This window comes from Glycine max, chromosome 12, assembly GCF_000004515.6.
Source record: "Glycine max cultivar Williams 82 chromosome 12, Glycine_max_v4.0, whole genome shotgun sequence".
Taxonomy (NCBI): domain Eukaryota; kingdom Viridiplantae; phylum Streptophyta; class Magnoliopsida; order Fabales; family Fabaceae; genus Glycine; species Glycine max.
Genome location: NC_038248.2, coordinates 5,903,462 through 5,975,550, shown reverse-complemented (window position 1 = coordinate 5,975,550; position 72,089 = coordinate 5,903,462). Strand labels below are relative to the sequence as shown.

Genomic DNA, 72,089 nt, shown 5'->3' with positions numbered 1-72,089 from the left:
CAACATTAAGAGAGAATTTTTAAAATATTAAATAATAAATAGACTTAATTACACTTTTGATCCCAATATTATAATTGTAAAATTTGGTTTTCATGTTTCAATTGTGCATATTTGATCCTTCCATTATCACATGACACGTAAAAATAGAGAACAAATTTACAAAATGTTGGTTGTAGGTTTGAATTTTCACCAATACTATATCAAAGTGTTGATTTTGTGTATAAATGAAAATTATACTATATGTATTTTAAATTGGTAACCAAAATTGCATATATGTATTTATTACTAGTGTTTATATTATACTATCTCATTTTCATATTTTTGTTTTTTTCAAAACAATTCATGTTTTAGAATTTTAAAGTCTACTTAATATTTTTTTCTTAAATATAACCTTATTTAATAGTCACTATTAACGGTGTAGGTATCAAAGATTAAGATATTAAATAAGAAAATTTTAATCTAACTACATTAATTTTTAAGTCTATTATATGTTTCTTTATGTGCAATAACCTTAAATATTAAAAGATATGGGAAGGAGGTAGTATATAACTTAAATTATATTTATTAATTTATTAATATATACTAATAATACTAAATGTTGATAACTTAATAAATATACAATAATAATAAATATTAATTAATATAAATTAGTAAATACTAATAATTATACATTAGTAACAAATAAAAGTATTTTCTTTTTGGTTTCATTACTACTAAATAAAAAATATAATGTTATAAAATAAAAAATAATAGCTTATACTTTTTAATATTGTATTTGTTAATTATAACTTAAACACTTTTAAATATAAATTAATAATAAATAAAAATATAATTTTTTGGCTTTACTACAAGTAAATAAATAATAAAATATTATAAAACTAAAAATAATGATTTATAATACCTTTTTTTACTACTATATATCTTAATTATAAAATGATCACCATGTTTTAATTACTTTTTCATCGTATATTTACAATTGATTTTCTTCTAATATACTTATATTTCTGTACAAGAATATTCATATATACTAATTTATATTTATTACATTATATGTACTAATATTTAATTATTATATATTATTAATTTATTAGTAAAAATAATAACAAAAAGTCAAAAACAATAACAGCTGGCTGGTCAAAATTTATCATCGCCTCATCTTGTTTGGGTTGTTCAGTATGCACTCTTCATTTTCAAGGCCGCCAAACCCAATCTTTGACATTTATTATTTTTTGAAGTAGGAATTGAGGGGCCTTGGCCCGCTTACTTTTTTTAAAAAAAAATTAAAATTTATATAATATATGATATATAGATATTAGAATATGTATTTTTACTTGGGAGATTTCATTGTAAATTTACTGTTTTTTATAAAATATTTTATTTTTCTCTTAAGGAGCATTTGATACAAGAAAAAAATCTTAGTTTCTCGAGAATCTAAAGTTTAGGATGTTAGTTTTTTATGTTTGGTTTGATTTTTTAAAAATAAAGTTCGTAAGAACTATTTTTTTTTGGAAATCTTTTTGGCCAAGTTTTCCATGAAAATATCCTCATGACGTGAGGTTGGAATCTAAGTTTCCTGAATTAAAAGATAAGTTTAAGTAATATATCATGCTTTTTTATATAAAAAAAAACAAAGGAGTAAATATATTATGCTACTCTAATTAAATTATTTAATGAGGTAAATAATTAAAGATTATGGAAAATATATACTTTTATATTCCAAGAAAACTTATATGATAATACTTATAATCAATCAAACAAATTTAATCATTTTCAAGAATTATGATTCATAAAATTCATTATTCTCAAGAATAATGATTCAGTACCAAAAAATTTACCAAACACTCTTATAGTTTTCAAGGTGAAGGTGGTGATATTTTTTTTTCTCATTTTAGAAAAATGTTCTCTTTCTTTTTAATAATCTCCATGTAGAGATATTTGTATTCCTTTCTTTTTTATAACTAAATAGTTGAGTATATTTACTTTCCTTTTAATGTTTTTCTTTTATAATTTGTAATTTTTATATTAAAGGTTTTATAAGTGACTACATTTACAATTAGATTTATATCAATTTAATTATTATTAATTTAAGAATTAGAGAATAGTTAATATTTTTTTGTCTATGAGACAAACTTATAGAAACTATATAAAAGATTATCAACTTAAGCTTATACACGGACCAACAATTATTATTTCCTCTCGACACAATTTTTTGTTTATCTTTTATCGTGCTTGCCTTCTAGTCATAGTTTATGAGGCTCTGGTCTTAATTGCACAATTTAATACGTGTCGTAATAGTAAAATATAAGTTGGTGATAATATAATTTATTTTGTTTTAGTAGAGTTTATAATAATTTTTTATTTTAAATGAAAAGAAGAGCGAAATCAAAGTTGATGGAATTGACATTTCAACTATTCTTGGTAGCTCAGCTCAATCCCAATAACACCTAAGTTCACATCCCAAAATTCCACAGATAAGAAAACAACAAAACACTTTGGAGGGTTAAACCATACCCAAGAAACAAAACTAATTTGAATCTATAAAAAAAAAGGAGTTTATTTCTTTACCTAAGGAACTCGCGAGTTTTATAACATAATTAATAAAACCCTTTTTCTAAAAATTTACCCTTAATGTAAATACTAATTTTTATCATAATTTTTTGTGAAGGTTATTCGTGGTATGTGAATGCAAGAAAACGAAGAGCTCAGGCTGATTCAAGGATATGTCTATGTTTGCGCTCAACCACCCCATTTTGTTGAGGTGTGTAAATGCAAGAATGTTGATAATTAGTGTCTTGTTAGGAAAAAAAAATCTCACATAGAGAAAAACTCTCCTTCATTGTCAACTCGAATATTTGCTATTGTAGTATTGAATTGAGTTTTCACATGAGAAAAAATTGGTTAGAAATTTTTTTGTCTCACTTTTATGATGCATTAGAAAAATCCAAGTAAAACAAGAAAAGTCATCCACAATAGTAAAAAAATATTTTACACCAGAAAGGGAAGGAACTTTGAAAGGCCCCCAAAATCACAATGTATTACTTCAAAAGGTTTATCAGAGGAAATTAAACTTGTGGAAAAAGAAAGCCTAGACGAGGAATAAAGGAGGTTTTTGGCCGTAAAGTCTAATCGAGAAGAGGATAAGTGTCCTAGACGTCTATGCCACAATATACTTGAGGTGTTTGAAGTGGAGGCAGCTTTGATGGTATTTACTTTGTGTGTCTTATTCATTGAAACCAAGTAATAGAGTCCATCTCGTTGTTCACCCAAACCAATCGTCATCCCTGCCATCAAATCCTGCAAAATACATAATTGAGGGAAAAATGTTACTAAACAATTTAATTCTCTTGTGACTTGACTCACAGACATCAAATCCACCTTACAAGATGGTACCCTAAGTACATTCTTCAAACAAATAATAGGACTCAAAGACAAATTTTCAATAGAAATAATTGGATATTGATCTCCATTTGGCATAACAACTGGTGGTAAAGAAGTGTTTTCTTTACTGTTGACAAGTAGAGATGGAGAAGAAGTTATGTGATTTGTTGTACCACTATCAATTATCAACTTGGGTGCGGACAAACCTGAAGAAAAATTGACATTATTTGTCTTGGGAGCAACTGATTAAGAAGCTCCATTGCCCTGCATAATAGACAAAATTTGTTGTAATTGTAATTCAGTCAATCTATTCACAAGAGGCTGAACATGTGCTGATGGGACCATTCCAGGATGATCAGAATGATGAAGAGAGTAAGAGCTATTGGAATCATATTTGTTTCCATTGTTAGCCATAATGGTTTAGAAACAAAAAAAATGTTTGAAAGGTAGAAAAAAGGGAAAGAGAGGGAGCAGATCGTTACTGCTCTGATATCATGTAAAAATGGAAAGAGAAGATGAAAATAATTTAGTTGTGTTTTTCATTCAGAATTATAGAGGCAATATATGTACAAATACATATATCTAATTAGACGATTCTGCTCCTATAACTCAACAATCTATTCCTACAATCAAGCCAACCATTCTAATATAACTAACTATTACCATATTTAAAACAAGAATCATGGAATACAGTTAACTCTCATAATAACAAGAATCATAAAATATTAACTTTCCTAACAAGTCCAAAAGTATCAAAGGATTCTTTTTGCAAACCCTAGATTTGGGGTAGCCAAGTACGGAGACCCAAACATATGCACTAAATCATCTTTGCAGTTGCTATTAAATGATTAAATGACATATATTGACAAAAAAATCTTAAAATTAGTTTCTTTTTTCTTTATATGCAGCAGAAACAACGAGGGTCAAACTTAACTATCTACTTAGTGGAGGGTGAATTGAAAAGAGGGGGAGCGACAAAAATTAGTTGAGTAATTTGGTAGAAAAAAATTAGAAAAGAAATAATTATAAAAATAATATAACTCATTATATTATTTCTTATTTATTTTTACTTATGTCTTTATGTCTCTTTTTCACTTCTCTTCAACTAAACATTAAATTTTACCTTATTTATGGATATTTTTACTTTTTTTTTTTTTAATTTCCATCAATTGTACTTCTTTCATTTCTACCAAACCAAGCATAAGTTCTTATGTATTTACTACAACCTTTATCATTAGGCTCATCCTAGTGGAATAGACTACAGATTTTAAATATAAAAACTTCATTATTATGAATTTTAATTATTTTAAAATAAATATTATATCATGACTAAAGTTACTAATTACGTTAAAAAAAAACTCACAACACACTTTTTTTTAATATATGCCGTTTAATACTTTATTACATTATGAAGTGTACTAAACAATTAATAAACCTTGTTAAATAAAAAGTGAGATTCACATATTTTACTAATATAATGAGTGATCGCATATTAATCTTATCTAAATATTATTAAAAAAAATGTTCTACAGGATTTGTTGGTACCATTTCTCATAAGCGTATACCCGCTTTCTAGTTAATGATTAATTAAACATTTAATTTGGTTCTTCTGAATGTGACGTGAAACGTAACCGTCACAACTATTTGCTTGAGCCCTGCAATAGCCTGAACTAATTTCATATAAAGCAAGAACTAGAGAACAAATATCCATCTTATTGTGTGTTCTCTTATTGGTTAGTTTAATTATAATTTAGGAGAACGGTTATATATCAAAACAATGAGCTGATGTAACAACATTCATTTTTGAGGATAATGGGCACAAAGAGGAAGATTTAAGAGACATACATGACTAGCGGGTGTATCTCTAGCTGGTTGATTTTAAATCCTGTCTGGTTCCTATATATTCATTACGAGTCACTTTTCACAAGGAATTGGTGCACCTGGATCAATTTCTTGTTTACAATAATTAGTGTGCACAAACACACGATAAAATTATTAGATATTTTTGAATAATTATATTTTATAGTATTGATCAATGTTTGTACGACACGTTAAAGCTTTTTAATTTTAAAAAAAAAATTAAGAACAATTAGTTATGTGGTCACATGAAAATTAATTGAAATCATGATGATATCATTACCAAATTACTTAATAATTTCTCCCGATACAGTTTTATATTTATTTGGTCATTATCATTTTTAACATATTTTTCTCATATTGAGAAATGAACATCCCAATCCTAAAATTTGTAAGATAGAACATTTGTGAATAATCCAATAACATATAGATAAGTTCAACAATAATGATTAAAATTAATTCTAATATTATTTATTAGGTTATATTATTAGTGGATTTAAAATCTTTAACACGGGGATGATTCTAATAGGAAGCTTGCAATTTGATCCATTGGGATTTTATAACTCTGTTTGGTTTGGGTCCATATAGATATCATTATCAAATTGAAGTGGGCTAACCCTAGCCGAAGGCATGAATATTGCATAGATACATATGGATGGAGTTGGCCAGCCAAATGGAGAACTGATTTGTGATCACTGAGTCTCTTGACTATTGAGCATTGAGTATATGATCCAGAGGACCATGAGTGGCAATTATGCTAAAAAAACCACTCATCTGTGTTCCCCAACATAACTTTATCCATTTTGACCAAACACGGTATATTCTTTCTCAAGCCTTCCCAGTGGAGTCTAGATGGGATACGCATAACTCTCTGCCTTTCCCTCGCCGACAAGTTAGTTGACTAAATACTTCAACAACAAATATCACCATTGAAGCAAATGATTCAATGTTTCTCCTCATGAATCTAAATTATGAGCGTGCTAAGTAGTAGGTGTACATATTCAACACAAAATTAAATAAAAATAAAATGCATTTCCTAAAACCTCGCCTAAAACAAATTGCATTTAGAATTTCGGTTCCTTTACTCTCTCTTTTTTTTTCTGGGTTTTGAGTAGTTTTTTTATTTTAAAAATTTATAGTCGAGTTTTTACAATTTAGAAACTTGGAACTAGAGAACAAATTTAATTTGTAATCATATTTATAATTTTAAAAAACAATGTGTAGCTGGATCACACACGAATTCCAACCGACTACTGTGACAACTTAAAAAAGAATGCAGCTATAAGAAAATAATGACAATTTTTTTAATAATTAAAAGTTTTAAGAAAATATAGAACGTGCATGTTGCCATATACTACAATTTCACCGAACCTAAGTCAAAGTCTATATAACTATATACTATTTCAGGTACTAGTTTTAAGACATACTCTGAGCGAAATCTGAGGCTGGTTTTTAAGCCATCTATTGGTTGGTGCACGTACGTATATATGCCTGATTTTCTGGTCACGGGCTTTGATAGAAGACTAGGCGAGGGAGTAATGAAATCTTAAACCATATTAGCACACACTCATACATAGGCCATTTATAATAAATAGAACAAATTGTGTTTTTTTTTTAAATAATGATCTTAACATAATCTTGTACTTAAACTAATATTTGGAAACTTTGTTTCCTTTTGTAACATTAAAAGTGCTTTCCCTTTTCATCTTACCAAAAGCCATCTACACGAGAAAACACTTCGATGGTTGGCTTTACTATATATATGTAACTAATGCCGACTTGTTGTTTTGGCGATACTCGTATTTAAAGGTTATTTAGAAATAAATCAAATGTATGGCAGCTACTTGCGTGATTCGTTGAACTTCTTATGTTTTGTTTCGGATTCCCTTTCTTAAAGCTAGGTAGGTGGTTGAGTCCAAGACGCTTCCTTCTAATTGGAGAAGACTTGCATGTCTAAAGTAATAGCATCGATCGTAATTGAAGTTACTTTGTTTTGAATATCTTTCTCTCGTGATAAAGGAATATTTTGATTATTACGTAAACCACAGCTTATATATACTATAATAATTAATTAATTAAGTATTGCATGTCTATATGAATATAGATTATAGAGGGTGTTAATAGTATTGACTCAACGCTTTAATATTTTTTTTTTCAAAGTATCGTAGTCATAGCGGGATATTCGAGTTCTCTTCCGTTAGTTGGAGAAAAAAAGACACAATAGACTTGTGAGAACCATATGCTGATGTTGATGGCACAAGATCATTGTATTTTTCTTAATTTCTCTTACCAGAAAAATCCAATACTGTAGAGAAGTTCTACCCAGTAGCTAGAGGTGTTAAACAAGGCTTGATCACGGATTAGACGGGTTAAAAAACAGAACTGTGAAGCTTTTTCCTAATGAAATTTCATTAGTCATTAATTGTTGCCCGAGGATAATGACAATGCAGTCTTCAAAATAAAATAGTAGTTGCATAGTAATAATGAAAATGGATAATGATAATATGAAGCAGTAGTCAACTGAAGCACGTTGAATTTTAAAAGCTTGGATGGAGAAAACGATTGGCCGGCCCCTTGTAGTAGTTGGTCTTGGTCTCTCTCAGATCCTACACGGCTACACTGCTGAAAGATAGAACTTCTGAAATCACTCATTGATTTCCAAATTACAGAAATATCTCACTATACATTAATAATTGTGTATTACATTAAAAAAATTGTAGGTTTATCTAAATTATACTATATCAGATATAATATTTAGTTACTAATGCTACGTTGATTTAAGTGGAGTTAAACTTAAATAATATTACATTTGACTCTTATAAATAAATAAATATGGTTGAAAAATAAGATCTCATTAAAATTGATTTTGAAAAAAAGGTATACATTGATATTTTTTTTTAAAAAATAATTATTGATAAAATTGATGAATGTGTTGCACCTATAAATCTATAATATGGTGAAAAAAATATAATACTTAGATGATGGTTGGTATATAAAATTTTTCCTTTTTTAATTGAGTATCTTTTATATAAGAATAAATTTTTTGAAAAAGTTTATAAAATATGTTTATTATGATTAAACATTTTTAAGAATAATATATTTATAATCAATTATTATATTTCTTCGTTCTTCTCGATTGTACGAAGGTCGATTACGTTTCAAACTTAATCTCTTTGTGCTTACACACTCAAGACTACGAGATTGTGTATTCTTTTGGCCTCCTCGATCGAATGAAGGCCAATCATGTTTCAAACTTAGTTTCTTTGTGCTTATGCACTCTAGACTGTGAAGTTGTATACTCCTTCGGTCTTCTAGGTCAATTTTCATTCTTGACATGTCTCTCAGGTATTGATTGATGTCTCTATGCTGCCAATTAGGCGCCTACTACGCATGTCACCAATCCTTAATCACCTAAATTACATGCTGAGGAATCTCAGAGCAACAAATAGATCAAATATGATAGACCCTTCCCAGAATATTAGATTGGTCAATTACAATATGTCCCTATATAAATCATAATGCTTGATCAAGAGAGACAAATTATACTTTATACTTGAATGTTCTTGGACTAGATCTCCTTATACTCTTAGACATGATCTAGCATAGGACAATTACTATAAAAAATTATTAACAATTATACATTTAATTATTATGAAAAAGGTGTTATTCACCTTTAAACATGATTATATATTACACTCCTTCTAGACCAAAACTATTAATGTTTTAGTTTTTTTTTCTAGAATCATTAATTTTTTTCCACATATATCCCTATTTAACATGATGAGGATATAGTGATTTATTTCACAATTACTTTCATCATAAATATTAATAGAAAGTATTCAAAAACTACATATTTAGTTTAAAATATTTTCATTTAATATCTATAATTGGAGTAGTTGTGAAATAAATTATAATTATATAGATGATATTAAATAGAGGTACATGTGGAAAAAATAGTTAATAAGACTTGAAATTTATAAAACATCAATAATTGGAACAAAAACAAGAAACTAAAACATCAATAATTTTTTAAGGGAATATCAATAAAAGAAAAACACATAAACATAAATGGCATAGAATTGTACTTAATACATTAAAAGTAGTCTTTGAAGGAAAACACAATGTAAAATTTTCTATTTGGATGACATAATCGAATAATAATTGAGAATGAATAAAAGACTTGTGGGATTACATGAAGTGTGGGGATTATATTTTTGGAAGTACTTCAATTGAATACGAAAAGTCTAGATATAAGCTAGACTTTAAAATAAAAGAGAATTTTGAATTAACTTTATCTACGAACAAGAAAACTATAAAATAGTGCAACGTATTAGAAATTAAATGTAGAGTTTGATCATGGGTGAAAACAGAAAAAAAAAAGTATGAAATGTTTTCTTTTCAAAATGTAGTTGTAATAATTTTCCAACCTCTATATTACTTAATAAATAATGTATACTATTGTGAAAAAAAATATCTTTGTCTTTAGATAACTAAAGATTTTATCAAAGTACGTAGTTACAACTTACATCTATAAACTTGACCTTGACTTGTTTATATAAATGGAAAGATATTCAAATCCAAATTATCAAAATCCAATTAGAGTAGGTTTTTTCATCAAAATCAGGACAATTAGACATTCAAATTTAATTACCATACCCACATGAGACGTGTAAGAAATAAAAAAACTTACATGTTTTTATTCCAACATATAGAATCGGGAAAGACTCACTCTTAACTTCCTAATAAATTGCCTTAAAATGTAATCCAAATCCTGTTAGCAGAAGGCTGACCAAATGAATTAATCCTCGTTTGCCATTTTTTCATCTGAGTCATATGGAAGTTTTTTGTTTGTTTGTGGTTTCTTAAGTTATTTTATCTTAATATAAATGTGATTTAATAAATATTTTCCATTATATATCACGGGACAATGAATTATCGGTTTTTATAAGCATAAGGGTTGCTCGTAGCGTGGACCAAGATTACACGAGTCTTGTTCGTGAATCTTGAAAACACACCTTCACTGCTTCAATCTGTTAATAATTATATTTATCATCAAGAGATATAGCACTTTTTTCCCCAACATAATGACGACACTTTTTGATGATATACTCAATTGTTCCCAAGACATAATTTAGCATATGGCATTAAGGAATCACTGCAAATTATTTTGTTGAGTTTGGTGCTTCCCACGAGATTTTCTTGCAAGGTGGTCAGCACTATCATTTTCCTCTTTAAATGCAATTCCATTAAAATATATATGTACAAAAATATATAGAGATATTTACTCATTCTGAAGGAATTACTTTTTTTTTTCACTATTTTTATTTTATTTTTAAATTATACTTATATTTTAAAATAACCATATGATGCACGCGAGACTTATTAGCAATTATGAAAATTGAGTGTTTTAAACCACCTTATTTGGAGTTAATTTCTCCCAACAATATTTCTGATTGATAAAAAAAAAATCCAAACAAACTTCTTGTGAAAAAAATAGCAATATTTGTAATGCTCATTGGATCCAAAACCAATCTCAAAATAGAAAAGCCTAATAGTTTGATTTCTTTGTTTTTTTTTTTTTTGCAACTTTTCTATGTCATATACCAAGTGCATAGGTAAAAGAGTAAAAAAATAAAGTGAATAATTTCTTAATGCACATAAACGATTTTTTTTTTTCATTATCGATGCAATGAACTTAATTTTTTATATATAGTAAAAACTGTTATTGTTGGCCTTATAACTTATGTACTTGGTCTATAAGATAAAAAAAAAATACAATAAAACTCTTATAACCGACTTGCTGATTAATTGTTTATGAATTTCATAAATTTAAAATAAAATATGGCGATTTTATTGTTGTAATTTCTGTTTCTTTTTAAGGTGAAACCTAACTTTCTCTCCATGTACTGCAAGGCATCCAATTCAACGAGAACACGCACGTACTTTTCTTCGTTCTTATGTTATTGAAAAAGGACAGTTCATGTAACAATGGGGCCTGAAAATATCGATGGGGTGGGTGGGTCATTCATTCATGTCTGGCATTTGTGAAGAAAATGAAAAATTAAGTTATCATGTTATGGAAAGGGGGAAATAAAATTGAAAACGTAAAATGGCTTTGATGATGAAATTTCTAGCTAGCATATGTTTTGTAATCTTTTTTCAAAGCAAGTTTTTTTAAAGATAAAAGGCTTTTGTTTTAAATTGAGAATTTCATATCAAATTTCCTTACAAATTTATATTTAACAAATAACATTTAAATATTAACGTTTCACTTTAAACTCATTTTAATTCAAGTAATGTTTTCTAAAACTAAATAATCCAAAAATAATAAATCAAGTTTAGAAAACTAAAACTGGACTCCTCAAATACTAAACTTGATTATACCTAGGCTCAATGATACTCAATAAATACATATCTCTTTGATAAGGTCACACATAAAAGATTTTACTATTAAGTTTTTGCATTCTGAATAAACTCAATAACTCTTCAATCTTCTGAAAAAATAATGTAAAAATACATTTACAAAATAACTCTATTTTGATTATTACTTAAACCACAACTTATATATATTATAATAAATTTCAACAAAGAAAGAAAGGGAATCTTATTCAAATTAAATCAAATTCTATGTATGAAATTTTTTTTTCCAAATATTTAAGGGGCCTCCATAATTACCAATTAAAATATGGTGATACGTATCAACAGAGGTTGAATCTAATAAAAATAGTTAGTCTCTCATAATTTAAATTTTTGCCGAAAAAAAGTTTATATATAATATAATATTTAACTATATTTCAAACATGATTGCTTGTGTGTGGAAAATGAAAATAAAATAAAATGGTGGTACATAAAATTGATCAATGATGTATTGTCGTTGATAACGATAGAAAAGCATAAAAGCAAAGGACACATTTGACTTTCGTTGTAGTGAAATACTTTTATAATTAAGACAAGTGAACTTCTATAGGCCAAAAATAAATAAAAAAGACACGAGAAATTCTTATTTACGCATATATCATCATGTTACTTTTTATATTTAAATTTGAATGCCGAAGTTAGATTAAAGCCAATTAATTTGTATATAATTAATTTTATAGTTAAATATCATTATGATATAGTATGGTTCATTGATGATTATGTTTCTTAATTTTGTGTTAAAAGTATTAATCTTGTGATTAAAAGTTTAGATCATTAGGCCAATTTTTGTGAAAGAATGTCTTTTAGGAGATGTGAATCTTTTAAATATACTTTTGTATATCAATAAATTATTCTTTAAACTTTAGCTAAAAATACAATAAATAATCACATTTTTAATCATTAAATATAATTAAGATATAAATATTGATTATAAATTTTATATTAATATGTAAACTAAAATAACATTATTTAACTTTGGTTATAAAACAAACACAACTACAAGTCTTCCAAAGAAAATACTTAACATTCACTATTTTGTTCGGTTTCTTATCATGTTACATTTATTATTTTTTCTTTCATCCTTTATTATTTTGTTTGCTTTATTTCTTTTTGTTTTTATCCATGGTTTTGTGTTGAATGACAAAGTTTTCTCTTACAAGAAATACGTTTAATCTTTTTTGGAATGCGTAATTTAATTGCTATAGTTTTTTTATTACAAAAATTACATTCAACGTATTTTGGAATGCGTAATTTAAACGCTAAAGTTTTCCCTTAAAAAATTACATTCAACATATATTTTAAGATGTGTTTTGTTTTTGCTCATATATTTTAAGGTTGTGTTTTCGCATTAATTGCCAAAAAAATTTACTTAGAAAAATTACATTCAATGTGTATTTGAATGTATGATTTGAAAGCTAAAGTTAGATTTAAGCCAGTTAAAATTTTATAATTAAATATCAGGTTATAATATGATTGACCGATAATCTTATTTTTTAATCATGTGATTAAGATTTAATCATTAAATTAATCAATGTGCAAGAATATGTTTTTAGAAGATGTGAATCTTTTAAATAAAATTTTTATATACGGATGAATTAATCTTTAGCCTTCAACTAAAAATAGCATAAACAATCACATTTTTTAATCATTACATCTAATAAACATATAAATACTGATTATAAGTTTTATATCAATATGAAAATTAAAATAAGATTGATTTTGGCTGTAAATCAAACACGATTACTAGTCTTCCATAGAAAATACTCAACAAAAACTTTTATTTATTTATTTATTTATTATTATTTTCTTTTTATTTCTTATCAAGTTACATTTATTATTTTCTCTTTCATCTTTTATTGTTTTTTTCCATTTTATTTCTTTTGTTGTTACCCATGCATCTAAGACTGTGTTTTAGTGCTGAATGTCAAAATTTTCTCTTACAAAAATTACGTCCAACATACCTCAAGACGTGAATTTAGGACTGTGTTTTGCATTAACCACCAATATATTTACTTAGAAAAATTAGATTCAATGTGTATTGAAAGGGTTGATTTGAATGCCAAAATTTTCTTTTACAAACTTATCACAAAATACAGTTTGTGTAAAACAAACACAACCTAGAGAAAATACAGTGTGGTTAACCCTACTTGATTTCAATTATGGATATTCAATTCTTGAGTTGGTACTTGGTACAATAATATTGAATTCCATCTCAGCTAAGAAAGCTGCTACTACTTGCCTCTAACCTGTGACCACTCATCATCTCATACCTTCACTCCATTAGTTAAAAAAAGCCAAACTATCTTTCTCTTTCCATCTCTCTCTCTTTCTCTCTCATTGATTACAGCCACCGTTTTCTCTTTCTTCCAACTTGCTTTGGTTCCTCTCCTCAACTAAAGCCTATTCCCTTCTTCTCACCCATGTCCATTTGTAGCATGTTTTCTCTTGAGCACTTCAAAGTTCAAATCTTTCACACACACTCATTCATCTCCAACCTCCACACCCACTTGGGTCACTTCTAGAAGATCTATCTGCCAACCCTTTTGGCTGAAAAAAGAAAAAAGAAAGAAAGAAAATAATGGGAAGCAAATGGAGGAAATTGAAGCTGGCTCTTGGTTTGGATTCCTGTGTTCACATTCCCAGAGCCTTTGATGATTCCTCCGCCGCCGCAGCAAGGTTTTCCGGCGGCATCTCACCCACCGTCGTTTCGCCGGCCGGTGACACCTCCGGCTACCGTCCCTCCACTCCCACACCATCGTCTTCCGGCCTCTGGTTACCCAAATCGGGAACCAAATCCCCTAAGGTTATCATTATTATTACCCTTTGAACCTTTGCATATAAAAAGTTTCCTTTTTTCTTCACCTTCACCACTGAATCTTCACGGTAGATTCTGGTTTCCACTGTTTGTGTTGAACCACATTCATTACATTTTTTTTATTTTAATTTTGTTCTCTTGGGACTGTAAGAAGATTTTTTTTTTTTATTATTTATTACGGAGACCTTTGGTTAAAATTATGATTGTTATCAATTAAGATTAAGATGACTCGATGGGCAACAACTTCAGCTTTAATCATACTTTAGCATTCTTAATTGGGGTATGGTGGAGTGTGACTCATTGTGACTATTGGGGAAACGTTATATTCTTGGTTGTGTTATTTTCAACTCCATTATAGGTAGGGAATGGCATAAAGTGGAATAATACTGTGCCGTACCCTTTTATGGACCAGTTGCTTGGCTCATTACAAATTGTTTCCATTTTACACTCTTCTTCTTGTTTCGTCCATTACTCAATTTTACTGTGTGGACTGTTCAATTCAGTGGACACATTTCTTTTGATTTTTCTCTCTCCTTTTCCTTCCTTTTCTATCCCCACATGAGACCCTATAACCGTTGATTGGGTATGCAAACAAAATAAAAAGTTGCAGGATAATCAATCTACTAAAGGAAAATAAAATTAAAATAATAATAAAGAGTTTAATTTCTCTAAATTGTCCTTATAAAAAAATTATACTATTATCAACTAATATGAAATATAATTTTTAAGATAATTACGGTAAAGTCAACATATTTGTTATATATATAAAATATAATATGTGATTCAAATTAATAAAGATAAAGATCGTAGACCAATGAATAAATAAAATCATCTTTGATTTCTCTTCTTCTTTCGATGACATTTGTAATTTTTTAAGTTGGGAGTTTGTCTTAGTGGCTTTTTTAAAAGTCGGTTGCTGATTGTTGTTAATATTTTTTTTTCCTTGGTGCCCCCAAAGTCTTTGACCAGAGAACGTTGACCTAGTTTTTATCTTTGTAGTATTAAGTTGTGGATTTGGCTGAGAATCTAGGCCTCTGTGGTAAAAAGATGGGTTGCATTCTATTTCATCTTTTTATGCAAATGGTCTAATTAGTGGACCTGCATCGGGACAGAGGGAGCGCAGTGTAATACACTATAGTGTAATAGTGACCTTTGCAAATGTTACATTTATCAATGATTGCTTTATTTAGGCACTGTTCAGATTTGCCTATTCAATTAATTTAGTGCTTTTTCTTAACTGGCTAATCACTGGCCACGTTTTTCATTATTCAAAATTTTAATTAATAGTAGTGATAATTTATTTTAATTAAAAACCTTCAATCTATGAGTACTGTCATTGACAGTGGGATTTGAACTTGGGACTAGTTACTACTGGCTGGGTTACCTTTTAAGTATAGTCTAATTTCTAGTTATTTTATTTTATTTGTAGGAATCAAATATGTTACCGGATGATTTATAATACTCACACAACTTGAGTTTAATTTCTAGTTTAATTTTATTTCAAATTGAAAAGTATTTTAAAATCAGTTAAAAATGATTAATATATTTTTGGGGAGGATTCTGATTCTTTTCATTCTTGATAATGATTCATTTGATGGATGGAAAGGTTTCAAAACATGTTCTTAAATGCTCTGATGCAACTTTTTCCATGTTTTGATTTCAGAAACTGTAATCATCTTATAAGATTCCAAAACATGTTTTTATTGGTGTGTTCAAAGGCATCCTTGGCTACTATAAATTTGAAATTTAATGATTAATTTTGCCTCAAACTTGGGTGTGGTTTGATTGGAAAAGCCAAATCCATAATTTCCTCAATTTAATCATAGGGTTCTAGACTCAAAGTTACCAACACTTGGAAATAACAATTTTTAGCAGGAGCAGTGTTTGTTAATTTTTAAAATAAAAAAATCTTGAGATTTTTGTTTGGTCTTCAATGAGTCATTTTAATGGAAGCATCCTTTTCTCTCTTTCAAGGTAAGTAATTTTTTGTCTGTGATTTTGATATTCAACTCAAGGTAAAAATACTGAGCAGGTCTTGGCTAAAGTTATGATAGATAATTGTAGTGAGCAGGCATTTTGGATTTTTTTATATGATATATAGACATTGTCTGAAATTCCATTATGCCATGAACACATTTTGTTCTTCATAGTAGATTATTTGCTTAATTTGACAATCAAGTCTTCATAGTAGATTTTGCATTCCAAAGTAGTTTCCTAGATGACATCAACAAGGATCTTTTTCTCTTCCTCTTTGTTTGAGAGTAGAGTTTTGTTGAGACTTTTTTTATTTTTTTTAATCTCTACAAGGAAATTTCTTGATAAAATTGCATCATTGAGTTCACTGTCTTGTACACTTTTGCTTCTGCATCTACAATTGGCCTGAAAGCCTTCTCACTTACTAGTACATCTATAATTGGGCCTTCTTTTGCTGACATTTTATCCACATTGTGTGCAGGGGACCTGTGCAATATGCCTTTATACAATGAAACCAGGGCAGGGCCATGCCATTTTTACTGCAGAATGTTCTCACTCTTTCCATTTCCATTGCATCACTTCTAATGTGAAACATGGGAACCAGATTTGTCCTGTCTGCAGAGCAAAATGGAAAGAAGTTCCTTTTCAGAATCCTGCTTCAAATATGCCCCATGATCAACTCAACCAAGTTTCTCCCCGAGAAGAAGGCTGGACGACTGTCTTACGGAGGCTTCCTTCTCCTCAAGGTGATGCTACTCGGCAGATTTCATCACTTTATCATGTTACCGAGCCAGCTATTTTTGATGATGATGAAGCCCTGGATCAACAAACTTCAGTTGCCCATCCAAAAAATGAGGCTGATCATGATGTAATAAATACTGTGGAGATCAAAACATATCCCGAGGTTTCAGCTGTTCCAAAATCTGCTTCTCATGATGCCTTTGCTGTATTAATTCATCTCAAAGCTCCACATTCAGGGAGAAAACAAAATAATGATGCAAACAGTACTGAATCATCACCTCTGGTTGAGAACTCTCGTGCCTCAGTTGACCTTGTTACAGTTCTTGATGTGAGTGGTAGCATGGCTGGTACTAAGCTAGCGTTGCTAAAACGAGCTATGGGTTTTGTCATTCAGAATCTTGGTCCATCAGACCGGCTGTCTGTCATTGCCTTCTCCTCCACTGCACGCCGCATCTTTCCTCTCCGGCAGATGACTGACACTGGACGGCAGCAGGCATTACAGGCTGTCAATTCCTTGGTTTCAAATGGTGGGACAAACATTGCTGAAGGCCTGAGGAAAGGTGCCAAGGTTTTTTCCGACCGACGGTGGAAGAACTCGGTTAGCAGCATCATTTTACTCTCTGATGGGCAGGATACATATACAGTCAATAGCAGGCCTAATGTTGGAACAGATTATCAGTCACTTGTTCCAAACTCCATTCATCGTAATAACGGTACGGGCATGCAGATACCAGTGCATGCATTTGGCTTTGGCTCTGACCATGATGCTACATTGATGCATTCAATCTCTGAGATATCTGGGGGTACGTTTTCTTTCATTGAAGCTGAGGATGTCATTCAGGATGCATTTGCACAGTGTATTGGGGGACTCTTGAGTGTGGTGGTGCAAGAATTACAAGTAGAAGTTAGGTGTGTTCACCCTCAATTGCAACTTAGTTCAGTAAAAGCAGGAAGTTACCAAACAAGCTTGATGGCGAATGCAAGACTGGCTACTATCAGTGTAGGAGATTTGTATGCTGAAGAGGAAAGAGATTTTTTGGTGACAGTTAATGTTCCAGTTGATAAGTCAAGTGATAAGACATCGTTGTTGATCGTGAAAGGTCTTTACCGAGATCCCATAACAAAAGAAATGGTGGCTTTGGAAGAAAACAGTGAAGTAAGAATTCTGAGATCTGATGTCGGTGGAGGAGAACTGGTTGTGTCAATAGAGGTAGATAGACAGCGAAACAGGCTGAGAGCAGCTGAGGCAATGGCGGAGGCTAGAGTTGCAGCCGAACGCGGTGATTTGTCTACTGCAGTTTCAGTCCTGGATAGCTGTCACACGGCATTGTCTGAAACTGTTTCTGCTAAAGCCGGGGATCGGTTATGTGTTGCTCTTTCTGCAGAGTTAAAGGAGATGCAAGAGAGGATGGCAAACCAACGCGTGTATGAGCAGTCTGGAAGAGCTTATGTTCTGTCAGGATTGAGTTCACATTCATGGCAAAGGGCAACAGCACGCGGCGATTCCACAGACAGCACCAGCCTTGTGCAAGCATACCAAACACCTTCCATGGTTGACATGGTGACACGTTCCCAAACTATGGTTTTTGGAGCGCCGGTGCCGCAAAATAAACGTGTCCTCAGGCCTGCTAAATCATTTCCGGAGAGGCAGAGAAGACAATAAAAATGAGTTTGGAAAATTCTACTTGGCCTATACATATACTTGTGGGGAAACCTTCAAGTTTCTTATCTTATTTTACCCTTTTGTTTTTGGTTTTTGTCAAGGTGGGGTATAATGGAAAGGAAGGAATTTTAGGAGGACAAAATTCCTGATTTTGCCAAAAATATAAAAAGTGTAAATGGGCTGGTGCAGAGAATGAATGGCGAAAAGGAACAGGTTGAATATTTCAGTGTGATTCTGAGTGATGTACATAACCTATTGTTTTCGCTTGAATTGTGCGGGTGAATTTCATCATCGCTTGATTATATACATATGGTATAATATATTTGCTTCTGATTCTTTTCATAAGTGGTGATCTTCCATATGCTTTTCCTTTTTAATTTTTATGTTGACTTTAGTTTCTTCTAGGTGGAATTTCCGTTCCAGTTGATTCTTTTTGTTTGCATCGTACAACATGGAATTTCAAATATTAGCAAAAGATATTGTCCGTTGCATACTTTCATTTTATAATAAAGTTGATTCAATTCAAGAAGCCCACTTGTGGAGTCTAATTCAACAATATTTTGGCAAAAAATATGACTCTTACGTTCAGTCACACTCCATGATCAGTACTGAAATTTGAGAAGTACGTCACATTGACAATGTACAATAGATACCTAAATGATTACCACGGATTTTTCCCCTACTTTCTTCCTCCATCTTCTTCCATCATTCACGTCATACTAGTGGATTGTTTTTGCAGACTTACTAGAGGATGGTTTGGATTGCACTTATATTTGACATTTCAAAATCTGTTGGTGCCACTTTTAGAATCTAATCTTTCAAAGCATATAATGTTCTTTAAAAAAGCAAAAGTCTAAATTTTTATATAAAATAAATAAACATTATCAAATGAAAGAGAGTTCATCATCATTTGCATCCCACTTACTACCTTACTAGACAATCTGGGATTTCATTTTCTAATATTTCCATTCAAGTCTTATGAGTTTAATTGTGGCTTATTTTTAATGTTCAATCTAAGCTTTTTTTTTTTTTTTTTTTTTTGTTTCTTTTGGGTACAAGTCTGAATTAAATTGAATTTGAGTATCATATATTATATATATATTTTTTTCATTTTTGTTACTTGAAATTATATTGCTATTATGAGAAAAATATATAGGATATGTGATGTTTGGTTTGAGTGTCTATTTTTTATTTTTGTTTTTTGAAAATATTTTTTATTTTTAAATTTTTAAGGTTTAGAAAACATGTAATAAAAAGAAAGTATTTTAAGGTATTTATAGAGGAATAAGTTTGTAACTTTTATTGATGAATTTGATATTAGTTTACAGTGATATATATACAAGTGAACAACCCTAATATGTAGTGAATCAAGCTACCAATCTCCTAATAATTCTCAACAAATCAGAATTGGAAATAACAGATTTGCACGGCTAAATAATTAAAGGAATTGAAAACTAATTATTATGATTGATATCCTCCCGCAAGTTGTATAATCTGGATGAGAGATGCAACTTGGACAGTAGCGATTCGAACCGAGGGCGAAGCAGAGGCTTTGTTAGAATATCAGCAAGTTGATCATCGGTAGACACAAAAGACACTCGAAACTTGCCATGTTGAACATGTTCTCTGACAAAGTGGTAGGCTAAGGCTATATGTTTCATCCGAGAGTGGAAGACAGGATTAGCACTGAGATTTGTGGCACCAAGATTGTCACAGTATATGACTGGATTGGCAGTGGGCATGTGACCAAGTTCTGTGAACAAGGAAAGAACCCATAATAGTTCACTAGTCGTGTCAGCCAAGGCTTTGTATTCTGCTTCAGTTGATGATCGAGCAACAGAACGTTGTTTGCGGGAGCTCCAGGAGATGGGAGTGTTACCGAGATACAACAAGTAACCAGTGGTTGAAACGTAATCATCCTTGTCACCAGCCCAATCAGCATCCGAGTAGGCATGAAAGGTCAAAGGAGTAGTCGCTGAGATGAAGACTCCTTTGTCACAAGAGCCTGCCAAATATCGGAGCATTCGTTTGAGTGCAGACCAATGCGCCATTCTTGGATTTTGCATGAACTGTGCGAGTTTGTTAGTGCTGAAGGCGATATCTGGACGTGTAAGACTCAAGTATTGAAGGCTTCTAACCAGTGTGCGGTACTCCTTTGGAGAGGGTAGGAGATCACCAGAATCCTTAAGTAATTGAACACTCGCTGACAAAGGAGTGGATGCTGGTTTTGTATTTTTCATGCCTGATTTATGTAGCAGATCAATGATATATTTCCTTTGTGAAAGAAACATTCCTGCAGCGGAAGGAATTACTTCGACACCCAAGAAATAACTGAGACATCCAAGATCTTTTAACGAAAACCGAGCAGCAAGTGTGGCAATGAGTTTGGACAGCTCTGCAGATGAATTTCCAGTGATAATTATATCATCAACATATACTAATAAGTAAAGTGTAACCTCTGGTTTTTGGTAGATGAAAAGAGATGCATCTGCAGTGGAATTGACAAAACCAAGGGAGAGCAGGAATACGCGAAGCTCCGTATACTAGGCGCGGGGTGCTTGCTTCAGCCCATAAAGTGCCTTTTTGAGGCGACAAACATGATCAGGAAAGTTTTTGTTGACAAAACCAGGTGGTTGTATCATGAAGACTTCCTCCTTAAATGTCCCTTGAAGAAATGCATTGTTGACATTAAGCTGACGTATGGGCCACCCTTGACGAACTGCAAGAGTTAGGACAATACGAATGGTCACCGGTTTAACAACGGGGCTAAAAGTTTCTGTATAGTCCCAACCAGAGCGTTGGTGAAACCCTTTGGCGACTAACCGAGCCTTGTAACGATCAATTGATCCGTCTGGATTTCGTTTGATTCGAAATACCCATTTACAGCCAACCAAATTTTGATCAGAGGACCGACTGACAAGATCCCAAGTGTTGTTGTGGTGTAAGGCATCAAATTCGGCTTGCATGGCTGAGCGCCAATCAGGGTCGCGAAGGGCCTGGGTGATGGTGTTGGGTTCAATGGGAGAGGAGGCTTGGACATGGAGATTAAGCTTTTGGATGGGTTTGATAATGTTGTTTTTAGACCGAGTGATGATCCCACCTCCATTTGGGTTGACAATGGTTTGGGGTGGTGGAGCAGAGAGTTGCGGGGATGATTGTGAGGTTGGAGGAGGAGATTGAGTGGGGTTTGTGGGTTCGGTGGAGGACTGGGCCATATATGGGGAGTTGGTGATGGATGGGGAGGAAGGGGCAGGAGATGAATCTTCCGGTGGGTTCATGGGTTGTAAGATGGAGAGTTGAAGTGGGCCTGTTTGTTGCTCCGGACTTGGACTAGCGTGAGTTACTAGGGAGTTGAACGGGAATTCAGATTCAACGAACTTCACATGCCGAGAGGTGTAGATCCTTCCTGTTGTGGGATCGAGACACAAATATGCATGTTGATCAGCCGAGTAACCTACAAAAACACACATAGCAGACTTTGGTGCATGTTTATGGTTAGCATATGGTTTAGTCCAGGGAAAACACAAACATCCAAAACACTTTAACTTATGATAATCCGGACTAATGTTGAGCAATTTAGAATAGGGTGATTGGTACCCAAGAATTGGAGTTGGGAGGCGATTTATGAGATAAGCGGCGGTGGTCATGGCGTGAGGCCAATAGGTGAGGGGCAAGCCCGAGTGATGGAGAAGAGAGAGACCGGTTTCAGCAATGTGACGATTCCGGCGTTCTGAAATTCCATTATGTTCAGGTGTATGAGGTGTCGTTGTATGATGACTTATACCATGATTTAGTAAAAAAGGGCGAAGACCAATATATTCGCCACCATTGTCTGTGTAAATAATTTTTATTTTGTGATGATAGAAATTTTCAACTAGCGATTTAAATTTGGGAAATATAGTTTGCACATCAGATTTTCGTTTCATTGGATATAGCCAAATATAACGAGTAAAATGATCAACAAACATGCAATAATAGCGAAGACCATCAATTGATAAAATAGGAGAAGTCCAGACATCAGAGAAAATTATTTCTAATGGATAACAAGATTGAAGAGTGGATTCATGGAATGGAAGTTTATGACTTTTGTTAATTTGACACGAGTGACAATCGGATTGTGGAAATTTATTTGAGCCTAAGGAAAAATGTTTATGAACAAATTTGAAAATAGAAGATGAAGGGTGCCTAAGCCTATGATGCCATGATGCAGAGGATTCTGTTCGAACCGTGTGGACGGAGGATGAGGTGGCGGGCCAGAGATAGAGTCCATCCACACATGAGCCTTTATGGGTTGTGTGACCCGTCTGCAAGTCCTTCACATAAAAAGAGTTTGGCAGGAAAACAACAGCAGAGTTGGTTTGTTGGGTAAGTTTAGAGACATAGATTATTTTTTGTTTCATGGAAGGAACACACAGAGCATTAGACAAGGATAAATCATTAAGTAAAAGTGTTCCAGAATGAGTGATGTTTAAACCTGAACCATTACCCATAAACAGTGAGTCAGGACCAGTGTACGGATGATGAAGCGCCAGATTATCGAGATCATTGGTTACGTGATGTGTCGCTCCACTGTCAAACAGAAAATCATGTTGCGATGGGCCGGCAGTTGCAGTATTGACCTGAACCTGTCCAGTGTGAGCCGGAGAGTTACGAGGTGGCGGTGGGACACTAGGATGCTGCTGCTGGAAGGTTTTGCACTGAGAGAGAACATGACCTTTGATGTTGCACCACTGACAGCGGCCGAGAAAAGGTTTGCGAGATGCTTTGGCATAGGTGTTTTTGAGAAGGATCCAGAGATCATGCGAGGTCTTGGTGTGAGACACCAGGGAGGCCACTTCATTAGAGAGAGTGGTGAGGAGAGCACCATATATAAGGCGGTCCTGTCGACGCCAGGTTTGGTAAGCAGGATTCTGAGTTGTTACCGGAAGTGATGCAGTGTTGGGGGTTGTTTCCGACGGCGCAGGAAAAGATCCATCTGGATATTGGAGGAGATCATAGCCATCAAGGAGAGCTTCAACTTGTTGTTTCCAATTAGGATAATTGTTGGGAAGAAGTTTGGTGACATTGGTGAAAGTGATGCAAGCAAGGGGTTTGGATGGCTCATGGGGGTTGGGAATGAAGGAGTTGTTGTCGGCCATGGGAGGCAAGGGTGGGGAACGACGTCCTTAATTGAAGAAATAGGGAATGGGTGGATCATTTAGGCTGATACCATATAGAGGAATAAGTTTGTAACTTTTATTGATGAATTTGATATTAGTTTACAGTGATATATATACAAGTGAACAACCCTAATATGTAGTGAATCAAGCTACCAATCTCCTAATAATTCTCAACAAATCAGAATTGGAAATAACAGATTTGCACGGCTAAATAATTAAAGGAATTGAAAACTAATTATTATGATTGATAGTATTAATTTGTTTTCACATTTTTGGAAAATACTAAAAACATTAATATGTTGTTTTTAGTGTTGGATCTTTTGAAAATATTTTTTAAATCTTAAACAAACGTATTTTTTTATATATATTTTTTAAAAAAAAACTCTCAAAATCGAGCACTACCTTATTTTTTTTTCTTCTAAAATTTAAATCCTATATTATATTCCCACTCTCTCTCTCACGTTAGATAGGGTTTTGACCTACTTTTGTTTTTCTTTATAGTGGCCAGAAAAGTAAAACTCCATATGCTGATCTTCGGATCTTTCATTGCAAATCTCTATAGATTGGAGACGGTATGGACTTAGACTATATGTGGAGTATGGACCATAGTTCTATAGTCTATAAATGGGAGAATACACCTCGAAATGAGAGCCTTGAGTCACGTGATGCTACCTTTATCATTAATTTAATAAAAGAACACATTTGTAATACGAATATTTTAATATACTTTTGAATAAATAATACTATATACACAAGGTTTTTCTTTCTTTTTTTTTTTAATTTTGTCATACGGACAAACTGTCCTACATAATAAATATGTTGATTTTCATAATAATTCTTTTATACATTAAATTAAAAAAATTAGTTGTTTTAGTGTTTAATTTAGACCGACAGAAAGTAGTTTTCCTTGAATTTTGATATAATAATAAAAAAGAGTAAAAAACAGTGTGTAAGCATAATTTTGCATGTATGATAAAAGTTAGTAGGAGGAGGTGTTTGAGAAAGTTAGCATTAGCACTTGCTTCTTTCTAGCTCTAGCTACCTTCCAGCGCCTCATCATTCGTTTCTCTTGTGACTTCATTAAGCCCTGCTTCTTAAGTTCTTGTTTAATTTCCTCTCAACATCACTTTCACTCAAATTTTCATTTTCCCAATTGCACGTAGCAGATCGAAAGCTTTCATACGGATTCCAATATTTTGAGGTACGCACTTCATTCCTGTACTGCATTCTATTTTCTTTTTTTTTATTAAATTATATATCATAATTAACACATTTGATTTTCTAGTAAGATTTGAGATATTTTCAGAAGTTCAATCGTTTAGATTGACTATAAGATCACCTTTTGATCTAAAGTTGAGTTACTTTTTCATTGTTAATCTCCAAAAATATATTACGTAAAATTCAGGTCTTTTTTTTTTATATATAAGTTCAATGCTTATATTATTATCAATTGAGTTACATTTATGAGTTAGGCACTTTTATTAATAAAAATCAGGAGGCATTGTTCTCGTATATAGTTGTACCTAAACAAGGTGGCAATGTGCTTTGGCACTCCATCCCCAACAAAGGGGACCCTTTTCTTTGAAAAAAGTTAAGAGGGTGTGTTATATAAGTGTTAGGCATGATTAAGGATGCATGATAGCATGATTTGATTGCATTTTTGGAATAACATGCTTTCTAATAACGATCTCAGAGTCACCGCTGATTAAGATTTTTCTTGTCTAATTGATAACTATCTCGAGGAATAATAATAATAATAATAATAATAATAATAATAATAATAATAATAATAATAATAATAATAATAATAATAATAATAATAATAATATTATTATTATTATTCATTGCTGATTTCCGTTCTGACGCTCTCCTTCACGAGTGGCCCCCACACACGACAAAGCAACATGTCAGTGGGGCCCCACACTTTAGATGAAAACAACTCAGCGTTGAATTTTTTCTTTACGGTTTTACGTACTTCTTAACCATATGTAGCTTTATGTCTTTCAAGCTAAGTTACATGATATGTGTGTGTATAGATCCGTTATTAAAATCTGATCTGTATTCTGTCACATTTTCAATGTTAACTGTTTAAGTTACTAACATATTTATTGATCAAAATTTATTAAAAGATGAATTTTCTTATTTCGTATAAATTTTAACAATTAATAGTTGAAACTGAGTTCAAAAAAGTCCTTCAGAGAAACATGACAACGTTTTCTTGTAAATTAAAAAGACATATAATGCAAATAATGATGAACTTTATTATGATTATTTTATACTTTTTCAATAAAGATGAATTTCATTATAATTATTTTATATTTTTCTCTTATAACGTTATTGTATATATCCTTTATTTATCTAAACTCTATCTACTTTCAGTGTTATTTCTTTGTCTCACGTCTTTTCATTCAAGAAATGACAAAGCAGTACTTAATCTTTTTAGCCGTTAGCTATACCCTATTATTCTATTCTTTTGAAGTAAGTAAAATTTGGTGTTCCAAAGTTGAAACAAACTTATTTCACTCCGTTTTTCATGTTTGTGATAAAGGGATATACTTGTCCCAAAATTTTTATTTTTATTTTAAAAAAAAGTACAGAATCTGTTATGACTTGACGACAATTCAGTGAAGAGGGTGTATCAGTATGTTCATATGAAGGAAAACTGGATCAGGAAATGAGTGAAAAACCCAGCTGAGGTGTGAGGTGTTTTTATTTTTTATTTATTTTGGATAGATGTAAATTTGGAAGAGGGGGGTTGAAGTGTTGTTTTCAGTTAGCAAGGGGTTACTTTCAGTAAGGTTGAGGACTAGATGGTTGCTTTTTTAAGCTTCAGTTGAATCAATTCATATCTAGATGTTTATGTTGTTTTTATAGAATAGACTCATTTGGATAGGTCTCTATCCTCCATTTGTGTGATTAATTTTCTTCCCATTGCTCTTTATTGTTCTCTAATAATGAATCCTGGAGGTTGGTGAGCTTGAGACCCCCATTAGGTCATTACTCTAATTTACTTCTTTTTTGCTTTGTTTCGGTTTAATGAACTACTAGTTTCTTTCCAAAACAAGGAAAAACGTGCATAATTTTGAGGGCAAATTACAAAACTTTGCAAACTCTCCTAGCTATATTATTAGTCTTAGTCTTTGCTTTCTCAGATGCTCATCAATCATAGCTTTCTTTCTTTTTGTTTTGTTTTGTTTTGCTGCTTCGACTTTCTTTAATTTGCACCAAAACCCTCTTCTTCCATCTCCAAAATCTCAAACTTTGCAGAATTGTAGGTGGAAACTATGATGGTTTCTTTTGGTACATTCCATTCATAGACTTTTGGAGGCTGTTTTTGAGCCACGCTTCTACCAGTTCACTATCTGAATTATTTATTTTTGTGCTGTAAGATACTAGGATGTAACAATTCTGTCGGTCCATCTGTCCTCCTTCAATTGCAACATTATTACAAATTGCAAAATTGGTTGTCGACTTATAATTTATGAATCCTAGCCGCTCTCTCTCAGTGTTTACTATTCCAAACTGTTTACTACTATATCTATCTACTCTACTAAAATTTCAAGCCTTCAATGCTTCTGCATACAATGCTTTGTAGTCAATAACATCCTCACTGCCATCACTTTATGTTTGTTTAGTACATGGTACTGAGAGTGAATTACTTTGACTCTGATGTTTGTTGGCCAACCCAGCATTTGTTCCTTCCTACCCCTGTTACCTTAATTACATACACTGGCCGTAAAATTTTGGTCAGAAAAAGAGATTTTCTATCCCCTTATTAGGAATGAAATGATTGATATCCATTTCCTTACCATAGGGTAGAAACTGAAAAATAAGGGTGCTGTTGCTTTCTTGATTTTTTTGTGTGCAGTTGGAAATTTTTGGATTAGTTTATCTTGTGGATCACTCTAGCTTTTTGCTTCCACAGATGAGGATTGGACTCGGGATATTTGAACACTAAGCCTGTTCTTCTTAATACAGGTTTACCAATTGATGCTAATGTTCTTTGTTTTTCAATTATGATCTCGAAAATGGCAGTGTTATTTCAATACAGAGAATAAGTCATAATTAAGTTTTGCTAGTTGCTTTTGAAAGTTGTTCATATATATTTTTCATATATCTTAAATTCTTGATGATAGTTTAACCGTCAACATAGTATATAAATTCTTTTAGATTGGCACAATCTTCAGATTGACTTTGATGTTGCTCTTGTATATACATACTTTAAATACATTGTAGCCATTATTTGGTTAAATCTCTTGATATCTCTCCCTCTCTCGCTATCTGGTATCTGAAACGATGTAGCTACTACATGTTGCTCATCATCTGTTCATGATTTCTTTAGGTTCTGAAGATGAATTTATTGTCTCGGGAAATCATCAAACATAAGTGGCTTGTTTCATAGCACGAGGAGCATTATTATTCAAGTGTTTGTATGGAACTAAATGGTTTCCTTTCTTTTATTTTCAGTGTATGGGTTGGAATAAATGAAGCCACAGCTCAAAATTGCTCTTGCTTTAGTTATTAGCTTGCTTTGGATTCAGCACTCATTTTGTGGTTAGTATAACAATTTGGAAAACACTTGGTAATTGGCTCTCCAATTGTTTCTAGTAGCATAGCTTATGCACTTTAAACTTAGGTGCTTGACTGCTTAAATAAAAATATAATAATACAGCAGCTTTTGATAGGCATCCTATGGACACTTCAAGGAGTATTTAATTCTCTCCATTATTCTTTGCCAAAAAATCCGTGTGTGTTTTTATGCTTGCCATTATTCTTTGCAGATGAAAATTCTGAGACATCTAGCTTAAACAAGTGGAGATGTAGATGTTCTTTCCAAGGGAACCAGAGCTACTCTCTTGCTAATTGTTCAAAGTCATGTGATTGCCACTCAGGTATACTATTAGTTTTCTATTGGAATGAAGACAAGCAGCCTCCTGCAGTATTTTGTTAGGAACATACAAGCAAGAGTGCTGAGAAAACAAAATTCTGCAAAACTTCATTAAATGTCAACATAAAAAAGGAGTTCTTCTTCCAAGGCCTTTCCCCTTTTACAACAGAGCTAGTACTCCAGTTTTACAATGATATCAATTCAGAATGAAACTTCTGCTCCCCTCTAAGCTAACCACCCAACCATTTCTTTAATGTACTACTCTTAACCTACTCTAACTAATTCTAGAACTAATATGATTACCTTGCTTTATTTTCCTTCTTGTCCTATCAGTTTTTCCCTTTCTTTTCACTGTTATATTCTTACACTTTATTATTTAGCTTGACCTTTGCCTTTGTGTATCTTTAGTGGATGCATTTTTTTTGCAAAAGTTGCCTGGTAATTGAATTCATCTTGATTCATAAATGTTGCTTTTATGATAAATTTCAAAATATAATCGAACTAAATTTTTACATTTATTGAGATGCTAAAGTGGCTAATTGTGGTTGATAACCAATATGCATGGTAGGAATGCAATATATTTTCTCCCTTTTGAGTGAAATGGGGATACAGTGATCACCGCCTGAGTATTATATGATGACTGCTTTGCCTTCCATGTAGATTCTGAAGAGAGTGCATCTGTATGGACATGCGTATGTGATTCCAATGGATTTCCCCAAGTGGCAGCTGATGGTCGTAGCTCTAATTGCTTTAGCACTTGCAACTGCACTTGGGGTATCTTTCCCCCTCTCTTGCTCTAATCCTGAATTTCCATCTCTTAAATTTCACCAACTATTCATTCCTGAAGCTGATTTAGATGGACTAATGCTAAGTTAACATTGTTGTACACAAAACCTAAATGGATATTTCCATACTAGGATTAGTTTCTGGGGTATAACTCTTATTTATGGATATTTAAAACAAAATTTCTATAACTGATCATTTCTTACTGCGAAGATGGTTTTCTTTCTCAATTTTTTTTGCCTCTTTTCATCGTTTTTTTTTTTACTTATTGATATTGGAAAAAAGCTTATACCATTTCATACAAAATTACTGGCTTGTCCCTAGATCAAGCAACTCAGAAACTGAATATATGATTTTTTGAGTTCTTCAGGAACCGTCAGCAGGCCGGGAGGTTCAAAGAAGCATGTTTCCAGCAAGATTGTTGTAGTTATACTATTAATATGTGTTATATGCACAACCATGGCATTTCTTGTCTCACTTATATGCCATGTCTACCGAAAGGACAGATGTACAATTCAATCACCAATATTCTCAACAGATAAGGAAACAAGTAGTGGTAGTACCACCAACTTAATTAGTCATAGATCAGGGGCTTCTTCAGTGCCAGAAACAAAATATGCAATAAATTCTCCAATTTATCATATCACAGGTAAGTTGGTTTTTTTTTACTAGCAGTTCCTTGATTTTAATTTCATGCTTCAAATGTAATCCTTTTTCCAAATTTTATGAATGCATATGCAAATTCCAATGATCTTCTGTTAATTCACCATTGTTTATTGCTTCTCAATTATCATTTTCCTTTTGTGTGTAGGTTGTTTTCAGAAAGCCTCTTTCTTATTTGGGAGCCCAAAAGAAACTTATCATGGGAATATTTTTCCATTTTCATTAGCTGAACTGGAAAATGCAACAGAAAACTTTTCATCTTCCAACCTAATTGGGGTAGGGGGAAGTAGTTATGTATACCTTGGTCGGCTGAAAGATGGTAGCAATGTGGCAGTTAAACGACTAAAAGACCAAGGAGGGCCAGAAGCAGACTCTGCATTTTTCAAGGAGGTTGTACCTAATCTTGGAATATCAGTATTCTTCGGCTGGTTATTTTATGTTATAATGTCCCATAGTTTCTAGATAAAATGATGAGCCTAAAACATTTTTATTGCTGTACAGCATTCATAACAATTAACCATGTTTTTGTTTGTGCAGATTGAACTATTAGCTAGACTTCACCATTGTCATTTGGTTCCTTTGCTTGGATACTGCTCCGAGTTAAAAGGAAAACATGTTCAGAGATTACTAGTATTTGACTACATGGCCAATGGAAATTTGAGGGACTGTTTAGATGGAGTTTCTGGAAAACATATCGATTGGGCCACTCGTGTTATGATTGCAATAGGAGCTGCAAGGGGCTTGGAGTATCTCCATGAAGCAGCTGCTCCAAGAATTCTTCATAGAGATGTCAAATCAACTAACATTCTTCTGGATGAAAATTGGCAAGCAAAAGTATGAATCTTGTTTGTTCTGGATGCATGGTAGTAGCAAATTGGGAATTACTTTAGAAGAAATATTATACCTGGACTTGAATAGGAATGAGTTTGGCTTATGATACAAACCAATAAGATACTGAAAGCAAATACATGGTGTTTATTTCTTAAGGAAATAGAGTTAATGATTCATAGGTGGTAATTGTCACAAGTCATAAAATATACTTCCATAAACTTTTCAAGTATTCTACTTGCAGATAACTGATCTTGGCATGGCTAAAAACTTGAGATCTGATGACCTCCCCAGCTGTTCAAATTCTCCAGCAAGAATGCAGGGAACATTTGGCTATTTTGCACCTGAGTATGCCATTGTTGGTAGAGCTTCTCTTGAGTCAGACGTCTTTAGTTTTGGGGTGGTTCTTCTTGAGCTTATCAGTGGTCGCCATCCCATCCATAAATCTACAGGCAAAGAAGAAAGCCTCGTTATATGGGTATTTTAATTTATCTTCAATTCTTCATAAGTCATAACTAATAACCATGACATTAACTTGAATTTACATTTGTTCATATGAGGAAGATCTTCAATGTGCTCAACTTGATAATCATACTATGTGACATAATTTTTGAATTCATCATGTCTTTTGCATCCTTATAATATATCTCATCTTCGATTTACAATCCTGAATTATGATGATTGGGTTTATTGATGATGACCTACTTGAGTATGAACTTGTTGCATAGCTTAATGAATTCAACTAGAAAAGATTATGGACAACCAGGTATTGATATGGTTGCTTAAACTTCTGTTTTAGGCTACACCTCGCTTCCAGGATAGTAGGCGAGTAATAACGGAGTTGGTTGATCCCCAATTGAAAGGAAACTTCCCAGAAGAAGAGGTGCAGGTAATGGCATACTTAGCAAAGGAGTGTTTGCTGCTGGATCCCGACACTCGACCAACCATGAGCGAGGTTGTTCAGATTCTTTCGAGTATTTCCCCGGGAAAATCTAGGAGGAGAAGAAACATTCCAGCCAGCCTCTTTCAGGTAAACACATTCACCTTTATGTTATCATTGCTAATTGCAGTGTTTCTAGTTTAATCATGTTTCTTATTTTTCAAATATTTGAAGTTTTAATGCATATTTTTCGTTTCTGATCGTTACATCAGCTGCTATCATAGATCATTCTCATGTAGCATGAAAAACAAACCATATCCTGATCTTTTTCTTGATGGACATGTAAAGGAACCAGAAGATGCACAAAAGCAAAGGCAAGCTCCACCTAGTAAATTTCCAACACATAGTTCAATGCCAATATATAATGATCACAATCTTTCTGTTGAGAACAAAAATAAAGCAGAAGATGCACTTTCAGCTGAGTATATGGAGAGTTTGATCCTCTTGACTTCGAAATCTGATGGCTCTTGTGCATCAGAAGAGGAAATAGTAGACCTGACTGAGCCTAGGTTTGAATCATTTTGCATCACAAATGGCAATGTCCCATGAAAACATAAGACCAGGCACGGGCAGATGTGCAGATGGCAGAAATCTGAGGAGTTTATGTTGTGTGAACTGGTGATACACCTCTGTTGCTTGTTCTACCACCGGTTACTGTACATGGCTGCATTGAGATATCATAAGAGATGCTGCAATTATTTTGTTTTAAGATTATCTTGGTCTACATGTTTTCTTTTTCCTTGTTTTGAAAGCAAAAGCACATAGGTGTTGTTAGATGAGCACTGAAAAGTATTCGTTTGTTTCTTGTACAGAAAAGCATAGGATGATATAGGAGATTCTGGTTCTTCTTTATTTGGAGAGGAACTGGATGACATACACATTAAATTAAAGGTTTTGGTCACAGAAATAATTGTCTTACAATTATGTTTGATACCAAGTCTTCTGACATATGAAGTAGATTGAAATAAACTTTCTTAATATACAATCATATCTTTTTGTGGGACGTATCTTATTCCCAAGAGGGTAAGTGTGATAAATTAAATAATCATTTTTGTCCTTGAACGTGGAGAGTGTTGATAAATTTATTATGAAAAATAGAAATTCAAATTTTAATATCTGAAAGTGAAAAAAGTGTGACAATTTTATCTATATCAGAGAGACGAAAATGTCACAAAAATGATTGCTATCATAATTATTGAATAGATTGGACCAAAATGTCAAGTAAGTTTTCATTGGACTAATTTGTCAGATTCCAAATTTTGTTTTATTTAAGAATAAAATATAATTTAATCTTCATCTTTCCTTCTCTTTTTTTAATCATTGCAAGCATAATATTACAATAAGTATTTAAAAAAATAGAAAACCAAACATAAGTTAGAACAAATGTAATAATAAACATAATATTGATTAATATGCATAATGTTAGATCATCTCACTCTTTTGTAAGGATTAACTTAATTTCTCATTTTTTTTATAAGTTAGACCAAAATTGTAAATGCTTATTAATCAATATTATATTTATTATTATATTTGTTCTAACTTATGCTTGTTTTTTTAAGTATTTATTATAATATTATGCTTGTAACAATAAAAAGGATTAAAGATGAACATTAAATTATATATTACCCTTAAATGAAATGAAATTTGATGTTTGACAAATTAGTCCAATGAAAACTTACTGACATTTTGGTTTAATCTATTCAGCAATCATGTTGACAATTATTTTTGTGGCATTTTAATCTCTTTGTGTCACGTAGACTCTTTCTTTAATGACAACAAATAAAAGTTAATGGATGAATGAATTTGTTGTACTTTTTTCACTTTCGGGACAAATTTAAATTTTCATCTTTCATAGATGAATTTGTCAACACTTTACACATTTAAGGACGAAAATTAGTATTTACCCTTAAATGAAACTATGGTTTGTACACTCTAAAATTTTTTATTCATGATCAGGATTCAAATCAATGATCTATATGGTCCTCTTTTTTTCTTAATATTTGATATGTTATATGTATGTTGATATTTGATAGGCTACAGTTTTTGTAATGTTGTTTTAGCAAATAATATGTGTTAAGTTAACAATCACATTGTGGGGATTGATTATCAAGAAAATTTAGTTTAATTGGTTGAGGAATGTGTTTGAATTATTGCAAATTTTCTTATACATGAAATCAATTCCTATATATAGATAAAAAAAAAACTACTGTAGAAAATTATCTCGTGCATTTATATAGATGGACAAATTAATGTGAAAATGACAAAAATTATCTTATACATGAAATCGATTCTTGTGATTTTCTAACAAATTTTTAATTAATAAAGAGTGTGTTAGGCTACATACCTGAGTTAGTTATCAATTTTAGTCAAGTGAAAAGAGATTGTATAGACACATACCTGAGTTAGTTAATAGTTAGGGGTGTCGTCTGTGATACTATATCCGTATCTGAATGGTTTGAGGTGTGACTTAAGAAAAGGATGGTATCATGGCATTCAACGTACACGCATGTATAATATAAGAAACCTCTATAAGCCTCCATGCTCTAATGTTAGTTAGAAAGTAGAACTTACAAATTAACGTAGAAGCAACACTTTCGGGTCCCCGGCCTATTTCTTGGATTCATCTTAAGACCATTCTCTTTGCACAAGTTTTGGGACTTTATGTTTGACCGGACCAAGAAAGCAATTGATCAGTCTTACTAATATTAGTATTTTAAACGGATCTATTTTCAATCCTTCAGAGAAAAAGACACAAGAGAGTTCTCTTTCTCACCTCTTCAACAAATGCTAAATATTATCCAATAATTGTCTAAGATATTAGCATATATAGCCACTTCTGCTTCTCTAAGAACTATATGTAACTGAGCATCATCTAGAGAAGTTAACATGTTCTCTACAAAACATTTTGCAGCTGTTTTATAATTTTTCCTTTAGCTGATAATTAAGATGCTAATTTGTCTCATTTTGTGTCAAATGCATCCAGCCATAATATTAGGGAGAATACATTTTTGGTGGGTTATGCCTTAAAACATTATTTGTTTACTAGACTTGTTATGCCTCAGCATTATTTGTTTGAACAATGATACTTGAACATTAACATCCACAAGCAGTTTTTCTTTTTTCTATTATATCATAAATCCTATAACATCTATATATACTTTTTCACTAGGTGTCTAATAATATTAAGTAGGGGTGGGTGAGCGGGCTAGTCCGCTCGCATTGGCAATGGATAGGGTCAGCCCGTCTCGCATTCTTATACGAACTAAGTAAATGGATTTGTCCTGCTCCGCAGACCCCATGGGTCAAACGGACCAGTCCGCAGGCCTAATTTTAAAAGAATTTTAATTTCAATAAAAATACAATACAATCAAATTAAGTTCAATACAAATATAAATAAAATCTTAACAATTAGTCAATTACATCAATAAAATAAATAATATCTTAACAAAAGATAATTCAAGCAATAAATCTAAAATATGAAACTTAAACATCTCCAATAACAAATGATTCCATATTTGAAGCAATAAAATCCTAATGCGGGCAATCTGTGGATCCCGCAGGCCAAACCTGCATAGTCCGCGAGTTAAGCGGGACGAGTCCAAAAATATGATATAACCATAGACTGTTTAAAAAAATTGGTCCGTTACCGGCGCGGACCGCGGACCCCGCAGACCAATACATAGACCTGAGTCCGTTTATCCACCCCTAATATTACGAGTGTCCATTTATCTTATTTTCTATTTGTTTACCAAACTTACTTAGACATGTCACTTACCTAGATGATCATTGGATCACTTTAGATTTTATAGTTAGAAAATATTTTAATTTTAAAATATTACATATGATTAAAAAATAAAATCAATAATCTAATATTTTTTTAAAAGATGTGGAATTAATTTTTGCGAGATATAAAAATATTTTAAACATTATTAGAGAAATCAACAAGTGTTTGTGAAATAACTTATTGAGGTGGCAAGAACTTTACATTGTATTGCATAAAAGTGACTCATTATATTGAGTAACTATTTTGTGCGGTGTAACTGAATCTTATTCATTTGAGGAATTAAAAGAATAAGAGTTGAAGACTTGAAGTTGGTGTAAATTTAAGAGAAAGTGAAAAACTGAAGTATAGAGCTACTTCGCGACATAATGTTTACAAACATAAATCAATTTGATATAATAAAACCAAAAATAGAATAAACTCAAACCAAAATAAAATTAATCTTTTATTAAATTGGATCGTCAGTTTAATTTTGAAAATCGATACAATTTAATTCAAATTGAACTTATAAATATGTATATTTTATTTACAAATTTATCATACTAATCATGTTTATATTAATTTTATTTCTTATATATTTTTAAAATTATCTCACTTAATTTATATTTATTTATGAAAAATATATTTAATTAAAGATTATTTTTTAATAACTATTTAAATAAAGGTATATAAATATAATTATCAAATAATGTAAACTTATTTTTAATGGTCAATATTTGAAAAGTTATACTATTATTAGTATTAAATATTTTAATATTTTGATCAATGAAAGCATATGCATTGCAAAAAATTAACAAGTTATTGGTCTTAGTAATATTAGATTTGATCTCCTTAAGCAAGGTCTCATATTATTCAAGTCTTATAGATAGAAAAAATTATGGTTAGAACTTGGGAGAAACTATCTCACTAAAGGTGATAAGTCAATTATGAAGATTAGTCATAAATAAAGTTGATGATGATATTTCACACCAAAATCATCGTGATGATAAAAAAATATGAAGTTATCAATATATCTTGTATAATATGATTTTCCTATAAATCAAGTAGAGTATTATGATTTTTCCTATCATTTATTAATGTATATTTAAAAAAAATTATTTTTAACGTCTCACATCACCAAATGATAAAAGTTTAAAACAATTTTTTTTATATATCAATAATTCAATATAATAATTTTTTTATTAAAGACCTAAAATAAAAATAAAATTGAAAGTATTATATAATTGATTTGTTTATATAGTTGACAAAACTTCTATTCTAATTCCACTCAACTACGTTGGCTCAGCAGTCTGCATTTTGTGCAACATGAGAATATATGATATTACAAAAATCTTTCTTATCATAAACACTGATTGATTTCAATATGTAATTACGTACACCGATGAAACTTTAATATCAATGGTTCATCACATTAAAGCGTTATGGGTCGTAGTCAGAAAATTTAACTTTCTCATGCACGTGCGTGGTTTGTTAAGAAATTAGAACACAAACGAGTCTTCAAATGTGTGTGTATATATATCTCAAGTGATCTTAGGGACCAGTACCTCAACTTTCTGACATTTTACCAAGGCAGTGTTAGTGTAGTTTCCAATTGTCACTGCCATGGCTTTCAAAAAACTATTCCATTGCACTTTGGCTTTGTTTCTTATCTTTGCATTTTGTGCTTTTGAGGCCAATGCTCGCACTCTTGAAGATGCTCCAATGCGTGAGAGGCATGAGCAGTGGATGGCTACACATGGAAAAGTCTACAAGCATTCTTATGAGAAAGAACAGAAATACCAGATATTCATGGAAAACGTGCAACGCATAGAAGCCTTTAACAATGCCGGAAAAAACCTTACAAACTAGGCATAAACCATTTTGCTGATCTCACAAACGAGGAATTCAAAGCCATAAATAGATTCAAGGGTCATGTGTGCTCCAAAAGAACAAGGACAACCACATTTAGGTATGAAAATGTGACAGCAGTGCCCGCTTCATTGGATTGGAGACAAAAAGGAGCTGTCACACCCATCAAGGACCAAGGCCAATGTGGTATGTGTTTGAATTTGATGATGATCTGAATTTAACAAGTACTCAACAGTTATAATTATGTTTACCTTTTCTCTTCAAGAAGTTAATTAAATAAAAATAATCTAGTTTAAATATATTTTTTTTATCTGAAAAATTTACATATTTTATATTTGGTCCATAATAAATTTTTCTTAGCTTTGATTCCTAGAAATTTTATGAATTTTACATTTCTGACTTTTTTTTCTATTTTGTCTCTTCTATTATGTTGGCTATATTAAGTAGGGCTTGAAATATTTTTTGGATTTTTCTTTAATTTGGTTTCTGAATTTTTTTTATATCACAATCATCAATGTGTTTTTCTTTAATTAAGCGAACCTTTTGGGCTTAACGAGTATAACAGTGATCATGCGCTTAGCGCGGAATTCGTGTTAAGAGCGTCTTTAGACTTCTTCGTGCACTTTCTTTGTACTGTTGCGCATTAAATGAACTATTTTAATTTTCAACTTTTTCTTCAAAAAATTTTCTTCACGTTTTTGTTTCAATTCTCCTCTAAAACAGTTCTTTTCAATTCGGTGAAAAATTAACATGATATTAAATTTTTCGTTATTTCATTAAAAATAACAGTAAAATAAAAAATTCTAATCATTCTTAAAGAAACAACAATATAAGGGCCAAAATAAAGAAAAAAATTGTTAGGAACCCAATGTAAAATCTATAACTTTTTCAAAAATTAAAAACAAGTTTAAACCAAATAATTTTAATAAAAATTAAGAGCATGAATTGATTTTAACTTGAGAAGTTCAATTTACTTTATCTTTTTTTTTATAATTAATGTTTATAGAGAAATTTATTCAAACCCGATCTAATGAACTTTGCTTTGTTTTTATTTACCATTTAGGATGTTGCTGGGCATTTTCTGCTGTGGCAGCAACAGAAGGAATCACCAAGCTGAGAACTGGAAAATTGATCTCTTTATCAGAACAAGAGCTTGTTGATTGTGACACAAAGGGTGTGGACCAAGGTTGTGAAGGGGGTCTAATGGACGATGCCTTCAAATTTATCTTGCAAAACAAAGGACTTGCCACAGAAGCCATTTACCCTTATGAGGGTTTTGATGGAACATGCAATGCAAAAGCAGATGGTAACCATGCAGGTAGCATTAAGGGGTACGAGGATGTCCCTGCCAACAGTGAGAGTGCACTGCTCAAAGCCGTTGCTAATCAACCTGTTTCTGTAGCTATTGAAGCTAGCGGTTTTAAGTTTCAATTTTATTCAGGTGGTGTGTTCACTGGATCATGTGGCACTAACTTGGATCATGGTGTCACTTCTGTGGGGTATGGAGTAGGTGATGATGGAACTAAGTATTGGTTGGTCAAGAATTCATGGGGAGTTAAGTGGGGTGAAAAAGGATACATTAGGATGCAAAGAGATGTTGCTGCTAAAGAAGGCTTGTGTGGCATAGCGATGTTGGCTTCTTACCCCAGTGCATAATTGCTTTCTTACTATTATATATTTCATGTACAAGTTCCTTGTTCAATATATATAAGTACAAACCATCAGAAGTGTGTGTTAATACTGATATTTATAGGTTTGAAGAAATTACAAGTGGTAGATTCAAACCTTGTACCACAATTGTACAAAAATATCATGTATAATTATACTTGTTTATTATATCTATCACTACTACAAAAACAAATTTCTACGACAGCTATTCTAAGACGGTTTCTGTAGAACCGCCTTAGAAAACAACGTGGTGGTATTTTTGTAATTAATGTCATTAAAATTGTTATTTACGTCGCGGGTTCTAAGACGGTCATAAGGAAACGTCTTAGAAACTCACATGATGGCAATTTTGTAAATAGGTTGAATGAATACAAGGACGGTCCTGGTCTATGACCGTCTTTGTTCATTGTGTAAAAATTTAAAAGGGACTAGGTCACGCGCACGCTGTCCACCTCCCTGAAAAGCTTGCTTCTCTTGCCCTCCCGTCGTGCCTCTGCATCCTTGTCGCCATCCGCCGTGCCGCTCGCCGTCTGCCATACCTCTATTGTCCCTCGTTGTCACCGTGGTCGGCTGCCTGGATTTTTTGGTGGTTCGAGTTCGCTTGGTTCATCTATCGTACATCTGGGTTTTTTGGTTAGTTTCGAAACGAACACGTTGCAAAGTCAAAGCATATTTTCGACTTCAGTCGAGTCTTGGCGGAATCACTTTCAGGTCCGATTCCTCATCCCAAACAATACAATAACCCAACCCAAGCGATTCGATTCAATAACACAACACGCACATTGGATTCCTCGTCCCAAACCCTAATCCCCAATTTCGATTCCAATTCCAACGAGATCCCAAGTAACACAGCAGAGCCCTAAATCCATGTTCAACTCCCCTGGCCTTTCTCTTGCACTTGTGAGATTCATTCATACCCTTTTTACCTTTTCCTTCTTATAAGTACTTTTTTTGGTTGGTTCTATTTACCTACTTTTCTTTTTCTTGTTTTGTTTTGGGAAAACGCAGCAAAGTGATATAGATGGAAAAAGGGATGTGAACAGATTAATGCCCGAGAATTTCGAGCAGAATGGTTTGAGAAGGAACCGGGAAGAGGTGCATGAAAGCAGATCTGGAAGTGACAACATGGATGGTGGTTCTGGTGATGATTTTGATGCTGCCGACAACCCACCAAGGAAAAAATGCTATCACCGACACACTCATCAGCTGATTCAAGAGCTTGAATTGTAGGATGATGTTTTCATTTAAGAAAAAAATCATCTTTTTAAAGCTTTACTTTTTTTTTTTTGCGTGTGGAATTTTATTTTATGACTTTCTTTTGGAGGGGTTTTTTGATTCTGTGTTTTTGTGTTTTCTGGTGTTTTTTTAGGCTCTCCAATATGCACAAACTGCAATTGTGATTGTAGCATCAAGGGTTTTAGGGTCTCACAACTGAAATTGTTGTTGCATTGGCTGCAATTGTTCACAGGGAGGGGTTGTGCACTTAGCTTGAACTAGTTGGGATTTTTTCAAAACAGAATTAGGCTAGTAATGTCATTGCATCATTTCCTTGTCAGTTATCCCCTGATTCATTAAGTAATTTGAGGTATTTTCTGGATTTTAAGTTTACTTATGGAGACTGTGTTTGGATAATGGCTCTGAATGAACATCCATCAGTGTTTGCTGGAAATATTATGCACTCAAGAGTATCACTTGCGAAATATTGCATCTGACTCTGAACTGTGAAAAATATAGGTTCCGGAAATGGAAGGCAAGACTAAAAGTCATATGACATCAGCAGCAACCTTTGTGGAAAGGGGTTCAAGAAGCTTGTGATGATGCTTGCAGCATATGCCTTGAAGATTTTTGCAAAAGTGATCCTGCCACTGTAATATGCAGCTTTTTCGCTTTCCTCTTTCCTTTTGACATAGAATTATAGGCAGGGATGGCTTCATTTGAAAAACATTTATTTACTCCTTTTCCTTGTATTTGTTTTCAGGTCACTAATTGCAAGCATGAGTTCCACCTGCAGTGCATTCTTGAATGGTAAGTTTTAATATTTTTTCATGTGTGTCTTTCACAAAACAAAGATATTTAGTGTTATTTTTACCTCTATGTTGTCATAGGGTAATATATTTTTGGTTCAATTGGTTCCTGTGTATTAAAATGGCTTCTAGCTTTCGGCATTCTCATGAAAAGTTAGAACTTGAAGTCTAATAAATGCATTGTTTTGGACAAGGTGATATACTAACCACCTACAAAATTGGTAGCAGCTCTAAATGAAAGCAAAATAGAAATAAGAACTTTTGAAATAGTTTGATGGATATGGTTCTATCCCTATTCATCTGTGTATGTGTTGTCTGGATTTTGTATATGGCTAGGGGCCATGTTCACTGTTGAAAATGTTGTTATTTCCATATATATTAATATATTGGAAGTTTCTGATCATGGCCGTTCACACTTCTTAGTATACTCAACTCAGCCTAGTGCACCACCATCAGCTGCAGGAGGGGGAAGTGAACCAGCTGCAATTGCTTTAGGAAGTCCATCTACCCCACTTACATTGGATGGAAATGAGCAATCATCACGACAGCAGATCCCCTATGTTCAAATTCGGAGTTCTTTTTTAACTTCTGCCTCTACCGTCGCAACAACAAATCTTCAAGGAATTCACTCTAATGATAGGTAGTTAGACTCTAATATTTTTTTTCTTGTTATCATTATTAGTGTGCATGTGAAGTTATATGTTGTATATTTACTTCCTTGTAGAAGTTTTGCCTCTCATTCTTTTCCTGCAAGCCAAGACAGAGCACATCCATCAGAACAATCACTTTCTGATTCTCTGCGCTCCACATTTAATGCAGTATCCATGAGGTATGATTTCTTGGAAACCTTGTGTATGTAAACTCTATGTTTTTGTTAAGTCAACTTATCTAATATTAAATTGTGTTGTGACAAAGATACAAAGAATCAATTTCGAAGGGCACAAGGGGATGGAAGGAGAGGCTAATAGACTCTTATCTCACAGTATTTTAATAATTTACATTTTTAAAAATATAAATATTAAATTATCATATTTTTCAAAGTAAATATTTATTATCATATAAGAAATAATTGATTTTTTTCTAAATAATTTGATATAAATTACGATTATGATTGTAACTACGTAAATGGCATGTGTACTGATTAGATTTCTCCCCTAATACAGTTACGGGTCAGATTTAATGTACTAATTAGGCAGCTATAATATTTTCAAGAGACATCCTTTCTAAAGCAGCCCACCACAAAAAAAAAACATGAATAATTAAGCATGTAACTTTTTGTGTGGTTCCTTTTAGTATTTAATTTTATGCATTCTGAACATGCATACACGTATGTTTAATTAATTAGTTTCTTTGTGCATATACATTGTATGCCACTATATTAAATAAGTTACAAAACTCACAATATTTTTGACAAATAAAAAAATAGATGCTAAATAACTGATATGATTATGTGATTTTCTTCTATTATTCACATTACGGCCTCTAATCTCCTTCGTATGTTACATCAGACTTGGTTGTGTTCTTCTTTCCAATTAACAAATTAAATTGAATTGATGTTTTTGATTGCTATGTTATCATTTAGTACTTGTGGTTTACGAAAATTAATATAAATTAGACCAACACGGTCTGATAATGTATTTTTTTTGAAGTAGTCAAGCATAACGTTTTATTATATGTTTAATTTTTTATTATTTATTACTTTTATTTTAAATACTTTATTTAAAATACAAGTTGAGTCTATAATGAATCAATGTTTGAATTCTTTTGAGAAAATATCTATATTTAGTGTCTAACTGTGTCTCAAATAAAATTGCTTCTGAATAAGAATACTTGTAGAAAATTAAGAAAATAAATTAAAGATGTTATTTAATTATTTAACAGTGTAAACAAAATTTAAACCAATAATATATCAACGAATATTACAAAAGCTATTTTTTCATATCAGTATTTTAACTAATGCATTCAATAAGATAAGATTTGAATAAGACTTTACTTAAAAAATCAAGTTAATGACTTGTTGGTGCAGGAATTGGTATTTATTTTTATAAATTAAATTCATATCAGATAAATTTTTATAAATTCATTATAAATTAAATTGAAAATAATTAAATATTTTTAAATTTGAAAATTATATTTAAAATTTATGATAATTAAAATAGTTTAAATTTATAATAACTTATGATATTTAAAAATAGTCTTATATTGTAATTTAAATTTTAATATAATGTTATTTGCATATAATTTAATTAATAACACTTTTCCCTCTTGATTAGGTTAAACAAAAAAGAAAGTTCTTAACAAGTATCTAAGTCTCGTTTAATTAGCAAATCTTAAAGATTAAGTTTTTCATCCTAACGCGTTTTAATATAAAAATTATTGTTAGAATTAATTAAAATATGTATATTCTACAAGTTCAAAATTATTTTTAATTTTCATCAAGTTTAAGAAAATGTTGTCAACATTTGTTTCTAACTTCAATGTTAATACAGTCTCTTGCATTTTTTTAATTTTAAATTTTAGCATGATGAATATAACTTTTTTGCAATTAAAGAACAATAATTTATATTTGAACTACTATTGAAGCATCCATGCTTCCTTGGCTAAACAAGAAGCCCGTCTTTTCATTTTTTTGCTGCTCCTCCTATCTTTAACTGATCAGTATTATCATTTACTTGAGATTTGTGCCACTGGATGAACCCTCCGCTACTGCACTAGTACTGTAAAAACTTTCAGGACCTTGATTATAGAGAAATCCCTTGAAAACACGTCCTCCCATGTTGACAGAGGTTTGATACGCACATTGTTCATCTTAAGCGTCCATTGCGCTCACTCTCACACACCGAAACACGACCGAAGCGCTCACTTTAGTTGTTAATTATTTTAGTTATGTTATCCTTAGAGAATCCATTTTCCTTGAAAGAAATGACTGACAAACAAAAAGAAAATTACTTATCAATTGTCAGCCTATGTTATAAATTATAAATATATTCTCAAATATCTTTGCTTCTACTCTGTTCATATAAAAAGGTTTAGATTTCTATACATTGGTCTAGAGTTATTTAATGGTGATAAGGTTACAAATATAGTTACATCTAAGGCTAAACGTATGTCATGGTACATTTCTTGGTCTCATTGTGCACTTCTATTTTCATATTTATTTTAATGATTCATGACAATGTATATGCCTTTAAAATATTAACCCGGATAGGTTGTAATTATCATAGGAATTTTTACTATTGGCCTATTTTTTATAATTTATTCTGTTGTAGAGCTTTGCAAAGCCCCCTTGTCCCCTTATATCCCCCTTCTATTGTTTGATTTAACTACTGTTAATTTCCTGTTCCAAATATTTTTTTACTGTCATATAGATGACTATGATATGTTTAAGTTAAGGATTTTGTTGTTGTTTTTGTGTAAATGGCTATGACATGTATACAATTCCATGCCAAGATGGCTCTTCAAACTTCCCGAGCATTGGAGTCAGTAAGAAGTTCACTCAAGCCAGGTCATGTTTTTCCTTCTGATGCATCCAAAGTGACCATTAAAATTGCCTACTTAAATGGGGATTAGTGATGCTTCTAGTTGTGATTATGTCTTTGAATTTGTTTGCATCATATTTATCTCTAACAATTTAACTAAATTTGTTCCTGGGTTAGATTGTAATGGATATATATACATATATATTGATTTTTTTCACACTTGTAGTTAATTATTTTATTTATGTTGAAAATGATTTTGATAGTTTTGGTTCTCATCAATGTTGAAAATGATTAAAGGTACAATAGAGTAAAAAAAAAAACCAAAAAAAATTACAAAACAAAAAAAAATAAACACTGCATACTACGACGGTTATCCAACAACCGTCGTAGAAAGTCATTTAATATAGACAAATACAAAGACGGTTCCTTATGATCCGGCGTAATAGGCTGAACTTTCTAAGACGGTTATACCAAAACCGTCGTAAAAAGGCATGTCACATTACACGCATATTAAGATGGCTAAGTTAATAACCATCGTAAATTGCAACGACATATTACAACGGTTATATGACAACCGTCGTGGAAAGGGACGTATATAACGACGGTGCTCTAGACTGTCTTTATAACTTTTTTGCCTTTTACGACACCTCATTTTATGACGGTTCAAAACCGTCATAAAATATACAATTTAACCGACTTAAAAAGTGAATTTTTTAGTAGTGTATCTATATAGAAGGAAATTATGTTTTACCTTTCAAAAACTTCCTCAAAATCAATGTACTCATGGACGCATAATTAAAAGTTGAATGGTATAATTTACCATTTTTTTTTATAAAAATCTATTTATAATATACTAGTTACAAATCAATATGTTTTTTATCGTAGTTATTTTTGTGTGGCTTGAAAATAACTCACACTTGTGTGACTTATGTATTATTTAATCATATAATGTCACGTACTTATCTTGTCACATTAAATTATTTATTTGAGTTTTTCATTCCCATAATACAAAAAATTATCCAAATAGTACAATCCAAAAATTATTTACACAAATGATATAAATCATTATTTAAGGTGAGAAATCAGTTGGGGGAGGGGGCGATTTCTCACCTTAAATAGTGATTTGTATCATTTGTGTAAATAATTTTTGGTTTGTGTTATTTGGGTAATTTTTTTTTTTTAATTATAGGAGTGAACAATTCTCATTCATTTAATCAAATTTTTAAAAATATTATCTATTCTATTTTCATCTAATCAAATTTATTAAAATATTGTCTAATCAATTGTAATTAAATATTATCTAATAAATTTTAAATTTTTCTAATAAAGTAATATGATCCAATTATATCTAATAAATTGATCTCGTAATTAACTTATATCCAACATTAGAATAAATATATCTTTTATCAAAATTAAAACAAGTATATCTTTTATCAAGATTCAAACAATTATATCTAATAAAATTTCAAAATATATATTTATTTTATCTTTATCTTGATTTTTTTTATTGTAAACAAGTTAGAAAGGAAAATATTATGCATTTGATAGAAAAATTGTAAATATTTTTTTTTCTATTTTTTAGTTCATAAAAATCATTTAAATATAATTAGGGTAATTAGAACAAATATATTTAAAATTTGAATAAATTAATTATTATCACACATGTGTATGTTTTAATCAAATTAATTACAAATATTTAATTTTTTTATTATAATAGAAGGAAACAAGTATGAGAAACAAATCTTATACAATTTATTCAAATGTATTTATGTAAAAAATTTCATCAATATAAAAATTAATTTATTTTTTATATGATTTTGCATGTAATATTTTTGTAATAAAAGTATATTTAATAAGTTAATATTAAAATTTTATTATATAATTACATAAAAAGGATATTTAACCTTATTTTATAAATATTAATTAACAAAAGTTTCGTGTAAAAAGTTTTTAAACATATAGAAAAAATATTATTTATAATAAATATATTAACTAATTATATTTAAATTAACTTTTAGTATAAATATTTCAAATATATAATATAAATATTATTTAAAAATAGTATTTATTCATAAAATTATTTAAAGTTATTTTATATGATTTTAAATTAAAAATAAATACTAAATTTTATATTCGTGTGATGCACGGGTTTGATTAAATTATAAATTTTTAAATTTGTATTTAGTATTTTTGTTATTTAATATATATATATATATATATATATATATATATATATATATATATCATTTTTTAAAACATTTAGTATCATATTAAATATAATTACACTAAAATCATCCGAAAAGATTAATTATATTTTTATTAGATATACTTGTTATACTCTTGATAAAAGATATATTTGATCTAATGTTGGATAAAAGATAATTAGGAGATAAATTTATTAGATATAATTAGATCATATATTTTTATTAGATAAGTTTAAAATTAATTAAATAATATTTTATTAAATTTGATTAAATAAATGATCTGATATGATGATATAAGTCATATAACATTATATCATTAGATAATACATAGATCACACTCGTATAAGTTATTTTAAATCACACCTAAATAACATACTCACTTGATATGTCATTATATTTGCTGAATTGTTATTATCTCACATATTCCTTTGCATGTAACTTCTAATACATCCTTCCTACATCTAATTGTCCAATGTAACAATGAAACTGTTACAACCACAATCAATGTGAGGAAGTTACACCCTTAAACAATGTTTGGTCAATTTCAGATACCAAAAGGAAGCCTTCTTCACATATTATGTTTACCTTTCATTATCTCCTCCTTTGTTTTCTCTAAAAGTTCCCTTTCATCTACTACAAATTAATTTCTCCTATGCTGTTTTCCAAAATTTGTTAATTTTTTTTAAATAAATAGTAAACTATTTAAATATTTCTTAGTTAAATTTGTTAGTAAAACAAAAGGTTAATGAGTTTTTATAAAAAAATTATGGTGTAGGTAATACACTCCCAATAAAAGAAAAAAGTGTAAAACTCATATATATATATATATATATATATATATATATATATATATATATATATATATATATAAACACCATATAAATTTTGGCTAAAGTAAATATACGAAAAATAAATTAAAAAACACCATCAATATTAACGCCAAAGAGGTGATAGATTATATTTGTTTTGAAACCTAGGTTTAAAAATTTATAAATAACCATTTAGCATGCGTATCAGCTGATATGAAATTGTTCTTGTTTGATCAGAAATCTCGAGTTGGAGTCCTAAATATACATTGCATTAAATACTCACAAGGAAAATTTTGTCACTCATGATAATTTTAGTATCTTGTGTGAGGCATCAACAAAATTTGTCTTCAGAAAAAAAAAATACATGTAGTCTAAAAAAAATAAAAAAAGTTTATAAGTGATGGCCTATGAAATGATATTATTATAGACTTCTCTTGACTTAGTACTGGTACATAATTTATAGAAGATTTAGTTAAAATTTTGATCCATTGAAAAAACTAAAAGTGAAAGTCTAAAAAGTTGTCGTAACGAAGTTTAACAATTATGCAATGGGGTAAGAAGCTTGCATTGCTATGCCACACATGCCTTCTTTAGCAGCAACATCTCTTTTTATCCTGATGTATCCTTGTTCACCCCAGTATACTCCCCATGAATTCTTGATCAACCAATACTTGGTTCCATCATCACTTACTCCATACCCCACAACAGTGACAGCGTGATCAAATGTAGTGCCACAGGATCCACTGAGGACACCACTTGAATAAAATCGAAAATCATAATCACTTGAATCAACAAGTACAGAAACTGGTTGATTCGCAACAGCATTGAGAAGTGCAGTCTCATTGTTGGCAGGAACATCCTCGTACCCCTTAATGCTAGCCACATGTTTGGATTCTACTTTTGCATTGCAAGTCCCATCAACAGCTTGATAAGGGTAAGATGCTTCTGTGGCAAGTCCTTTATTTTGCACGATAAATTTGAAGGCTTCTTGTATTATGCCCCATTTACAACCCCCATTATCACCGTTTGTGTCACAATCAATAAGTTCTTGTTCTGATAAAGAGATCAATTCACCAGTAGTCAGCTTGGTGATTCCTTCTGTTGCTGCCACAGCAGCAAATGCCCAACATGATCCTAAACGAAAAAATAATATAAAGCAAAGTTCATTAGGGGGGTGTGTGTCTACAGACTTCTAATTGAATGATGATCTAAAAACTCTTCATCAATGTATATATAGACTATTTACCCACACACAACATATATATATAATAACGACATTCACAATCCATTAACCTCCTGTCGTGTCATTAAGAAATTTGATAAGATAATAGTGTGTAATTTTTTGTTTATAAATTATATATGTTTTTAAATCTTCATATGTCTATAACAATTGATAACTAGTTGATGAGAGTTTTAAAACATACTCTTAAAAAAACATTTTGTCATAAATTAACTCTGTTATTTGAAAGTAGGAAGTAAAACAAAAAAAAATACATATTAATTAAGTCCCATAATTAATTGTGAATTTAAAGGAGTAATCAAGTTCATACCACACTTGAGGCCTTGGCTCTTGATGGGCGTGACAGCTCCTTTTTGTCTCCAATCCAGTGTTGCTGGTACTTTTGTCACATGTTCATATTTAAACGTGGATGTTCTTGATATTTTAGACCACATATAACCCTTGAGTTTATTTATGGCTTTGAATTCCTCTTCTGTGAGATCAGCAAACTGATTGACACCAAGCTTGTGAGATTTGTTTCCCGCATTGTTAAAGCCTTCTATGCCTTTCACGTTTTGCTGAAATATTTTGTATCTCAACTCCTTCTCATGATGGTCCTTATAGACCTTTCCATGCTGAGCCATCCACTGCTCGTGCCTCTCATGCATTGAAGCATCTTCGAGAGTGCGAGTATTGGCGCTGAAAGCCCAAAATCCAAATAAGAGAAGCAAAGCCAATGAAGTACAATGGAAAAGGTTTTCGGAAGCCATGAAAATTATGACAATGGAAACCTGCTTGTAAGTGAAATATCAGCAAGTAGAACCGTTTGTCCCTAAGATTGCTTGAGGTATATAGACTTTACAATAAATTAAAAATATAAAAAATAGCGAAGTAATTAATATATTTAAAAATTATCTTTATTTTTTATTATTGGGACAAAAAGTACTCTATTCATTTGTTTCTTATATGTACAAAATAGCAAAGATAATAGTACTTGTTTCTTATACGAAAGATAACTTGTTTGCCAACTTTTTGAAAAGGCCACTTTGTTAAAAAAATTCTAAATTTAAGACCAAACTTGCTCAATTAATATAGAGATTAGTAAGTTTGAAGCTTTTAATGCAAATTTTAATTAGGGTAGTCAGTACTTTATATATAATCAATGCTTTTACGAAACACGAGACTCAATATTAATGCTTTTAATGCAAATTTTAATTAGTGTAGTGAATATATTTTTTTTTTCATTATGAAATCATTGAGTATTTTTGTTTTTATAGGTAGGAATTAAAGATAATATCAGAAGTTTATATTAATTTATACATTTTATTTATTACTAAACCAATTAAGTTAAATTTCTTGATAAAAAAATGATGAATAAATTAAGCACAATATATATAATCTATTAACTGACTGAATAAAAGACAAATTTCAATTAAGAGAAATTGAAATTCATCTGCATATTGCGTTATAACCTCAAATACATAAAGAAAAAGAGAATAAGAAAGTTATAATTCAGACCCCTTCACCCCCCGTCCTCTGCACTAAAGCTCCGTCCCAATCACTCACTCACAGTGTCTAAATTCGAAACCGAGTAAAAAGACCAAATGAGCATCAGTTCATTCATCTCACCCGCTCTCACTGTTAATGCTCCCATTGAAATCACTAAGTATGGGGAAATAGACCATATTTATTAGTAAAAAGTATTTATTATTTTATATATACTATAAAAATAATTTGATATACACTTTAATTTTTTAAGTATATTATATGTTTTTAATTAAAACCATTTTTTGGCACAAGAATGATAATTGAATTTAAACTTATAGTATATACAAATTACTAAAAGTTGTCACTAGCTACTAATCTTATCTTAGTGAAGAGTAAAATGTTTCCTTGAAATAGTCTTTACTTTAGAAATTTTTGATAAAAGTCAAATTTAAATCGTTAACCATTTACTATAGGCGTATTGTCTTTCTTATTTTATTTACAACAGTTATGTGCATAAAAAAAATGTGAAGTAGATGGGCTGGAAAGTGGGTGTGGAGGCCCAGAGCCAGAAGTTCCGCGAGTCCAAAAGGCAGCCTTTTATTGGCCATATATATACACCATAGCGAAGAAACCTGAAGAGAGTTACAGTGTTGGGAATGGCGGGCAAAGGTGGATCAACTCCGGCCACATATTCGCCGTCTCCGACGACCGATAAGAAGAAACCATCGCTTTTCAATGAGGATTTGGCTCGACCTGATGGCCGCAGTTTCCACCAGTGCAGACCCGCATGTAAGCCCCCACTCGCTTTCAAATTGAACAACCATTCTGTTTATTTCTTCTCGATGCATTTGTAATTTCAATATATGCTCTTTTTTTCATTAAATTGTTATTAGTCTTCGTTTTCTTCGCCAGTGTTAAGGTTTTCATGTGGATACAGTCTACAATGCCTTTTTTTATTGTTATGGGTATAGTGTTAAATTGTGAAGGTTTTTATTGTTAATGCCGTTTTCGGATTACGATGCTGCTTCATACCGAATCGGAGAAACATTTTGTGGATAGCTTTTCCTCATGCTATTCAAATTGATGGACAAATGCTCCACAATGCCATGATACTATTTGGTGAAGTAAGATTGAGAGAATCAGGAGTTTTCCTTCTAGACATTATTCATTTGTTGAATTTAGAGGCATTGGTGAAGCTCGGCATGCCAAAGCAGTGGTCGATTAACGATTATGTGTTCAAAGCAGTGAGCTGGCACCTGGCAAAGATTACCCTGTCTTTTTTCCTGGAAGTAGATGGCCTATATTAGTTGATGAGCATCTAATTCGACCACTACAAACATAATTGTTCTATGAATCAAGATAATTTTCATGGACAATTGACACCTGGTGGTATTGCTGGGCCTAATGTTCTAATGCAACCTTTTGATCCTCAAGGTCTTGAACCTCATATATCTCAGTTCCTGATTTTCATGAGATGGAAGCTCTAAAAGTCAGACAGGTCCAAACTGGAAAAGGGCATCTCCTCCTACAAGATCCACCTATGGTGCATGGAATGTACTTGACATAAACAAATTTCAGTGAGATTCTAAAGATTTGAGGATAGATGGTGCTTTGCACATTGGTGATGCTCCATTTCCTGTAAGGAATATAGATGATCATGGATAACAATTGAAATTGATGCAGTTATTTATGGGGGTGGTTCTGGTCCAAAGAGTCACCTTGGTCCATTTGGCACTAGGATCATATCTAGAGTACCTAGTTCTGTCCAATTATGGCCTGGAATTATTGTGAAAGGGTGAATTCCTGTTTTTCATGCTAGATGTGTGCCTATTGGAGAAAGGGATAGGGACTGAGATTCCCGATGTTGTACATTGCGCTGGTAGGACTGATAGATTTGTGCCCAACTCATCCCTACGAAACTGGCTAGTAAGAAGCTTTATAAGTTCTTATCAGGTACTATCTCTAGTCAACAAGGAACTTGGGTTTTCCCAATAAATCCCCTTGTGCCCAGCATTTTTGGGCTTGATGTGTGGATAATATGACAAGTGTCCTAATAATGGATCTATGATAGACTTTGATACCATGTTATAGAACTCTGTGTGGCAAGAAATGAACACAATTTTCATTTATTGAAGGAGTTTATTTATTATATACAGTGAGTATATCAATGCAACTAAAATAACAGTGTGAAACTAGCTCTAATTGTCATCAAAACTGATTAACTAAGCACCTAACAGAAGACTAAACAGCTTCTGATTTTTGAAATGAACCATTAGAATCACTTATTTGCTTTGAAATGTTGATTGGTGGCATTGTTTTTGATAAGCACATTGATATTTGGTGACTTGCAGTTTTCAGGACTGGTGCTGTGAATGCTGCATCTGGATCTGCTTATGCTGAGGTTGGAAATACCAAGGTCATTGTATCAGTGTGAGTGGCTCTTTTATCTCACAAATGTGTCATTTAGTTAATTTACCTCTCTGAGGTTTGTTTCTTATGGCTTTGTTGTTTTTATGCTCTCTGCCTAATGGGGATATTTTGTTTGTTTTTCTTAATTTAGATTTGGGCCAAGAGAGAGCAAGAAGGCGATGATGTACAGTGATATAGGGCGTTTGAATTGCAATGTCAGCTTTACAACGTTTGCAACTCCGATTCGTGGGCAGGTATATGAAAGGCTATACTTGTAGCTTTTTTCTGTTGTGTTCTGCATCTTCCATCTTCATGGCTATTGGAAGTAGTCTTTTAATATATTATATCTCACGAAGTTAGGGTTCAGACCACAAAGAGTACAGTTCAATGCTTCATAAAGCTTTGGAGGGAGCAATAATACTGGAAACATTCCCCAAGACAACTGTGGATGTCTTTGCATTGGTGCTGGAATCTAGTGGCAGTAAGCATACATACAATTTCATATTGATTTTCTATTTAATTTGTCATGATATTGTTTTTGATGGATTGAAATTAACAGACAAAATTGTGCTGAATATAAATTTGCTTAAAAACACTAGAAAGGGAAGCCTAAGTTTATTTGTGTTTTCATCTACCTTGCTGTCATTTAATGATTGCTTTGTTTCAAGCTATGTTTATTCTATTGTTCCATAAATGCGAAAAGGTATTTTGCTTCAACACATTTCCATTTAGTTAACCATGAGGTGTGGTTCAATTGGCAATGCATATGAATGAACTTCACCTGCCCTGGCTTTGAATATCATGGGCAGACTTTGTGGTCAAGGCCACACTGCCAGGTGCTTCAGTGGGGATTATTGCCATACTTTTAGGGGTGGCAACAGCTTGTCAGAGATTAATAAAAGTAGTTTCTTTAAGTTCAATTACTTTTGTAGACTTTAGGTAAGAGAAGTCAGCCGTAGCTTCTGTTGTATGAGGCCTTGCTGCTTATGATGAGAAATGCTTCCATGTTCTTATGATCAATTACTATAGCGATTAGTATAATTCATGTATTCTTTGATAAAGGCTTCCAAGTACACAAAGTCAAAAAGAACGAACATATGATTTATTTTAATGAATGTCATGTCAATTTTCTATAATTTAGCAGTTTTTTATGGACACCTTAAATGTAGATATTAAGATGTGGTCATTTATGGTAGTCTGGTTCGTAATGGATTTGTTTGAGATGCTGTATTATTCCTTTGAATTTTATAATGGAAGAAGTAATGATGAATGATCCCATTTAATTGAAACCTTTTGGCAAATCGTAAGTTTATAGCAGGTGATAATATTAGTGAGTGTGTTGCAGGTGATCTCCCAGTTGTCATATCATGTGCAAGCCTTGCCCTTGCAGATGCGGGAATAATGATGTATGATCTTGTTGCCTCAGTTTCTGTGGTATGAATCTTGCTCACATTTGCACTCTAATGTCACTAAATATGTACTTGCTTTGTAGGATGCATAATCTGTTTCTACCATTTTAAGTTTATTTTGAAATTTTGATTTACTATAAAATCATCTGATTTCCTTTTCTCTAATGATTTCTGACTTGGTACCCACATCACACATTTCATGCACTATTATTAAATTATATTTTCATATATGTGTGTTTTGTCTTCTGTAGCCTAGAAATATGTTTTTAAACCAATTTTTATTTTTCCAACTACTTTTCAGTGGATACCAAATTCTTTGGCATAATTGCATGAGTGTGTGTGCTATTTTTATTGGATGATCTTCTGGGCTTGTTTATGCCAGGTTCCTCTTCATAAAAATCATTATGATAAAATGAGATCATCATGATGAAGGCTAATGACCTTTTACCTATTATGACTATCCCATAAATTGTTCCTTCATGATGTGATTGCTGCTGAAAGTCTCATTATTATTTTCTAATGATTGCAGTCATGTTTTAATAAGAACCTTGTCATTGATCCTGTTTTGGAGGAGGAAAATGGCCAAGATGGAAGCTTAATGATTACTTGCATGCCTTCTCGCTATGAAATCACCCAACTCACTGTTACTGGGGAATGGTCCACCCCAAAGATTAACGAGGTTTACCTATTTAAATTTTTTTAAAATCTTTTATTTATTAAATGCCTATTTTGAAGTTGTGAAATTATGTCTAGATCTATGAAAGCCAAATACTCAAATTGGCAAAGTATAGTGTCAAATGCATGTCTAACAACGATATGCATATAATATGCCAATTTAGTTTATTTTTAATTTTTTTTACCAACTTTTGGGATACATACTCAGGTACGGTCTGAGATATGATGGCACTTTGATATTTTCAATTGAAATGATTGTGTTGTAGTGTTAACCCAAAGTTTCTGTTACCATTTTGCCCATAGCACTGTCACAGTAAAATGGGAATGGGCTAGGGCTCGCTGGTTTCTCACATCTGGATGTTGCACATTGCTTCTATACTTCCAATCATGCATCACAATATCAATAATCTTGAAAGTCCTTGAGCCTTGCACATAGCATCTGTTTACACCCACTTCTCTGACCATTATTGTATCCTATTCACTAATCATCAATGTCTCATTACAAATGTTGTACATTTATGTAAAATGTGTGTGGGTGCATATACAAATTCATGGTAGCATATTTAGGCCAGATCAAATTTTGATTTTTCAAGAGTTTCCTATGTGTCACATCTTTATCGTATCAAGTGTCTGGGCTTTATAGGTGTGGTCGTGTGGATGCCTTTTCATTTTACTGATTTCAAGAAACAGCATTTAATCGTTTCACCTGAGGTTTTCTGCTTTGAGGTTTACATATATGTATTGCTAATTGATCATCTATTTGTATCTCCTTTTCCGTGCCTACTGATTACTGGTACTTATGTGATCGAAGTTAATACTGGAATTGAGTTAAGGCTATTTCCAATTTATATAGAGGTGCTAGTGCGATGTAAAGATATAATGTCTTCACATCTAATGTTCCAAATTGGTCATTGTATTGACATATTATAATATAATGAATAGAGATGGAACGTACTCTAGTGACATTTTAGCTTCCCACATGCAGGGAATGCAGCTGTGTTTGGATGCTTGTGCAAAGCTTGCGAAGATTATGAGGTCATGTTTAAAAGAAGCTGTTTCGGATTCCCAGGAATAGAATGGCAGTTCTAAATTAACATAGTTCGCATTATGTGCTGTTAATTTCTTCTTATATTGAGATAATTTTGTGTTGAAGGTAGGGAGAGTTGCTTTGCATGCCCTGAAAATTTTGTGCTCATGATCTTGTCAAAGACAAAGTTAATTATTCTTATAGCAATTGCTATATGCATGTCACATAGTTTTGCAAGTCAATTCAATATTATGAATTAGGAAATTGACAGCTTAGTAAGATGAATTGGGTTGACCCTCATTTTTCTGGAAAAAAAAATCCAAAAGATAGTTAACCCCTCCCCCCGCCCCCCCCAAAAAAAAAAAAAAAAAAAAGATGCATGAATTTGTTGTAGCAGGTTAAGTTGGTTTGGTTCAGGAGTTAAAAATCACTTCAATAGGTATATGATAGCTGGTTGGGTAAAAAGATTTATGCTAGTTTATATCAGGAAATCATGAATATGGTTTTACTTTCTTTAATCAAACTTTGAAATGTTAATGAATTTTGTAGATTTTATAATTTACTAGTTGAGAGTAACGACAACAGTTATATTTTGAAGTTTCATGAAAGAAATGAAAATAGTTATGCATATATAACGATAATTTAGAAATACAAAATGTATACATCAAAAGAAATAATTGTTTTTATTAATAGATTCAGTTGGATAATATTAATCACAAACAGTGTACTTGACCTTAATTTAACCCTACGGTCACTCAATTTGATCCCCTGCTGTCTCTCTAGTAAAGAAAATAAAATTAGAAGTACAAAAAATAGAGGGAAAAAAAATTAAATGTTTGAAAAATGAAGAGAAAGAAGAGAGATAGAGGCTGGAAAGAGTGTTAGCTTGGAGATAGATCATGATCACTGAACAGTACAGTACTATATTGTGTGTGAACATGCAAACGTCTGGGTCACAAACTCGTGCGTCTAGAGTTTAGAGACTAAAAAGTTTAAAGTTATTCATTATAAAAAAAAAAAAACTCGTCTCATTCTGTATTTCTGTATTCTTGAATCCTTGGGTGCCTCTATATCATAGACAGTCTGTACAAGTTGATTTGATATCTCATCTGGAAGGTACAATCAATCATAGTTCTTCATTTAAAGCTAACACAAGGGCTGTCAAGGCTTTATTTTATATATATATATATATATATATATATATATATATATATATATATATATATATATATATATAATTTACTTTTTTTTATTCCTTGTAGTATATGTATACAGAATTTACTTGTCTCTTCCTGCTCCATCATTTCACACAACAACGAATTCCAAATCTGCCAAAAAATACACATAATGTTAATTTCCGTCAAACATTCACAAGTAATTGGCATAAGAGAACGTGAAAATTGATATCAAGTGAAAAGAACTAAGTATAATAATATATTGTGCAGACACATGTAGAGTTGGATAGTATAATAGCTTTATCCGCACCCATATTTGCAAATTTTTATGAGTTATTAGCTATATCCAAATTCAAACCCATTTGATAGATAAATAGTTAAATACTCCCCACTTATGAGTACGCGTTGAATTTGGTTCTAATTATCATTTCTAATTGTGCGTGAAGAAATACTGTTTATGATAATAAGTTATCATTTCACCTGACTCAGGCACATTGACTTAGGAAATAAACTATATATATAGACATAAAATTAAGAGAAAAATCAAAATGATATTTTATCTAAATTCAAATAGTAATATGTGCAAAATTTGAGTTAAGAATAAGTTAAACCAATCAATTAAACAACTATCAATTAAACCACATTAGAGTTATTTGAAAATACACCTATCAATTAAAATGATCATGCTCGAGTTTTAGATTTGAGGAACAACTTATTAAATTAAACATAATTAACTAACAAACAACCCATTTCAATATTAGGAATAAACATCTTTTATAGTAGCTATTAAAAAAGAACTGCCTGATACACGTTGATATTAATCTTTTATCTAATTGACATGAAGCAAGTACCACACGAGATCTTTCTGGCTTGATGTCGGTTAGCACTTAAGGAAACCAAAATTTCCGTAACTAAACCATATTAATTAAAAACATCACAGCAGGCACAACTAATTAATACTAACTAATAGTATATGTTATGTATAATAATAATAATAAGTAGTAGTAAATCTCCTTTATGTACACGAAAATGTTGCACCGTCAAACACGGATAACGGGACAGGGAAACAATATGTGGCTTGAGGATGAGAATGAGTGTGAGGGATACGTTTGTGTTACTACTATCAAGTCCATGCCATAACCATACCACGTTGTTCTTAATTACTTGTTGTGACTTATGCAGCCACATAATTTGCTTTATAATTCTGATAGATAACTGCTTCTCGAGAAAAAAAGTGATATTTAAACAATATGCATGCCTCTGTCCCTTCCAATGGGGCATTGTGTTTGCGGTTGCTGCTACTCTTGCTTGTCATATCCATACCAATATAATAATATAATGGAATATAAACTTACTACTAAGTAATGTAATTTTGTAAGATTTATAATTTTATGTAATTAGGATTAGGAAGCGTATATACATGTTCCATACGGTGAGTAGCACGTATTAGTGTGTATTTGTTTTTTGGACTTTATATTTCTAAGAATCATAATATCACGACATGGTCTTAATATCATGATCCGATTTAGATTAATATTAATCTAAAAGAGGAAAAATAGAAATAATAATAATGTAACATAAAAAGAGATTTTTTAGTAAATAATAGGATATACATAAATAGATTCTTTATAAATATTAATCTTAAAGAGGAAGTAAATAAATAATAATGTAACATACATAAATAGAGATTTTTCATTTATTTTTTCCTGCCTAAATGCAAGGCAAATCAGTAAATTACTCTTTCACATAAAGGTCAAATCTGAGAGATATATTAGTCCTAATTTGTTTAATATCATCAGAAGCCTATTTCACGTTTAATTAATAGTGATCAGGTTTAGAAAAAATAATTAATGGTGATAATTAAGCAATATTTGCGTGGAAAATTGACTGGAATAAATGCTGACTAAATAATTGTGATAAAAATGCTTTTGGCTCATAGAGAAAAACACCATTTGAAAAGTTCCTTTTTCTCATCCAAGTAAAAAAAAAAAAGCCACAGGTTCTATTCTCTTCTCATACCCTAAACTTCTTCATTTTCTCTTATTTCTTCAATTTTGCTATATTTTTTTCTGCCTTTTTGTTTAGGAATGTTTTCTTATGTCTACCAAAACCCTCAAATTCTACATTTTTTTTTCTTGATAAACGTTTTTTTCGTGGTCTCCACCGAAACTCTCCTCCTGATAATTTGTATATGTTTTCCTTTTAAATAGGTTTTAGCAGAAAGTTGTTGCCTTTATGAAGAATTAAAAATAGCCAACACGATAACATCTATGAGTTTTTGTTCTAATAATTTGTGCATGTTTGCTTCTCTTTTTTAAGAGTTTTGAATACAAAGTTTAGTCATATGGCAAAAGCATCATATATATTATGCTGTAGGTTTGTAAAATTCTTTTTTTTCTTTATGGGGATTAATAATTGCTAAATACAAAAGCGCAAAATTGACAATGCTTTTTTCTATTCACTGATTTGGTTTATGCATTGCAGGTTCTATTCTCTGACAAAATACTAAATTTTTATTTACTGTTTTTAAAAGTATCTTTTGTGCTATTGCCTTTTATTCCTAGAATATTTATTCATATAAATTTTGAATTTTGTCTTCATCCTTAAAAGTATCGTAAGATTATAATGGTTCCATTTTCTGATTTTTTGCATTTTTTTCTGTATTTTGTTCATACTGAAAGTGTAACTTTTTTGTTATTGTAATAATGTAATGCTTTCCCGTTCTCTAATTTTGAGAAATTAGTCAATGGAATGATTAATAGTTTGATGCCATTTTGGATTTTTGGATAACGTAATTGATTTTTATTTTGGAAAGTAAAGGAGACGCATGATACACTTTGTCATGTATATTAGAATTTTTTATTTGCCCCAAATATGTATAATTTTAATCATTAAATAACAATTTGTTTCCATATTGTGACAAAACATAGATCCGCAATTATTTTCCCTTATTTTATGGTTGTTCTTTATTATAAAAGTATTTTGGATTATAATACATATACTTTTACGACTATTTAATCACACAAAATTATTCGATGTTAAAATTTTGAGCATTTATTTATATCTCATTTATTTGGCAATGAATTATGGCCTGCCAAATTTAAGGTACATGTGCTCTTGAAACATATAGAATTTTTAACTATATATATAATCTATTATATCTACTATATATATATATATATATATATATATATATATATATATGACATTTCCATATTTATTTCCTCCCAATAATTCAATTAATATAAATTTTATATTTATTCTATTATATTTTATTTTTAATAGAATCTTAAATCAATTAAATAAATCTATTTTATAGGATTATGAATTGAGAGTTAGTAATTTTGTGTTTTATTAATTAAATTGTGTTTTTTTAATAGATAAACATATACATGTATTTTTATTATCTCTTATTATTTTTTCAGTCACATTAATAAATTTAGTTTTAAAACTTTAATTTTCAAAAACAATTATTTGTATAGTAATGTATAACAGAAATTATTTCAATATATTGAGTTAGAATAAAAGATTAATATCCAATATAAACATACCATTAAATACTTATTTTCATACTAATTATAGTTTATTGAAATTTGGTTGATATATTGAATATTTGATTGTTTTAATTAGACATATGTGATTGTGTTAATAGTGTTTGATTGATAATTAATTGATTTATTAAATAAATTTAAGTTCAAAATTTATTTAGTAAAAGAAATACTGCCATTTTTTTGTAGGTGAATTGTTTTTTTTATCATTCTACTTGTGATTTTTTTTTTCTCATTTTCTACTTGTGATTTTTTTCTCATTTTCTATTTTTTAGTTTTGATTACTTTCCAAAAAAATATTTATAAAAAAAATTGAATTATATAAACAATTAAGAAAATTATATATTTGGTTTACTTAAATCTTTAAATCTTATATGAATTTTTATTTTATACAATATCTTAAATAATTTATTCATTTCTTTGAAATAGTTTTTATAATTACAATAATCAATTATCATAGGATAAAAATAATATATAAAATATTTTATTTATTAATTGTGATATATTTAAAATATTAAAACTATGCAATTAACTTTAAAATATAAGAACTTACCTGCAAATCATAATAAATATATTTAATACGATACGGGAACTAAACTAGTTTGTTTTAACAAATAAGTAATTCTTCAATTAATTGAGTCATTTATTTTAAATACTGATATAGTAAGAAAATATTGTTTATATTCACATCCCAATGAAATATATTTTAATTTAATTATTTAAGCCAATAGTCTTAAATTTCAAATATCCTAACAATGAAGTTGACATTTGGTTGAATTATTTTCTCCGAATTAATACACTCATCCTTTATACCTTTTTAATAACTTAAATAGTAGTTAATTTTGATTTTCTTAATATAAAAAATTAATTTTATAAAAAGGTGACATTATTCTATTAGATATTAATAATGAAAATGTGTTAAATTGCATTTTATAATTTTTCTGTTAAACAAAAAACAACAATGATTAAATTTAAAAATGATTTCATCATAAAGAAAAGAAGTAAATCATTTTAACAGAAAAAGTAAAGTAATCATTTTATTTTCAAAATTAACAACGAAATGAAATTAAAGATATACTTATACATTATATGAATATGCAAATATATAAAATATATGAATCATTTTTTTTCTTATAAACATAAGTAGAAATTTTTACTTAATTCACGAGATGAATAATTTAGTTAAAGTTGCATTAATATTTAAATTATCATGGTGAAAATATTTTTTATCATTATAATTTAAATTGAAAGTATCTATGGTTGTCTCTTTTCTTATTTGAATATTTTATTTTACGAACAGAGAAAATGTTAAAAAATAACAAATGGAAATGAATATTTTAAATGAATGTATTTTTATGATTGTTGTCTCTTGATTTAAATAAATTATTGAATGTTTTCTTTAATGATCATAAAGGTATAAAAAAATAGCATAACAAATGAAGATGAATATTTTTTATAAAAATATGAAGAAAAAATTAGATTTAACTTACCATATAAAAAAATATATAAATTATATTATTTTCTCACTTAAAATAAATTATTCAGAATTTTGTCTAGTCTGTTTTTTTTAAAACAATTTACACGTGTATATGTCAATATGCTAAAATAACAATTATATATAAAATGTAACAGATAGGGTTGCTTTTCTTTATTTTTAAAAACAAGTAGACAATTTCTATTGAATTCATGAAGATGAACGATTTACCTACAGTCCTATTAATATCTAAATTATTATGGTTAAATTATATTTTTATTATAATAATTGAAATTTGATTATTTTTTATTATAATAACTTATAGAATGTTTTCTTTAATGATCATAGAAAATATTAAAAAAATATAAAAAAATGATAAATATTTTTCATGAAAATAAGAACAGAAAATTGGAATTAACTTACCATATAAAATATAGAAAATATGACACACATGGGTGATTTTTTTTTTTATAAAAAAAAGTTATTAAAATTAAATTGAATTCATGGGATAAACTTTTAATTAAGGTTGTGTTTGTTATGTATTATGGTAGAGGACAAAGGAAATAATACGGGACAAAGAGAATGGAATACGACAAATACTTGAATTACATGATTTTTTTTGTATTTGTTTAATAATGGACGACACAAATAAAATAATATAAATTTTATTAAAATATATTTTTTAATATTAATTATCTTAATATAATTTACATTATTATTATATTTTATTAGTCCATAATATAAATTTAACATATATGATAAAATTGTTGTAACTTGTAAATAATGTAAATTAAAAATATATAGCAAGATAAAATTGATGTACCTAGTAGATAATAGTAGATAATATGAATTTCAAATAAATTATATGACAAGGTTCTTGTTGTTAGTAGAAAATATAAATTTGAGGTAAAGGTATGTATTTCTTTTGAATACTCTACATTTGAGATAAAAAATTATCACATAATTTTGAGTAACAAAAAGTTAAATTTTTATTCTATCCTCATCTAATTAATTTTTGTTGTTCCATAATCTTTTTTCAAATTAAACACGAGACAAAAATATTTATTATATCCAATACCGTAAATTTTAATAAATCAAACCGACCTTATATATTTTTACTAAATGTATAAAATGATTAAAATTTTAATTTACTTGAAGTCACATTAACATCTAAATTATTATAATAAAATTTTAATGTTTTACTTAATAAGTTTAGTTTGACGGTATTTTTTTATAATTTTCTTTTTTATTTAAATAGTTTATTGAATGATTTATTTTATCATCTTAGAAAGTATGAAAAAACTATAACGAATGAGAGGGATATTTTTGATGAAAGTATGATGATAAATTTAAACTTAGCTTGTCATATAAAATATAACGCATAGGGATAGATTTTTTTATATATATATATAAAAACTAATAGGAAATTTACATTGAATTCACAAAGATAAACTTTTTAATTGAAGATTTTAGTCCAATCAAAGTTGATGGTTTTTATGTAATTAATATATTTAATTACATAAAAAATAAAAATAAATTGATATAATCACTACAATTTTATCCCAAAAGCCATGGACAATCGGGCAATTTCAATAATATAACTGGTATAATTAATTTTAATTGTCTACTTATTTAATTTAATATACTAAGTTTAGCATAATTTTATCTGCTAAATTAAAAAATAAATTTAAATTATATTAGTTTATTAGTTTAAAGCATTATTTTAAAAAATATTAATTAATTGATGAGTTTAATAATTATTGTTAATATGACTTTTAGAAATAATTATTATAGAAATATCAGTGAATTGTAATTAGGGCACATGTTAATGTGTAATAAATGATGGTTGGTCCCCACTTATTATACTTTGGAAAAAACAGCATCATAAATGTGTCTCATAAAAAATTTAAAGACAAAATTACCCTCAACTATATGACACACATAGTGTGCTTTTGAACTTCCTACTTTAACTACACGCGCCTCAAAATTGCTAAACTGAAGAGTTTCTTTTTTTCTGACTTTTTTGTCTCTTTACTGAGTATGAAGCACCTGCGTAGCATCTTTTGCAAAATAAAAGTATTTTTTCATCCCTTCATTAACATTGCTGGAATTTTTTAATTTAAATAAATAATAAAAACTAATTCAAAATATATTAGCAATTCAAATGAAATAATACCATTCCAATACAAAAAATATCCAAAAAGAGGTTCAAATGTTTAATTAAAATAAAAAACTCATAAAAAATAGATCCAGGGCCTTCATGCCTATGCCAACATCAGCTTTCTTTTCTAAACGCTGAAGTATCATTCCACATGCTACATTGCCAACATATTCCTGTTAGAAACAAAGGGTAGAAACAAACAAAATATTATTAATTAACGGATATACATAATCCTACAAAAGTATATTAAACTAGAAATCTAAAGAATTTAATAAATGAAATGAAAAAATATGTACCTAAACTTTTGGAAGAAGAATTGGATTTAAATTTGCATCTTTACAAATTTTTTTCTTCTTGTTTGTGTGACCAGAAAATTGAGTATTTTCTTTTAGAGGACATGTAACAATATTATGTCCTACATCTTTGCATAATCCACAAGTATTCATGTTATGTGATAGCTCTTTTCCACCTTTAAGACGTCTTCGTTTGGGACGACCTTTTGTTTTGGAAGGTGGAGGACAGTGAACAACATCGACTTGTTCCTCAAAGACAACATTGACTTGTTGGGGATCTACTTCATCATCGTCATATGATGTTTGAAGCCGCCATCGTGACGGCAAGTAGTTAGAAGGGATTTCATGACAATCTTTATGAAGAAAAATACTGAGAATGTGACGACATAATATACCCCAAAACTCAAAATACTTGCAACTACATGTAGCTATTTTACCATCCCAAAAGACCATGTGTTTTCTACTATTAGCATCTTTATAATACCGCAACACAAATTCATTACCATTTTCATGATGAATTGAATATTGGGTGGACCTTTCAAACTCCTCTTGAAACTTCTGAAAAGCAAATCTTGTAAGAACACCATGAGCTTGCTCTTGCAAGGGTGACATAAGCTTCAAGTTAATTCTTTTGCACTTTTCTAACATTATGTCATGGTCTTCTTTTTGCTTAATATCATCAATCGCTACATCAACCTGAAATTAATTTAAATTAATCAACGTATAAGATTAGAAGTGAAAAGTACTAATATATTGGCAATTACACCATACCTGCTTTGTAAAGTCACTTAAACTTGTGTGAGAATTTATAAATCTTTTAATAAATGCATTAATACTCTCTGATCTTCCGGTAGTTGTCATCCCACCAAAGAAATGGTCACGAAGATAAGCGAGTGCCCAGTAATTCCTGATTTCATACAATCCTTTCACATGTTTATTTGATTGCAAGTTATACTTAGCAACAACTTTTGGCCATTGATGCTCAAATTCTTCACATGTCTCCAATTTATACAACTCGTAAAAATCAGAACACCATTTTGAATATTTGTCCCGAAGTATAGCATTAAACCAACTACTAAACTTAAAAGTGATGTGCCATATGCAAAAACTATGTTTTGTTGATGGCAAGTCTTTTGAAATTGCTTCTTTCATCCATGGATCTTGATCCGTTAGTATAGTCTTTGGTGGCTTCTTCATCAAAGATATAAAAGTCTAAAGAAAATTTAGAAGCGTTAAAAAAAGTATTAATTAGAAACTAAGATACCATCATTAAAGAAACAATAATAATAAGCTTAGAAGTTACCTTCATTAACCAACGAAATGCAGATATTGTTTCATTTCGTAAGAGTGCACAACCAAAAAGTACAGTCTTCCCATGACTATTCATACCCACAAAAATCCCAAATGGCATTTCATAAGAATTGACCTTGTATGTAGTATCAAATACAACTACATCACCATATTTTTGGTACCAATCAGAGCAAGAAGTAGGAGACCAAAAAATATGCTCTAACCTTCTCTCTTCATCAAGTGTATATGCATACTGAAATTTAGAGCAACTCTTTTTTGCATCCTCACAGTACTTGAGAAGATCTTTGGCATCATTTCTTTCAACTTTTTTCTTGGTTTTCACAAAAAGATTACGAATGTCCCTTTCAATAAATGGAAGATAACCATGCTTCACATTTTTCTCTAATTCTATGACACGCATCAATTGTCTAACTGAAAGCCCCCCTTCTTTTAACAAGAAAATGCGTTCAATATCATCTTCAGAGATAGTTCGGTTAGCCGGTAAAAAACGCACTTCTGATTGGGTTAGCAAAACATGGTTATGTTCAACAACAAACTTTGTAACTCGCCACTCACTTGGAAATATATCATGAGACTTCTGCAATGAAATTCTTAAATAAGCTTTACATTCACACCTTGTTGATTCTCTGTTTCTCTGTTCTTTTAATGGTTCTATGATTTTCAACGAGCTTCTACCTTCACGATGGCAAAAAAAATCACGCCTCCTCATAATTCCATTTCGTTTGATGAATCTACCTTTTCGAACAGAGAACCCATGCTGATATGCATACCTCTTATAAAATGCAAATGCTTCTTCCTCGCTAAGAAAAATTTGACCAACAAAAGGAACAATATTTGTCTCATTATAAGTTTCATCTCTATCAACTTCTTCTGCAAATTCATTTATCTCAATATTCTGACTAGAAGACACAATATTTTCTTTCTCATAAGTTTCAATTTCCTCAACTTCTAATACATCATTTGCCACAATATCATGATCAAAATGTTCACTAACTGTTCCTGAATAACCATTCTCTAAAGAAATATCTTTAATTGGATATTCATTTAAATCAACATTTATTTTATCGGTGCTCATATCTCTAGTACTAGTACTACCTTCCCCCATTGTGTTATTTATGGTGCTCATATCTCTAGTACTAGTATTACCTTCACCCATTGTGTTATTTATCATCTACAAATAAAAATAATAAATAGAAAAATATATTACAAAACTCTATATATATATATATATATATATATATATATATATTTTGCAAGTGTCCAAAAAACACATGTGATTGGCAAGAGCAATGGAGAAAAAAAAAGCTTGATAAAAGTACCTGATATTGTGCCTTTGAGCTACGAAGAAAAGACTGTGCATGTGGGCTTTGAAGAAAAGACAAATCCATGGTTAATAATTCAATCTATCAATGTGTTTTTCATAAGAGCATATGGTGGTAGAGAGGAATTGAAAAGAAATGTGCAAAGTGGTGGAAGTAGTACAGACTCTCGAACAAATTAGCGGGAAACTAACAAAATCTAGGAAGAAAATAGACACAGTATGTGTTAAATGAGTGAGGGTAATTTTGGCATAAAAAAATTAAAAGCACACTTTTTTATATTTATTTGACTGAAGTTAATTTTCTCTTTGTCCAAAATAAAATAGGTGGGACCATGAGCCATTTATTACTCCTTAACATGTGCCTTAAGGGCACATGTTAACATTGCCCTATAATTTTTTTCTCTCTTAATAATTGATATTAAATATAGGTGCAAATGGTACATTAGTTAATAGTTAATACAAATTTAGCATAATATCATTGATCCATGATTATGATTCAAAATCATTAGGTACTTCACTTTAATTGCAAAATTAGGGGAACATTTACTACAATCAAAATCAAATAGTTAAATTCAAATTTCAAATATTCTGCTATTAATTGCAGGATTCTTGCCCCAATTTTTCATTAATTTCAGAACCACCAATTTTTTTTAAAATATAATTGAAGAAACGATTACTATCTCATGGTATGTTTGCTTGCTCATGCTCAGAAGAATCAGTTGATTTGATTCGATGGTCTCATTTTCTTCTTTGACTCTCTTCTGGTGGGTATAGAATGTAAGTAGTAGGTTCAACAGTTTTCCCTTTTCTCATTCTTTTTCTTTGGCTTCTTCAATTTCGTTATTTTTTTTATTTGCTTGCTCAGAAGAATCACCTAATTGGATATGTCTGCCTCATTTTCTTCTTTTGGCTCTCTGCTGGGTTTACAATGTAAGCAGGTTTAATACTTTTTTTCCTTTTTTTTATTTGATTTTTCATACGGTCTCTTTTTTTCTTTTTGCTCAATTTCAGTATTTTTTTTTTTTTGCATGATATGAACAGTCACCCTCATTGCGTGGACTACTTTTTACTAATTTTCCTATCGAAAATAAAATATGAAAATTATATTGGTTTGAGATGCATTTTTGAGGTAATTATTCCTCTTTTTTTTATAAAAAAATCCATTTTAATTAGTTTTACATCTACAACTGCAGCAGAGTAGCTTACTCACGAATGATATGTCCATCATATCCTATGAAAATACTAAAATATCTAAATATTGAATGGTTTTTTCCTACTACTACACAAGAACATTCGCAAGAAAAAACGTATTAAACTGATATTAGCTTGACCAAAAATAAGATTACTTTTTCTAAAAATATAATTAAAGACACTGGACATTATTTTTTAATATATAATTATTACAATAATCATATTATTATTATTATTAAGGAAACTGTTATTGTTATTATCACCACATTAAAAATACGTGTTTAATAATAACAAAAATATGTGTTTGACAAAACATTTTAATTAATTTTAAGCTTTTCTTACTAGATGTAAAATTTGTTTAATCAATAAATAAACTTTTTTAATTGTTTCTTAGTAATTTCAAACTTTTAGTTTTTTTATATTTTATTGATTTTTATCTTTAATATATTTATTCAATTTCTTAATTATTCTTTTTAAATAAATCATAATTTCATTATTTTTGTCATTTTACATTTTTCATCTACTTCAACGATTAATTTTATCAAACATTTATAATCGAATAAGTTAACTTTTCATGTTCTAACTATCCACTCTCAATTAATTTTTCTGTTTTCAATTAACTTTTGAATTTCAGTTCAAGCCTGAATATAGCATGTGAGACGAATTGCTTGAATAATTTCTCAAAGATGAGATTACTTTTTCAAAAAATATGGTTAAAGATGTTGGGCATTATTTTTTAATATAAAATTATTATAATAATCATATTATTTGTTAAGGAAATTGTTATTATTTATAACTCTACACAATTCCATTCTTGCAAGGGATTTGAAATAAATATTTATTTTTTGTTGAATAAGTTTTAATTATAGACTTTTATAAATATATTTAATTATTCATTTTTTTTATCTCTTATTGAAAAAATAAAAGTTGCACTCTATTAGATTTTGTATATATAGAAATATAAAAATAATAAAAGTTGTTTTTTATGGGATAATAAAAGTTGTTGCATCCAATATAATCAACATAATAAATCATAATATATTGATACTAAATATAATTTTTTTATTATTGTACCATATTACTGTAAAAAAATTTGATCATTGTATGTACTATTTTCTCAAAATCCCTCTCATTTTAGCAGTAAGATTGTCATAAGATTTTGTTTTGTATAAGTTTAATTGCAACAATTATAATTAATGTATGTTTATGATAATTATTTTAATAAAAAATTCACTCTTATTTTACTTTGCTTAAATTAATTAATTATGATTGTAAATTTCATTTTAAAATAACGTAATCAATGGAAACTATTCAACTTTCAATTATTTAAAAATTTTGTAAATGCTTTTTGAAACTTTAAACTTTTCAAAATTGTTATAAATGCTTTATTATAACTAAATAATTGATATTACAAAATTGAATTCAAATTTACTAATTTTAATTATTTGGAAATTTCTATAAATGTATTTTTTTAATTTAAACTTTTAAAAAAAGTTACAAATGTTGATTGATACCGTGAATTGTTGAAATTAAATAGTTAAATTAATATTTGATAACTTTCATTATCTAAAAGTTGTTACTATGAATATTTGACATTAAATAATTAAACTCAAATCTATTAATTTTAATTATTTAAAACTGTTAGAAATTTTATGTTGAAATTTTACACAATTTAAAATAAATTATAAATGAATTTTTGGTTAAATAAAAATTTTCAATTTTACAAATTTTTAAAAATAAGTCACTATATTAAAATAAAAATATTTGGAATTAAATAAATAAATTTATATTTACTATTATTAATTATTTAAATTTTTCATATCTGGTTTCAAAAAAATTTAAGCTTCAAAAGTATTATAAATACGTTTTTACTATGAAGAAATTTTTTATTAAAATATCATTTAAATATTAAATAATTAAAAACCGACTATATAAATTTATTTTTAAATTTTACATGTAATTTTAAAAAATTACTCCACCACTCGTAAAATAAAAATTCATCCAATACATCGCATGGGAAACAAAAACTAGTTAAATTAATAAGGACAATTTTTTTACTAATTATTTTTGTCCTATGAAAAATAATATTTCTTATACATAATTAATATATATTTAATACTTAAAAAATATCAACATAATCACTATTATATTCTTCACGCAAATTTTATGTCTAAAATTAATTTTAAGGAAATAAATTTTATTTTTATTTTTTATCTTCTCACTTAAATAAATAATTTTTTTTATTTTTTTACCTGAAAAAATGTTAATTTTATTTTATACATTGATATGTATATGTATATGTCAATATATTAAAATAAAAATGATATATGCATGCCAAATATAATTTTTTCATTTAATCCATGAAGATGAACAATCTACCTAATGTCACGTTAATATCTAAATTATTATGATATTTTTTTTTTATGAAAACATGGAGATAAAAATATAACACAGTACATACAATACAAAATTCAAATAAAAATCTTAAAATGTTATGGGTCAAGATCTAGTTACCTTCAAAAGAATATGCATTTGAAGAAACCAAAGAAAATACCATGCTAGCTGAATACCACTTGCGGTAACTGGAAAGGTTGAAATAGGATCCCAAATCCTACACAAAAGAAACTATTACACACCGACACCACTTTGTTCCGATAATTACGTCTAACAGAGTCGAAAAAGAGCTTGCTGTCAGGTGCCCCCACAACGTTTTTCATGTCTTTTTCTTATTTAATCATGTTTAACGTTGTATAGCCTAAGCTTAATTTACATAAAATTCTGTATAAGAAATCACTTCATATAAATGTTGTTACGGTTTTTATTTTATGAATTATTATTATATATAATGAAATAAAGTGGTACCTCAAAAGTGGGACTGAGTGAGAAGAAAATGACACATGTTAAGGTTCCCTAACAAGCGTATCTAACGTAGTCAACTTCACACGTTGAAGAAAAAGCAAGCTACAACTGCAACCTTCCTTTTGGACCATCTTTACCTCTCTGTCTCCAGCCAGATAGCTTCTTTGGTTGGACTTTGACACCCCTTTCTGGCTCTTCCTCATCCATAGCCAATTGCTTTTTACACGCTTATGATCAAACACAACTTGTTCTCCCTTTTCATTTGTCTTTATTTGCATATATGTGAGTGAGTATAGGTATATTTGCATTATGTCATTTTCCTTGTGTTTGCATAGGCTCTTCCGTCTTCAAACATTTTAAATTTTAAATTAACCATTTGGGTTGTGAATACGGTTTTGTTTTTTGTTTTGGTTGTTCATGAGTATGAACACCCATTGTTTAGGGGGGGTGTAATGTAATTAACAACTATAGAGGAACATAGTACTCTTCTTCTCACATTTTGCAACCAACCCATCTAACGTTTTTTTTTCGATCCTTAAACATGGTTTTTTGGCTAGCGTAGCATCTACTTGTGTTCATGTTAGATGCTAATCCTTCACGGTGGTGAAAC

At 30.3% G+C, this 72,089-nt stretch overlaps 7 protein-coding genes and 1 pseudogene across 24 annotated transcripts in view; 6 read left to right on the top strand and 2 right to left on the bottom strand.

Moving 5' to 3' along the window:
* The first annotated feature begins 13,779 nt into the window (after positions 1–13,779).
* On the top strand, positions 13,780–19,190 carry LOC100818406 (E3 ubiquitin-protein ligase WAV3). The gene is made up of 2 exons (XM_003539725.3): positions 13,780–14,455; positions 16,923–19,190. Exons 1-2 carry the CDS (start codon positions 14,231–14,233, stop codon positions 18,843–18,845), a joined length of 2,148 nt encoding a protein of 715 aa, XP_003539773.1. The 5' UTR covers positions 13,780–14,230; the 3' UTR covers positions 18,846–19,190.
* A 7,299-nt stretch (positions 19,191–26,489) lies between these two features.
* Positions 26,490–33,086, top strand: LOC100817870 (receptor-like serine/threonine-protein kinase NCRK). Of its 17 annotated transcripts, none has more exons than XM_014764582.3 (11): positions 26,490–26,700; positions 27,930–27,982; positions 28,472–28,558; positions 28,786–28,896; positions 29,553–29,666; positions 30,046–30,324; positions 30,487–30,728; positions 30,876–31,172; positions 31,411–31,644; positions 31,966–32,196; positions 32,395–33,086. In XM_014764582.3, exons 3-11 carry the CDS (start codon positions 28,489–28,491, stop codon positions 32,653–32,655), a joined length of 1,839 nt encoding a protein of 612 aa, XP_014620068.1. In that variant the 5' UTR covers positions 26,490–26,700; positions 27,930–27,982; positions 28,472–28,488; the 3' UTR covers positions 32,656–33,086. The 17 variants fall into 17 exon arrangements, with proteins under 17 accessions (XP_014620068.1, XP_014620069.1, XP_014620073.1 ...); XM_014764583.3 differs by having other exon boundaries at positions 26,533–26,700; positions 28,347–28,558; XM_014764587.3 differs by having other exon boundaries at positions 26,533–26,802.
* A 4,403-nt stretch (positions 33,087–37,489) lies between these two features.
* Positions 37,490–39,391, top strand: LOC100817336 (senescence-specific cysteine protease SAG39-like; annotated as a pseudogene).
* A 430-nt stretch (positions 39,392–39,821) lies between these two features.
* LOC102659541 (uncharacterized) lies at positions 39,822–43,448 on the top strand. Its single transcript, XM_006592198.3, has 6 exons — positions 39,822–40,303; positions 40,412–40,629; positions 41,138–41,270; positions 41,382–41,428; positions 41,851–42,067; positions 42,152–43,448. Exons 3-6 carry the CDS (start codon positions 41,218–41,220, stop codon positions 42,285–42,287), a joined length of 453 nt encoding a protein of 150 aa, XP_006592261.1. The 5' UTR covers positions 39,822–40,303; positions 40,412–40,629; positions 41,138–41,217; the 3' UTR covers positions 42,288–43,448.
* Positions 43,449–48,141: 4,693 nt separating this feature from the next.
* LOC100816790 (senescence-specific cysteine protease SAG39) lies at positions 48,142–49,908 on the bottom strand. The gene is made up of 2 exons (XM_003539722.5): positions 49,470–49,908; positions 48,142–49,053 (listed from the first exon to the last, which is right to left on the bottom strand). Exons 1-2 carry the CDS (start codon positions 49,906–49,908, stop codon positions 48,461–48,463), a joined length of 1,032 nt encoding a protein of 343 aa, XP_003539770.1. The 3' UTR covers positions 48,142–48,460.
* A 1,341-nt stretch (positions 49,909–51,249) lies between these two features.
* LOC100816271 (exosome complex component RRP41-like) lies at positions 51,250–56,347 on the top strand. Its single transcript, XM_003539721.5, has 7 exons — positions 51,250–51,415; positions 52,978–53,056; positions 53,187–53,289; positions 53,396–53,516; positions 54,381–54,469; positions 54,974–55,123; positions 56,105–56,347. The coding sequence occupies exons 1-7, from the start codon at positions 51,283–51,285 to the stop codon at positions 56,192–56,194; spliced, it is 765 nt and encodes a 254-aa protein (XP_003539769.1). The 5' UTR covers positions 51,250–51,282; the 3' UTR covers positions 56,195–56,347.
* Positions 56,348–64,800: 8,453 nt separating this feature from the next.
* On the bottom strand, positions 64,801–67,213 carry LOC100813516 (protein FAR1-RELATED SEQUENCE 11-like). Its single transcript, XM_041007528.1, has 3 exons — positions 66,101–67,213; positions 65,569–65,985; positions 64,801–65,493 (listed from the first exon to the last, which is right to left on the bottom strand). Exons 1-3 carry the CDS (start codon positions 67,211–67,213, stop codon positions 64,801–64,803), a joined length of 2,223 nt encoding a protein of 740 aa, XP_040863462.1.
* Positions 67,214–71,518: 4,305 nt separating this feature from the next.
* LOC100791992 (protein CNGC15b) overlaps positions 71,519–72,089 on the top strand; it is a 6,756-nt gene continuing 6,185 nt past the window's right edge. Inside the window, exons 1-2 of one of the 2 annotated variants that reach the window (XM_041007432.1) lie at positions 71,519–71,761; positions 72,042–72,089. The exon at positions 72,042–72,089 is cut by the window's right edge and continues 139 nt beyond it. The gene's annotated coding sequence lies outside the window, so the exon portion shown is untranslated. The remainder of the gene's footprint in view (positions 71,762–72,041) is intronic. The other variant, XM_014764574.3, reaches the window with a different exon arrangement.

Coding starts and splice junctions, on each gene's coding strand:
- LOC100816790 (XM_003539722.5), bottom strand. CDS start 49,908: ATGGCTTCCGAAAACCTTTTCCATTGTACTTCATTGGCTTTGCTTCTC. Junction 49,054..49,469: donor GAGCCAAGGCCTCAAGTGTG/GTATGAACTTGA, acceptor TTTTTCGTTTAG/GATCATGTTGGGCATTTGCT.
- LOC102659541 (XM_006592198.3), top strand. CDS start 41,218: ATGATGCTTGCAGCATATGCCTTGAAGATTTTTGCAAAAGTGATCCTG. Junction 41,271..41,381: donor GCAAAAGTGATCCTGCCACT/GTAATATGCAGC, acceptor ATTTGTTTTCAG/GTCACTAATTGCAAGCATGA. Junction 41,429..41,850: donor CTGCAGTGCATTCTTGAATG/GTAAGTTTTAAT, acceptor CACACTTCTTAG/TATACTCAACTCAGCCTAGT.
- LOC100818406 (XM_003539725.3), top strand. CDS start 14,231: ATGGGAAGCAAATGGAGGAAATTGAAGCTGGCTCTTGGTTTGGATTCC. Junction 14,456..16,922: donor CGGGAACCAAATCCCCTAAG/GTTATCATTATT, acceptor CATTGTGTGCAG/GGGACCTGTGCAATATGCCT.
- LOC100817870 (XM_014764582.3), top strand. CDS start 28,489: ATGAAGCCACAGCTCAAAATTGCTCTTGCTTTAGTTATTAGCTTGCTT. Junction 30,325..30,486: donor TCCAATTTATCATATCACAG/GTAAGTTGGTTT, acceptor TTTTGTGTGTAG/GTTGTTTTCAGAAAGCCTCT. Junction 31,645..31,965: donor AAGAAAGCCTCGTTATATGG/GTATTTTAATTT, acceptor CTTCTGTTTTAG/GCTACACCTCGCTTCCAGGA.
- LOC100813516 (XM_041007528.1), bottom strand. CDS start 67,213: ATGGGGGAAGGTAGTACTAGTACTAGAGATATGAGCACCGATAAAATA. Junction 65,986..66,100: donor CATTTCGTTGGTTAATGAAG/GTAACTTCTAAG, acceptor TTGATGAAGAAG/CCACCAAAGACTATACTAAC. Junction 65,494..65,568: donor TAAGTGACTTTACAAAGCAG/GTATGGTGTAAT, acceptor AATTAATTTCAG/GTTGATGTAGCGATTGATGA.
- LOC100816271 (XM_003539721.5), top strand. CDS start 51,283: ATGGCGGGCAAAGGTGGATCAACTCCGGCCACATATTCGCCGTCTCCG. Junction 53,057..53,186: donor ACCAAGGTCATTGTATCAGT/GTGAGTGGCTCT, acceptor TTCTTAATTTAG/ATTTGGGCCAAGAGAGAGCA. Junction 53,517..54,380: donor GGTGCTGGAATCTAGTGGCA/GTAAGCATACAT, acceptor AGTGTGTTGCAG/GTGATCTCCCAGTTGTCATA.